Genomic DNA, 72,089 nt, shown 5'->3' on the forward strand with positions numbered 1-72,089 from the left:
GTTAAGCCTTTGGTCATGTAACAGATAGATTTGGAAATGGCAAAGAATGGTTTTAGGTTTGTGCTTACAATTTCAGCCCCCCACTCCTGCATGGCATACCTTTTTAAGAAGGTACAAAGGCAAGCAGTACATGTCTACTACTACCTACCTGCTACCGTTGCTTCTCTTCTTGTGTGAATTATGGGCTCAGTGCAAGAATTCCAGTTTACCTTTACACTCAGACACTTTCATAGCTGCTGAAAGTACCAACACAGGTCCCTCACTTTGTATGGTAGAGTGTTAACACTTTTATTTTTTATTTTTAAAACACAAACGAGTTCAGGATTGCAGCTGGAAGGTCCAAAACAACATGGGCACATTGCTAAAATGCAACTTTGTTATCCTTGTGAAAAGGTCATTTTAGCAAATGTTCCTAATAACTCACAGGAATTGCATACTAGTGGTCATATGATGCAGAGTCTGGATGGATATGTTTGTAGGGGGAATAGCTTCTTCCTCCAGTACTGCAGAACCTGAAAGTTGATGGGATCTCACCACAGAAATAAAAAATTGGTGCAGGGGTTTCCAAGATATAAAAAGCATGTAAAAAAAGGAGAGGTGTGGCCCACATTTGGATAGGAGCAGAGGTAAAAATTGCTCCGCAGAGGAGTACAGAAATCCAGACAAAGCCTTTGGACAAATAATCTAAGAAGGCCTTGTAACTCTGTTTTGTACTAAGCATTATCATAAAGACCAACAAGGCAAACAGGCAGAAACAAAACACTTGGGTATCATTTGTAAACAGCTGTGAAGTTAAGCTAATTAATTAAGTGCAATAGATATTCAGTAGCAATGGGAACAGAAATGAGAATTAGATTAATAGGGGCATGATCCTAATCTTTTGCAGGTGGGGGCAAGCTATTCAAACCAGTTATAGACAAGATCCTTGTAAAATTAGCCTGCTGAAGTTTAAGATGTTACATGCCATAGTATTGAAAAGAGAGAGAAATAACTCCCCCCCCCCATTACTCTGAACAATTATTTTATGCAGTGAGTCATTTGACAGGAGGCAAGTGTATTTGCAAGAGGGGTGAGAAAAGGTACATAGCAGGTGTGTGCATACACCCTGCATCCATGTTTGCATCCCAAAATAAATGCAACACCGAGGATCCATGGTAATCAGATCACACAGCAGTGTTGTTGTTTTTAAAAGTCACAAACTGGAAGAGGCCAAAATCAGATAAAGATTATGGCACAAGGAGGAATGGGTTAACCGTTAATCGTGGATTATTTTTCTGCCTATATATCCCCTCCACTTCACAGGGCAGGCAACAGGTTCAAGGGTGATGATAATTGGAAAAATGGCATGGGGGAGGGAACAGGTGACCCCTCCTCCAGCTCTCCAGGTCTAATTCAGCCCCCCTCCATTTATTTATTTATTTAAATTAACATTTTTATCACTTCTCTAGTGGCACATGGAGGGGTGTGTGTGTGAAAGGGATATTAAAATTTGGTATTTTTTTTTCTTTCCACCACACATTCTGCTCCTATTTGAGCCTTTTTCAGTGCACTAGAACTGTGGTCAATAACCACGTGAAGCCAATGGTGTGTCAAGATGCAGGACATAGAGTTGGACCACTTTCATCAGTGCTGCTTATACCTGCACCGATGGGCAATAAACTTTTGTGATTTGAACACTAGACCTCTGTTGCTAATAAATCCTTGATTAACTACGAAATCTCAATTTGCATACAGTTTTATGCAAGCAGTTGATAATCCCAGGGCTGCTAGAGTCTTCAGCATTGAGGCCAATAGGTCAGCACAACCAGACCGCCAAACACATCTGCCCAGTGCAGAAATAATCATGACCAGTTGCTTAAGAATGCACCACCCTCTGCACCCTGAATCTGGCCCCAGATCACCAGGGTGGGAGTGGTGGCTAATGTTAAACTGGGTTTTTTAAAACCTTAATTAATCACACTGTGGGAAGGTAGGTGGAGGAAGAAGGAAGCACTGTGTGTCCTTCCCCACCTCCAGAAGGTGAGAAGAACGGCCCGATCCTGCAAGTGCCTTCCCTGCAGGGAACATGGCTGTGAAGGAGCACCACACAGAATTGAATCTTGACTCCATACCCAAGGCCACATTGCCATAACACTGCCATAGCAATGTGGTGTGTCCCAGGTGTATCTTCAGTTGTAGCACAGCCTTTGCAGCAGTGTTGGGCTTTGCCAGTTGTGGCTCCCTGTTTGCTTCTCCTCAACCAGGTGCAGTCTCCTCCAGATCGCTGGACTTATCTGCAGCTGGTGGTAGGCCTCAGTGGTTTCCATGGCAGTGAAGGTTTTGGAACCGGTTGTGAGGCCTGCAGGTGATAGGAAGTTTGGACCCTGACTAGCTGGTGAATGGTGAATTCAGTCCTGCTGAAATCCACCTTCCAAGTCACACTGCTGGTTTGCTGCCCAAAGCCCCATCCTCTAACAGCCCCAGATTGTTCTGGGTGGACCAACCCAAGGCAGTCACCTCCCGACTCCCCCTCTTAAATTTGTTTTAGAATTTGGGCTTTGGTCCAATCTAGTACACAGCCCTAGAAAGAGTAGCCAATGGGTAAGCATTCTTGCAAACACTCCAGAAATTGATGGCTAACTCATCAAAAGGATTGCTATTTCACCACCACCGCCATCAATTTTATTTTGTCTTTTTTTTTAGTGCCTTCCTGGACATATAAGGATGCTGAAGTGTAGCTATTGCCTGGCTGAGTGGGAGGTGATGCAGGATTACGCTATTAGTGAGCAGGAGGTGGGAGGTGAGTTGGACTGAGGGGCAGGTGGGCTACATATGTTTATCGATATTTTTAGATGAGAATATGGAAAATGGAAACACCAGCCTAGTGAGACATAGGGCGTATAGCTGACGTGATGCAACGGGAGTGGAAATATATTTAGAAAACAAAAACTGATTTATTTATTCTTACCCACGTATAAAGATCGTGCTTTACGTTAAATTAAAAAAGGAAATCCAAATGGCAGCTCTTCCCTGAAAAGAGAGATATATATAAAAGAAACAAGTTCCAGAAATATAGATGAGCGTGCAACCTTCAGCTTTAAAACAGAGACCTGGATTGGAAAGAGAATTTCAACTTTGGGGAAGTAAAAAGAGTGGGGCAGAGTTTGGGGTTAGGCTTTTGCTCTCCACCTTCCTGCTTCAGCACCATCTGGTCTGCTATTTTGCTGCTGTAGCTGTGCAGTGGAGGCAGGTGGAACCTAGACTTGGTAGGGTGCATAGCATTTCGCATGGGTAGTGCCTAGGAGGTTTCAGTCTGAAGATCTTTTTTCAGTGTCATACAGTGGGCTTCATAGACGGCTGGGGATTTGAAGTCTGGCAATGTACCTCACAATTGTACCTCACCGGAAGCTCTCAGTGGATGTTCTGGATCAACCTGATATGACTTCATAGAGAATTGCACTGGATATTTGAATTTGAATCCATCTCCGTTAGCTGTTGCTGCAAAAACAAAACCTAAGCTTGACAATTTGCACCCCATTCAGAATGGCGATGCACACATTGCATTTTTGTATATGGATTTCCCAGATAATTGAAACACACACCTGGCACTCAGGAATGCGTGTGTATAGTGCTTTTAAAAATAAAATAAAAGAATACTTCTGTTAGTCTTGATTACCAGTTGAGGCAAATTTCTGAGTTTAGCCTCCACCCTGCAAAAAAGTAGGTGACTTCCTCTGTCACTGATCATTCATTCAGTACTTGGGATGGATATTGGATGGCCTTTTTGCTCTTTTCCCAATAACGGGCAGCAATACAGTTCCTGAAACGTAATTGAATAGTATGTCATAGGGCAAGCACAACAAAAGAGATTATTGTAGTTATGCGGGCAAGTGGTAGATGCTAAACAATTTGGGCTAGTACATAATGCCATCTCAGAAATTGCCATTCTCTCCCGTTCTTTTCTTTTCTTTTTTGGGCATTTATATTCCTCCAGACTCCTTTCCAGGGGAGAAAAAGAGAGAAAGCACTGATGGAGTGTAATGGCTGAGGATGAACTGTGAACTGGGAAGTCTCTGGTTAAAATCACACATTGGAAATAAATTCTGTGGGGGAATCTTAGACAAGTCATTATCTTTAAACCTCAGCCCACTCCTGTATCCATGATGTGAAGAAAATAGAATTGTTCTAAGGATTACTGATATAATATATGTGAAGATGATATAGGTGGACATTTTGAGAAAGTGCTATATAAATAATCTTATTATCTTCAGAAAGCAAAGTTTCTGAATGTGCCTTGGCAAATAAATCCTAAAAACTGCTGTTTGACATTCATGCTTCCCATCAGGTTCTCTATTTTTTTCACATCTGGATAGTCTAACTATTTACCAGTTATAATGAGTTATACTTGAGAACACTGGCACAGCTTGGGTTTAGATTCAGGGTGGGGAACGTGTGGTTCTCCAGGTGTTGCTGGCAGGGCCGGCCCACCCATGAGGCAAGATGAGGCAACCACCTCAGGTAGCAGAATCCACAGAGGAGCAGATACCAATGTAGACATTTATTCCCCCATTGTTCTTGATGTAGATTGTTATGTAGTGAAGTTTCACCCTGGGCCAGCAGGGGGATTCTGTATATAGTTTTCACTCAGGTCTGTAGATAGTTTTCACTCAGGTCCACGTCAGTTATTTTAGGCGGGAAACGCTGGGCTGTTGTTGCTACAATGTTGACAGCCGGCTGCCTATAAAAGCAGGCCGGCTGAGCTGTTTGCTGTCAGTTCTATTCCAGCTTACAAAATAAAGAGCTACTTGGAGAAATCGCTGTGTCGTCTGCTATGTCAACCCACAACTTAACACTGGCGACGAGGATGGGATAGATGGACATCAGAGCACAGCCAGATGCGGCCAGCCTCTGAACTGAGCTGAATCACTGAGCTGAATCACAGAGCGAAATCACTGAGCGAAATCACTGGACAGAACCAATTCAGAGCTGACTGTTCTGGCTAAGAGCACTGTGTTCCATCTATTGCCCTTCACGCCGGCATCGGAATCATGGCTTCACTTGTGCCTCTACCTCCGTTTGCGCCAGCCTCTGAATCATGGGACTCCTACCTCGCTCGGTTCGACTGCTACCTCCAAGCCAACGAGCTGACAGCAGTATCAAAGGATCGGAAGTGGGGCCTATTCCTCAGCCTCTGTGGGCCTGAGGTGTTTGAGACGGCCCGAGCATTGGTTGCACCTGAAGCAGTCCAGGCAACACCATGGGACACGATCCAAGAGAAGCTCTGCAACCACTACGCACCAAAGCCGTCCAAGATTGCTGCCCGCCATGCGTTCTACCACCGGAACCAGGCAGAGGGGGAGTCAATCAACAACTACACCACCGCCCTGCGACAGGCTGCAATGCACTGTGAGTTCCGAGACTTAGACGATGCCCTGATGGATCGAATCGTCTGCGGGGTCCGGGACATCCATCTGCAACGGCGTCTCCTCGCCAAGCCAGACCTCACGCTACAGAAAGCAATTGAGGAGGCTGTGGCCTCAGAAGCTGCTGAACGCTCCGCCCAGGAGATCCGCAAGTCCAGCAGCCCGCGTCTTGCTAGGGAGCCAGTTCCGGTGCATCATGAAGAGGCCAGCAGTGATGAGGCATCCTCCAGTGAAGACGATGACGTGCACCAGACAAAGCGGGAGCGCAGGAAGTTCCAACAGAAGTCCAAGGGCCAACCGGAATGTGCCGGCTGCGGAGGCAACCATTCCCGTGCCAAGTGTCGATTCAGAGACGCCATCTGTAGGAAGTGTTCCAGAAGGGGCCACATCGCTAAGGTCTGCCGATCGGCTCCGTCTGACACCCCCCCTTCATCGACTCGCAAGTCCAAGTCTTCACTCCAGTCTGCCAAGGAAAGTTGTTTCGCTCTCACCAACTGCCGCTGCCCGTCTGGAACCACGATTGGCCAAACCAACTCGCCTACGCGATGCAAGCTGAACGTCACGGTGCTCATTGAAGGAGCTCCATGTGACATGGAGATCGACACCGGGTCTGCCCTGTCCATCGTGTCATGGAGCACCATCAAAAGACTGGTACCCAGAGTGTCCAAAAGGCAACTCGACTCTCACCGTGTACACCTGAGAGACTACCAGGGAAACGACATTCCCGTGGTAGGCGTTGGCCGGTTCCGGATTGCCTTCAAGGATTTTTCGGGCCTGCTCCGGTTGGTGGTGGTCGAAGGTCAGTGGCCAAGCCTCCTAGGGCTAGACTGGTTTGATGCCCTCAGCCTGGAAGTCACCGGCATCAACTGCATCTCTAACGCAGAGACCGAGGGTCTGGTCAAAGACTTTGCCGAGGTTTTCGACGGCACCTTGGGGCAACATACAGGTACGCCCATCTCCTTTAGCCTTAATCCACAAGTCGCCCCCATCAAGCTAAAGCCACGCCGGGTTCCCTTTGCTCTCAAGGCTAAGGTGGACGAACAACTGGACAAACTGATCGCCCAAGGAGTTTTGGAGCCGGTTGACCACGCCAAGTGGGAAACCCCCATCGTCACGGTTGTCAAGCCAGATGGGTGAGTGAGAATCTGCGCTGACAACAAGTGCACGATCAACAAGGCACTTCAGCAGCACGCTTATCCGGTTCCTGTTGTCCAACACCTGCTGCATTCCCTGGGTGAGAGTAAGGTCTTCGCTAAGCTGGACCTTGCCCAAGCCTATCAACAACTGCCCGTCGATGATGCCACTGCTGAAGCCCAGACGATCGTCACCCACCGGGGGGCATTCCGTTGCCGCCGGTCGCAGTTCGGGGTGAGTGTGGCTCCTGGCATCTTCCAAAGCCTTATGGAGCGTCTCCTGCAAGGGCTTCCGGGCGTGGTACCATATTTTGATGACGTCTTGGTGTCTGCAGACTCACACCAGCAGCTGTTCGAGCGCCTTCGTGCCGTGCTGACCAGGTTCCAAGAGGCTGGGCTCAAGGTAAAGAGGGAAAAGTGCCAGATCGCCGTTCCACAGGTAGAGTTCCTGGGCTATCTTATCGATGCCTCCGGCCTTCACCTGACCACATCCAAGATCCGCGCTATCCAGCAGGCCCCCACCCCAAAGAACAAGACGGAGTTGCAGGCGTTCCTGGGGCTGCTGAACTTTTATAACATGTTCCTGCCCCACAAAGCCACAGTGGCTGAGCCTCTTCACCGACTCCTTAGCACAAAGACGCCTTGGGCCTGGGGTCATCGGGAGACGGCGACCTTCAACGCGGTCAAGGCTCTCCTTTCATCAGACAGTGTGCTGGTACAGTACAGTGAATCCAGGCCACTGGTCCTTGCCTGCGACGCCTCACCTTTTGGCATCGGTGCTGTCCTTAGTCACCGTTTTCCAGACGGAAGAGAAGCACCGCTCGCCTACTTTTCCAGGACGCTATCTCCGACGGAACGGAATTACAGCCAGCTCGACAAGGAGGCACTGGCAATTGTGGCTGGAGTGAAGAGGTTCCATGAATACCTCTATGGCAGGACTTTTGACCTCATCACTGACCACAAGCCACTCCTGGGCCTCCTCGCCGGTGATCGTCCAACTCCACCGGTCCTCTCGCCACGCATGCTGCGATGGACTGTTTTCCTGGCTGCCTACCACTACCGGCTCATCCATCGCCCCGGGAAATCGATGGGCCATGCCGACGCCCTCAGCCGTTGCCCTCTTCCAGCATTTGTGGAAGACCCGGCTCCAGCTTCATCGCTCCTTCTGATTGAGGATCTTCCGGCAGCGCCTGTATCGGCTGCCACTGTGGCCTCCGCGTCTGCCCAGGATCCCACCATCAGCCGGGTGCTCAACTGGGTGTGGAGGGGGTGGCCACAAGGGCCTTTTGCATCGGAGTTCCAGCCCTTCGCAACCAGACAACATGAACTCTCAGCTCATTGCGGCTGTCTGCTGTGGGGAGACCGCGTCGTGATTCCCCAGGGACTCCGTCAGCACGTCCTGGAGGCTCTGCACGTTGGCCACCCGGGAATTGTCAAAATGAAGGCGTTGGCTCGGTGTTACGTCTGGTGGCCTAATATGGACGATGCCATCACTGCCTGGGTGTCCGCCTGTCAAGCGTGCCAAGAGTCGAGGCCTGCACCACCGGCAGCTAAGGGACACACCTGGGAGACGCCAAAGACACCCTGGTCGAGGGTGCACATTGATCTGGCTGGCCCCTTTCACGGGCGGACCTTTATGGTAGTGGTGGATGCCTATTCCAAATGGCTGGAGGTCGCCCTGATGCCCTCCACCACTACCGAAGCCGTCATCCGGGTGCTGCGAGGCCTGTTTGCAACGCATGGGTGTCCTGATGTCCTTGTCTCTGACAACGGACCGCAGTTCACGTCAGACACATTTGAGCGGTATCTTTTGGGACTGGGCATCCGCCATGCCCTAACAGCACCCTTTCATCCATCCAGCAACGGGCAAGCGGAAAGAATGGTGCGCTCGGCAAAAGAGGCACTGACGCGCCTGGACCAGGGAGACTGGCATGAGCGGGTCGTGAAATACTTGTTCGTGCAACACATCACCCCTCATGCGGCCACAGGGCGGAGTCCTGCTGAACTGCTTATGGGCCGCCGCCTCAGGTCACCGCTCAACCGGCTGCACCCGGATTTTGCCGTGGCTGAACCCCCAGGCTGTGCCAACGCGCCACGGTCATTTGTCCCAGGAAACCAGGTCTTTGCCCGGAACTATGTGGGGGACATTCCTTGGGTGCCAGCCACAGTAGTGGGAGTCACTGGACCTCACTCGTACCAGGTGGCACTCGAAGACGGACGCTTGTGGCGACGGCACATAGATTCTTCTCTGAATTGCTAGTGTGACATTTAGCTTTCTTAAGTTCTTGAGAGTGTATTTCCATCCGCCTTATGTCACCATTAGACCCTGTAACAAAATGTTTCTTACTTTCTTTTCATTTAAAGTATTTATAGCCCTTTGGCCACTGAATATTTTAAATCTCAGATCCAGGGAGTGAGGACAAGGAACATCAGGAGCAAAGTTTTCAACCCTTTCTCTTCACTCTTCTTTTCTCCTTGCTGGGTCCGAGGGACGAGAAGCAGAAAAAGCAGGTGTGTGTGTGGAAAAGGGAGATGGTGGTTTTGGCAGGAAAGTTTGCCTGGACTCTTTCCTTGCTAGCTCAGAAGGAAGGAGAGGGAGAAGTCCTCTCCTTTGCAGAAGCTTCAACCCCCTTGGTGTGTGCTGTGGAAGGCATTGCTCTGGGCTCCTTCCAAAATCCCCTGAGCTCTGCGAGGGCAGCTTTCTCCCGATTGAAGTGCAGAGTGTTTGAGGATTGGGACATTTACAGGGAAACCAAAATGCTAGTTTACAAAGCTATTGTACTGCCAACCTCATTGTATGCTTGTGAAACATGGACCACTTATAAACGCCATCTCCAACTCCTCAAAAGATTCCATCAACTGTGTCTCCATAAAATTTTACACATCACTTGGGAAGACAGGCGAACTAATACCAGTGTACTGGAAGAAGCAAAGGTCACCAGTGTTGAAGCAATGATTCTTCAACATCAACTTTGTTGGACTGGTCATGTTGTGGGGTTGCCTGATTTTCGTCTTCCAAAGCAACTACTCTATTCCGAACTTAAAAATGGAAAGCATAATGCTGGTGGTCAACAAAAGAGGTTTAAAGACTCTCTCAAGACAAATCTTTAAAAAATGTAATATAAACACCAACAATTGGGAAACACTTGCCTGTGAGCACTCGCCTTTACCAAAGGTGTCATGGGCTTTGAAGACACTTGAACTCAGGATGCAAGGGAGAAACGTGCTACGAGGAAGGTGCTATGGTTTCCTGCCTGGAAACCAATGTCCCTACTGTGGAAGGTTGTGTAGATCCAGAATTGGCCTCCACAGTCACTTATGGACTCATTGTTAAAACCATGTTTATGGAAGACAATCTTACTTGGCTACGAGTGATTGCCAAAGAGAAAGAGAAATTAGTGGTAGGAGGCATAATTGTGGTACAGGCATAGGCAAACTCGGCTGTCCAGATGTTTTTGGACTACAACTCCCATCATCCCTGACCACTGGTCCTGTTAGTTAGGGATGGTGGGAGTTGTAGTCCCAAAACATCTGGAGGGCCGAGTTTGCCTATGCCTGTTGTAGTAGGACTAGGCTGAGGGGAGGCTTCTACTTTCTTCCTCACCTGAAGAAAGCAGCAAGATGAGGGGCTTGTATGGCCTGTAGGGTAGGAAGCAGAGAGGGCTCTGACAGGGTCCTAGAATCCACCCTTCTTCTTCCCAAAGCCTCATAAGTGCTCCCCAATGCTGCTGCCAGCCCAGGAATGACTTCCATGGCCCCTGTCTGCTAGCTGGGAGAAATTGGGGTGCCCTGGGATCAAGGAAAAAGCTGTGGTGGCTTTAGATATTCCAGGGCTGTCCCAGCTAAATCAGGATGTTTGGAGGACATGTACGTGTACACACACATTTGGGATACTCAGACAAACACATGGAGGATACTCACATATAGCTCTGCCTCCTTACCTCCATGCAGATCAGCTGAGGGGGGCTATTGCTCCCTCCCTGCTCATGAAATGACAAGGCCAATGAGCAAGGAGTTAGGACAACTTGCCTCCATGTCAGAGCAATGGACTAGGGTGGGGCGGAGGGGGTGGGAGAGGTTTAAAACATCTTTGCCTAGCCCAGCTATGCAATAGCAATGTAAGTTGCCTTTCCCTCATGGTTTGGATGATCTGGCAAGTTACATCTTTAGCAACCTATTGTCTCTGTCAAAACTGTGTGTACTCTCTTGAAAGTATAGTGTCATAATTAAGTAACACGTTTCAATAAAGGCTGTGGAAAGTTCTGAATACAAGTAAACAGAATCTAGCAGTGATTGCCCATTAGAACTAATTGGGAAGGAAAGGCCCACATGCCATCTTCCATGACAGTCTGGGCATTCAAGTTAGATACAGCTAAACATAAAAGGTAAAGGGACCCCTGACCATTAGGTCCAGTCGCAGATGACTCTGGGGTTGCAGCGCTCATCTCGCTTTATTGATCGAGGGAGCCAGCGTACAGCTTCCGGATCATGTGGCCAGCATGACTAAGCCGCTTCTGGCGAACCAGAGCAGCTCACGGAAACGCCATTTACCATATTTTTCGCTCTATAACACGCACCTGACCATAACACGCACATCGTTTTTAGAGGAGGAAAACAAGGGAAAAAACATTCTGAATGAAACAGTGGATGTATCATTTTTGTGCTTCATGCTGTGGCCACAGACATGTGATCTGATGGTGAATTTGGGGTGACCCAATGCAAAGATCCTGAGGATCCATGTGGATCCATGTTTTGTAACCACATTTTTGCACCATTGCAGCCCCAGGCAACAGTGGGTGCGTGATTTTGGGGGGGCAGGCTGTAACCATGGACATGCTATGTGATCTGATGGTGAATTTGGGGTGACTGAATGCAAAGATCCTGAGGATCCATGTAGATCCATGCTTTTGAACCACGTTTCTGCACCATTGCAGCCCCAGGCAACAGTGTGTGTGGTTTTTGGGGGGCAGGCTGTAGCCATGGACATGTTATGTGATCTGATGGTGAATTTGGGCTGACCCAATGCAAAGATCCTGAGGATCCATGTGGATCCATGCTTTTTAACCACATTTTTGCACCATTGCAGCCCCAGGCAACAGTGGGTGCGTGATTTTTGGGGGGCAGGCTGTAGCCATGGACATGCTATGTGATCTGATGGTGAATTTGGGCTGACCCAATGCAAAGATCCTGAAGATCGATGTGGATCCATGCTTTTTAACCACATTTTAAGTGGGGAGGGAAGGAAAAACACAGAAGGGACAAGGAGCAGGAGAGGGGTGTGCAGATAAGCAGCTGGCTAAGAATGCAGGAGAGGGGTAGGGAGGAAAGGAAGGCAAAAGATTTCCCTCACCTACCCACCCAAGCCAGCCAGCTCGCGCTCTCTCTCTCTCTCTCCCTTCTGCATGTTTTCAGCTTTCCCCTCTGCTTGCCTGGAGGGGAGGGGCTTTCCCTGCTCTTTGTTCCGTTTGAGCAAACACAGCAAGGAAACAGAGGTGGGTGGGCAGTAAGACCCTGAGGCAGAATGCCGGAAAGCAGCCGCTTCCTCTTTTCAAGTTTCCCTTCTAGGAGACGCGCGGTTTGATTTTTGCCTGCTTTTTTTTGCCTCCCCTCGCACCAATTGGCTCCAGGGACCACACATTCGCTCAATAACACGCACAGACATTTCCCCTTCCTTTTTAGGAGAAAAAATCTGCGTGTTATAGAAGGAAAAATACGGTACCTTCCCGCCAGAGCGGTACCTGTTTATCTACTTGCACTGTGTGCTTTTGAACTGCTAGGTTGGCAGGAGCAAGGACCGAGCTATGGGAGCTCACTCCGTCGCGGGGATTCGAACCGCTGACCTTCTGATCGGCAAGCCCTAGGCTCAGTGGTTTAACCCACAGCGCCACCCACGTTCCTTAACTATGACAACTTCTGGTGCCTCAAAAGAAGTGTAAGTATGGCTCTTAATATGCCATGACCATTGCATGCATACTTAATATACATTTGTTTTAAGAGCTCCTTGCACTTCAGTAGCAATTTACAGGCCACCTTTTATTACATTAAAAAAATAAAAAATAAAAGCTTGATACAATTCTCAGCCGGCTGAGTGGCTTATGGAGGCAATATTTAAAGGTCTAATTGGCCTGATGTAAATTTAGCACCAATATTTTCCTGTAGTGCCACATCTGTGTAGGGCTTCAAAAGTGCTTCCAAATTAGTTTAATCATATTTAAAATTTTAATCTTTTTGAACATTATCACAGTTGCCCCCAGCTAAACTGTATAGTACACTGAACTCCCCATGACTCAGACTAAAAACTGTTCCAGTGCTTTGTGAATCACCACTGTTTCAAATCAACCTTTATTTTTATTTTTATTTTTGCATTCTTAATTATACTCTTGAGTATATGATTAGTATGAACATTTGAGAAATTTATACCTTCTCTAACTATTATAGACATATTTTGTGCAAGCAATGAAGGAAAATTACAGTAGGGAGCAAATTATATTCTCTTTTTTTACAGGGCATATTTTTATTTCTCTGACTAATTTAAGAGAATATTTATAGATGTGTGTTTTTCAGGACTAGGTTAAGAATATGTCATCACCAGCAGTTCCAACAAACTGGTGGTGTATTATTATTCTAATTATTCTAATTATTCTTATTAGTTTGTTATTTGCTTTATCTTGCCAATGCCAACCCAAAGTGACTTACAACCAACCAACCAAACAGATAATAAACTCCACATTAAAACCAAGAGGAAAGAGAAATAACATTTAAAACATCCCAGCCATTTCTAAAAGATAGTTAAAGGACAAAGGCCTGTTTATAGAGGAAAGGATTTGCCTGGTGCTTAAAGATACATAATGATGGCACCAGGCAAGCCTCCTTGTGGAGAGGACTTCATAAATGGGGAAATGCTGCAGAAAAGGTCCATTCCCATGTTGCCACCATCTGGACCTCTTTTGGAGGGGGCACCTGAAGTGTATAATGTTTGTGCATATCAGGGAACAAGGGGATTATTGTGTTAGTTTTCCTGATTCCCAACCTTCTTTTTATATTTGCATCAGCTTTTGTGTTATGGAAATGTGGCTTTTTGAATGATATACAAAAAACGTCAGGCTAAATTTCATTCACACCACTGGGGGTGGTGTGACACAACTGTGGGCATCATGGGACATGCTTGTGGGACATGTGGGCATCATGGACACAAGTGCTTCTCTTTCCCCCACAATTCATCCATGAAAGTGATGGGAAAGAGCTGACTGCTGAAATACTGACCCAAATTTCATCCTTGTGATCTATGAAAATTGCAGGGAAAATACATTTTAAAACTCCCACGATATTCTGGGTTAGTGGGGTGTCAGATGAATCCCTGCCCCACCCCCTGAAAGCAATTAACTTGGACTAGATTTTTACAAGTCGTTTTTGCCTTGTGTGAAGTGGATATTATTAGGTAAGGAAACACTGGGAAAACGTACTGTCTGAATGCAGCCTCAGTGAGTATAGCAAGCCAGTAGATCTAAGTAAAAGCAACATTTTGCTTCTCTCGGCATGAAAGTGTGTGCACGCACATCTGCACATGGCGTGAGGGTGATCAGTCATGTTTTTCACAGGAAAAGTAATTGGCACACACTTTGCTCTGACTGTTGTAGGTCTTGAGCAGTGAGACACAGAGGAACAGAGGAACAACTTTTGTAGCAACAATTGCAGCAGGGAAGCTTGAGTGACAGCGTCCTTCTGCTTTCTTTACTAATGAATGATGAACAGTAAAAGTCAAACTATGCCTTGGGTCTCTGCCAGATACATGCAATTCTCTTTCAATTACCTTGTGGACCACAGCTTAGAAACAAGCAGGCTATAGTGAAAGAGAAGGGGCCTTAATTAATTTCGAGCTTTGTACTTGCCATGTGAAAATTAATACACTCCTTATCTGTAGATCTTCAGAAGTTACAGAGTGGAATCACTGTAACCCCAGAGTCACTAGGCTAGCTTATTTGGGTTAGCATGAAAGATGCTTGGGGTGGGGGTTGGAAGTCACTTCCTTTCTCTGGGACACTTCCTGCCCTGACATCCTGCTGAAGAAAGATAATAGCTGTCACACAAATTATTGCCATGAAGCGGGCAGGGATGGGCAGAGAACCCTCACAGGTTGGGGCAGCAATTGTACTATGGTTGACAAAACCAGCCCCATCTTTACCCATCTCACTACTATCTCGGGTACACAATTTCACTGATGGCACTTGGAACTGTTACCATGATGCCCTCACCAAAGCAGACAGCAGCCAAATTGATACTGAACCAGCTTGAATCTTTATTAAGGTCCAATACATAGACCCTTGATAAGTTAGTACAGGAGGCAGAATTCTGATGCATGACAACACTAATATCAATAATTCTGATCACACACTGCTTTGTTAAAGCATCCACCTCTTGACAAAAGCATTAGCATTTTCGGTACAAGGGTAGGGATAGGGGGATCTGAACATTTCAGTTCCTCTCTGTTTTTCATTTTGTCCCGTCTTAGGTTCAATCCTCAATTTTTCCACATAAATTCATCAGCATTTTGTGTGAACTTCTCCTGATATACACATTTTTGCCTGCAATTTTGCCTAATCACATTTTCGCAAAGAAATTATGCACTTTTGTAAATGCCGTTTCATAGCAAATTACTTGGCGAGAGAACACATTGCAAAATTCAGAGAGGCATGATGGCTGTGTTTCAGTTCACCCATTTTCCCCAGAAAGGTTGGATCCAAACAGATTTCTTCCCCAGCCATATAGAGGAGGATCATGCTGTGTGCACAGTATGTGTGTAGTTAAGAACTGTAAATCATTTACCATGTAAGACATAAAACTTGATACATTTCATTGTACACAGGTTGTACATTGACAATAAAGGTGTTATTATTATATCATTGACCTGAAAGGAGGGGTTAGAAGAGAGAACCATATGAAGTGAGCCTTATTGTGATATGTTCTCCATCACCACCCGTATAATTGGGAAGGGGGAGGGTTTTGTTTGGTGTTTTTTTTTACTGTAAAAAACCCCTCAAAAACCTTTAAACAAACAATAATAGAGAGTAATTGCCTTCCATTTCTCATTTTTTGTTCAGGCTTTGTTTTTGCTTTTCTAAAAAAAGACCCTAAGAACCATTTCACAAGGAAACTTATTTACAATGCAATTATTTTCTAATTAAATAGTTCAACAACAATACTTCTAATTAATTATTTGCACCTCCTGTTAGGAATGCAGTCTTGGGGGAAGGGAAACCAGAAGACTAAAGCAGTTGTGTTATAAAAATGCTCCCTGAACAGAGATCTCATATGTAAATGCAAGTTGAATCACTCTTCCTCCATTTATTGGTCAGGAGGGCTCCTGAATAACCTGGATGGAGGCTGCTGCAGAGAACAGGGGATAGGAAACTTTCCTCCCATGAACTTCCTTGAGTGAGCTCGTCTTAAGAACTAAAGCTGCTGCAATTCTTGCCAGGGAATAAGTCCATGTAATTCAATAGGATTTACTTCTGAGTACAGTAAATGGTTAGAACTGCCATTCATTAGTTATCTGACATAACCAAAGGTGGATATGTAGATTTGAACTCAGGATCTCCCAACTGTCCAGTCTGCACATTCCATTATTTGTTCCTTTCAGTTTCTTCCCTTCCAATTAAACCAATCCCCCATGTTTTGTGATTCTTCTTGAGCAAGGATTGTGTCATGTGGAATCATTTGAAGGGAAATGGCCATTCTATTCCATTCCTCCTCCCTCCCTCCCTAGTAGCTACACTTTGACCTAGCCATGAGTGACCTGTATTTCTCTACTCCTTCCAGCTACATGACTGTGATCTATCAAGGCAAACTTGTTCATACATGAGAGTCACTAAAAAATAAAAAAAAAACACTAGATATAATAAACAGAATTTTTGCTCCATACTCTGCATTTTTTTTTAAAGCCATTCTGTGGGTTTTGGTTTTTTTTACCACTAGAGAAATGTTTCCATTTCCACCCTGAAGCTAAAAGGCATTTTTAAGTTCACTGGCTAAAATACCACTGAAGAATCAGCTTGAGGCGCTGCACAATAGAAGATAGTGTCCTCGCAGATGAAACGTACTATTTAAAACCACCAGTAGTACTCTCTAGCTTGCTTGAAATAATTAGTGGCTGTATGCTCAACGGGCACCCATATTCAAGGATACAAAGTTCCTTCCCTTCCCACCATGCTAATAAAGAGAGCTTACATATAGATGTTGCTTCAAAGAAGGGGATGCAAGGCTGTTGCCAACAATTGTGTGTGAGCAAAAGTTTAATTAGCAACTCTTCCCAGAGAGACATTTTGTAGGAAGAATGACTCATAGGATAATAATACAACTTTGCCAATAGTCAGGCAAGGAAGGAAAAACATAAAGGAAAACCTTCCACTTAAATACGTGGAGTTAGTTGTGGTGTCTATAGGAACTTTAAAAGGACCTTTGTTGCCTGCTTACTCATATCCCTGCTGTAAGTTCAGCAAGGTTTTCCTTAAAGGAAAAATACTTTTTATTTCCTTTAGTAACATATGGCAAGGGCAAAAGGATCAGCAAAATGCATCTTCCACAACAGAAATAACTTTATGTGCCATGTGAGAAATTGTGTCAAGAAGGACATATCCACCCATCACCCTACCCCTAGGATTTCCTCTTGCTCCAAAATTTCAGGTGTTGCTCGGTAATTAAATCTTTCAGGAGGAAGAGCCTTCAAAGGTAGCTGTGCAGGTGACAGAGGAAATTGAACTATGTTTCCCAGGCTCTTCAGAGAATTTTTTTTTTCCAAATGAAAAGAATGGTGACATTTATTGTTAAGTTTCCCATCTTGCTTCATCACTCCTACTAATGGAGCATGCCGTAGACAACAATGATACATTGATTCTGGTTTTTTCCACAGTCTTTCTTTTCCACTTGTTGGCAGTCAAGTTGAATGTCTTATCTGCCACTGGAGACCTTTCCTTCAAAGCAATTTTGAAGTTCCTACTTTATGGCGTGGTCACTCGGTAGGGTCATCCTATAAATGGAATAACCAATTTTCTCTTCAATAAACCATTCAACGCACTCTTCACCTAGACTGTTTTCTTTCTTCTGAAGAAGGCAAGGCAACTTCCAAGCATTTGGCAGGAAAATCAAGTGTTCAGCAAGGCTCCCGGTTGAATTTGCTCTTGTGGGTGGCGCTGTGGGTTAAACCACAGAGCCTAGGACTTGCCGATCAGAAGGTCGGCAGTTCGAATCCCCACAACTGGGTGAGCTCCCGTTGCTCTGTCCCTGCTCCTGCCAACCTAGCAGTTCGAAAGCACATCAAGTGCAAGTAGATAAATAGGTACTGCGCTTCTCTGGTTCGCCAGAAGTGGCTTAGTCATGCTGGCCACATGACCCAGAAGCTGTACACCGGCTCCCTCAGCCAATAAAGCGAGATGAGCGCTGCAACCCCAGAGTTGGTCATGACTGGACCTAATGGTCAGGGGTCCCTTTACCTTTACCTAATAGAAATCTAATGAAAGAACATCTCACATTGTGTGACTGTGAACCATTTGAAGATCAATGCTGGCCAATTTAATGGCAATGTTAAACAATTAAGGGTGCAGTCCTGAACCCTGGCTGACAATGGTGGGGCTTGATGGAGCGACACAGCCAGCATCGTATCCAGTGGTGGCTGGTGCCCCTTGAGACCAGTGGGGTAGAAAGTAGGGATGCCAGCAGTGGGTGGAGCCAGAGCCAATGGCAGGCAGAGCCAACTAATTCTAGGTCTGCCTCTGTCCTCCTCCCTGCTGAGTTATATGATAGCAACAATGAGTGTAAGGAGGATGAAGCTGACAGCATGGGTGGAAGAAAGATAGCAGGCTGGTGAGGGCTGACTGGGGGCACAATGACTGAGATTGGTGGAGCAGTGTCCTATTTGCCCTAATGTACCAGCCCTCCTATGGCCAGGCAGAAATGTGCCCTCCTGTGCCAGGCAGAAATGGGGGTGGGAGAAAAAAAATCATTTCATTAACCTCTGACTTCACTGCTTATATTCCCCCCACACGCACGTGTGTGCATATCTGCCAACTCAGGAAGACATTCCATGCATCAAAGTGATGAACAATAAAAACAGCAATGACTAAGCCATTAGTTTAAGTTGCTATTCTTTTTGGTTGGGACCTCGCTCATTTTCCATTTTTGGACTAGCAAAACACGGGCTGCAGTAGTAGCATACATACATAGTCTTTTTTGACACCTGGGAATTTCCCTCTGAATTATCCCCAACAAAAAGGACTAGGGTTTTTTGGGAAACATACTTCCCCCCCCAATTCATTATATATCATTTCCCAATACTCTTTAACCCTTTTACAAGTCCTCCACATATGATAAAACGTACCCTCTACCTCATTGCACCTCCAGCAACTCTACTTGGTGCAGCTTGCAGATTTAACAAATAGAATAAGAGAACAAGAAAAATATATGTTTAAAGAAGACTGGAAAATGTTTACTGATTATATACGTGAAAATTGTGTACCTTTAAAAATGCTGGTAGCATTAAGATAAATTACACAATGTAAATAAGTTTTGATGGTGTAACAATGGGTTACTGAATGGTTTAGTTCATTTAAAATATGCAATGATGTATGGTATGCAAAATGAACCACGGAAAGAGAAGAAGGGAAGTCATTGATTTAAGGTTGTTTAAATGAATACAGTGGAACCTCGGGTTGCAGACGTAATCCGTGACGGAGGCACGTCCGCAACTCATAGCGTTCGCATCCTGAAGTGCCACGTCTGCTCAGGCGCAGGCGCAATTTAGCGCTTCTGCACATGTGCGAGCGGCAAAACCCGGAAGTAACCCATTCTGGTACTTCCAGGTTTCTCGCGGTCCACAACCCTAAAACACGTAGCCTGAAGTGTCCGTAACATGAGGTAAGACTGTATTTTGAAATGTAAATTAGAAAAATCTAATAAAAACATCTACCTAGCATCTGTATGTACGTACGTACGTAAATACATACATACATACATACAATAATAACAGCAACAATAGAACATATAAAACACTTGCATATAAAAAACAATTAAAACAATGTGTTATATAAAAACAATTCCAGCCCAAAGCAGATACAGTCTAGGTTGAAATTTTGCAGCTGCTTATTCTTGTTGACTATTCTGTGGTATCCATCATTGGAGTGGGGCATGACAAAGCCCTGGTGTAAACCATCAAGGCAGAGGTAGCTTGCCAACTGAGGGAGAAAGGGTGACACTGCTTGTTGACAAGCCCCAGCTGCTAGGCAACCTGTCTTTCCCTCCTGCTGCGGGCCACATGCCTTCTGTGGCCATCGGTTGTGGGGCAGCACACTGACTGTGAGCAGGGGTGGAGTCAGCAGCAGGCATAGAACTAAAGGTGGACAAGGAAGCCCCATGTCTTTTTCTTTCTACAGCTCTTTCTTTTTTCCTTAAAGGAGTTAAAATTAATGTGAAAGACAAGCTTTGAGAAAAGGAAAGAGAGGAGTGGTGCCAAGTAAAATGAGTTCTTTTATAAAAGGAAATTGAACATGAGATTGAAAGAAAGTGAAATGGGATGAGTGCTATCAAACTATTACTTTTAGTGTGTGTGCGTGGCAGTGAGAATATGAGGCGTGAGGGTGTGGTGTTTGTGTATGTGCATACATATGTGGGGGTATGGCCCTGACCCACAACCACATGCAGTTCTCAGGATCAAAAAGGTTTGCCCATCCCTCTTGTAAAGGTGTTTGACAGTATAGAATGGGCTTACTTGAAACCATTACTACTACTACTACTACTACTACTACTACTACTGTTTCTTTACCTGTAAGGTCTCAGGCAATTTAAAATAATTTAGAATTCAATGTTAATAACAGTTTATATTTTTGTCTAAGATAAGATGGGTATTGGTTCCAACCTTCTTGGAGTGGTCCAAGATAACATTTAAAATGAGGCATGATGCTTATGACATGGCAGCCATCATTTACTAATCCTACCTTGGTTGGTTATTGTTTTATGGGGAATTAAACATACTGTAAAGTCAGTAATGTTAAGTATTAAAATTATAATTATTTTAACATTGCAATTTCTCACAATTTGCCTCAAAATGTCAAGTCCAAGTTCTTTCTCTTATTTTGCTGCCCAAATCATGGAAGCACATTGGAATTCAAATTTCTCCATATGATGTAACATTCAGGTGGTTTTGCATTGCTGTCCCAAATATTCTCTAATCTTGATCATCCACTTTGATAGCACATTCAGTGCAGCCAAAGTACTGAAACATCTGGCCAAGTATTAATTTGCTTTGCTGCTGTTCAGCCCCCCTCCTGTTACCTTAACCTTTCCCCTTCTTCTTTGCCATCTCTATCCTTGGCCTCTTTTGCCCATAATTGGCTGTGGCATTCCCTGTAATCCAGGCTTCCTCAACCTCGGCCCTCCAGATGTTTTGAGACTACGGTTTCCATCATCCCTGACCACCGGTCCTGCTAGCTCATGGTAGTTGTAGGCCAAAAAATCTGGAAGGCTGAGGTTGAGGAAGCCTGCTGTAATCTGTCTGCAAGTGTGTATTATCTCATCATGTCAGACCAACCATTATGACATTCAAAAAAAAAAAAAAAAAAAAAAATCACATGTGAGGGCAAATGAGACTGAGGCAAAAAAAGAAAACAAGAGGTGCCTTTCAACACACAAAATCTAACATGAAAGAAGTAAAGTCATTTCGGCAGCTCCAGGGGTTAGTACCTGCAAGTCTGTGGGGGTTATGGCCTTAAATTTACATTCCTAAAGCCCAGTTATGTAGATTGGGTTGAAAATGCATAAGGAATTATTTTATGGAATCAACATCTGATTTCTTTTCGATCAACATCTCAAAACACTTGCATGCATTTATCAAGGAGATGTTAAGGTAAGAAAGATATTGTCTTATGTATGTTTTTCTTAGTGAGGAGGATATTATTAAGTAATGTGATCTTCTATCACTTGCTTTTCATTCCCACAGGTTTTGGTGTGTGTTTTTTAACCAACTCTAATTCTTATTAGGACTTGGCATTTTGATGTAATGGCTGCTGGACTCATCTCCTCTCTGTTGTTATTTCTGTACCTGATCTCTTCAATATACAGTTATAAAAGGCTGTATTGAAGCCACTCTTCTCTCTGCAACCCCTGCACTTACTTTGAGGCCAGCACATCAGAGACTATTCATTTTCCGCCAAGCACTCACCTTGAAGTGATTATTACATATTCACCCTCAATCCCAAAATACATCACTTTTAAATAGCCTGAAATTTCATGAATCAAAAGGATTGAAATTTCTCCAAAGTGAGGTGAAATATATTTGGAAGGTATTGAAGATCAAGAAAACTGCTTGGCAGCAAAAGTTGCTGGAGTTCTGTGTGGAGTGGGGCAGCAAAAGGAAATTAAGTCTGATTGTTTATTACTTGAATACACTGAAGACTCAAACAATGAAAAATCGTGACTATAGAGAGCCCTTCTCAAGAACCCTCATCGATGAAAAGGGCCCTTCATTTGACGATTTGAAGAGGGTTTAGGAACAGGGGCAACCTTTTTCACCTATGGTATGAGTCTGTGGTTTGTCTGTGGTTTGTCAGGACTTGCAGGGTACTATGTGATACAGGTTATCTGAAAACAAGTGACTGACAACTGGGTGGCTTTTTAAAAATAAAGAAAAAAATCATGTGCCTAAGTCAGAGTACCAGTTATATACTACGTGCAATTGTTCTTTCTAGTACAGTGGTACCTTGGTTCCTGAACGGCTTAATTGTCAAACAAATTGGCTCCTGAACGTCACAAACCCGGAAGTAAGTGTTCTGGTTTGCAAACATTTTTCGGAAGTGGAACATCTGACACGACTTCTGCTTGAGTACAGGAAGCTCCTGCAGCCAATTGGACGCCGCGCCTTGGTTTTTGAATGGTTTCGGGGGTCGAACGGACTCCTGGAATGGATTAAGTTCGAGAACCAATATACCACTGTACTATGCATTCACTATGTCAGTCAGAAGCAGCTTGTCAGGTGCGGCAGAGTCACCACACTACCTTTGGGGGGAGGGCAGGTTGCTTGCTGGGAGGGAAAGGGAGAGGGGAAAGGTGGCAGGTAGGTTGGTGGAGTGGTCGTATTTGTTCAGCAAATGGCCGCTTTAAAAAACCCAGGATCTGTGAAACGAAATTTTGTCATGCCTATAGTAGACTTGCTGAGATCAGTGGGATTTCATTTAGTCCATAAAGTTTGCTGAAAGCAGAGAAATAGAGAAGTTAAAATGGTAATATTATTGGTCCCCATCCTGAGAAGTCTACGCCATGAAGGAAAAACATTAAGCACAGTTCCTCATGATGCCAGCCTGTTGCTGCTGCTCTTGTTGTTTTATTTTAAACCACATTGTAAAGCATGATGTGTGAAGGGCAACTAAGCGATTATTCTAAGAGTGGTCTTGCCTACCTTCAGCTAGCCTTGAAAATGAAAAATAATTATGGGGGTACATGCGAGAGGCATAAATAATTGCCAAGAAAGTGGAAAGGGTAGTGTTATTCTCTATTCAGCTTAATACTAGAACCTGGGGTCATCCAATATAGCTGAATGGTGGGAATTTCCAGATCGATAAAAAGAAGTCCCTAAGCTGCAGACAGGATGTAGTGATGGCAACCAACTTGAGTAACTTTAAAAGATGATTGGACAAATTTACAGAGTATATGGAGAGCTACTTGTCAAGATGGCCATATATTGCCTTCAGTATCAGAGGCAGCCTGCAGAATAAGTCATAAACGTTTCACCACTGGAGACATTCTGACTGCCACGCTGTGCCACATACATACATGGGATTATAATGAATGAATCTCTGTCTGCGTCAGCCATCGGCCATAGCAATAAAACAAAAATACAATATACAAAGAATAGAAATAAAAAGTCAATTGAAGAGAGGGTTGAGGAGGACTGGGGGAAATTTAAGACTTATATACAGAAATACTGTAATTTGGTTGAATGCTAAGAAGGATGCTAGATCATAAATAACTGCCTACCATTGAATTAGATTTGATCTTGATGATAAGTGAGAAATAAGGAAAATATAATATATTTTTTTGGAGAATTGTTAGATTCTATCTAAATGAGCGGAGATAAATATTGTAAACAAGTGGGTAATTTGCTTGGAAAAAATTTTCTGCAACGATGTAAGTGGGAGCAGGAGATGTGAGGGAGTCCAAAGAAGAGACGAAACTATGTTATGATATAAGTAATTTTTATTTATGCATTTGTATTTAAAAATCTTAATAAATATGAAATTTAAAAAAGTCAATTATACAAAATTAGGGTTTTGAATCAATAGTCAAATAGTGGATCTTATTCTGATTGCCCCAGCTAAAAACCTTGCAACCTTTGCTGTCACCTGCTCATCTTGATCAGCCAAGAGAAAGGACCCTGTGGCAGGGTTTGGGTGACCTGGAATGAACAATAAAAGAGGGGTGATAATCTCATTCCTCAAGTCTTTAAAAAGAGTGCAAGCCAGAAGGGCATGCACCACCGATTCGGTACTGCCACCTCCACAGGGACATAAGCATTTTTCGTGTGGAGTCTGTTGGAATTGTCCCTCAAGTACAGCCGAGGGCAATACATTCAATCTTGCGAGAGTAAAAGCACGTCTATATTTTATAATTGCTAGGTTATGCAGATAGGGTGCCAGAGAGGCAAAATGGGAAGGTGGAAAATAGTCATACCATGGGCAAAATTTCCTTACCATGGCCAAGTTGTTCTGACGCTCGATATCATTTAGGTGCAGACAAATTAGACTGTTTGCTTTACTAAAACCCAAAGTGAGTAGCTGTTGTGGTAATAAACCACAAGAGTGAAGTTTTTGATAGACAATTTTAGTTCAGGTGCTTTTGTGACAATCTTGCAGCACTAGGAATATTAGATCGGGGGGATTTGAGCTTAGGCGAAGCCATAGTTAAGTGTCCTATGCCAGATCTGTAATTCTACTGAGGGGAGATTAGCCTCTAGGAGCAATAATGTGTTTGGGACACAGGGTAGTACATGGGATTGGATCTACACTGGCCTTTCTATTTGTGGAAGTGACTAAGATTCAGTGGACTTTTCTCTTAAAGGAGAATCTGCAACCTTCTCGATGTTGTTGTATCTTCCTTCACACCCAGCTAGAATGGCCAATGATCAGAGATGATGTGCCATAGGTTGGCCATCCCTGCACTGGCAGATGAGGAAAGGTTTATTATTATTTTTTTACCAAGAACCTTTTCTAGGGACCAAGAGGGAAGGAGGTGTTGGGAGAATCCATCTTCATTTTTAGATGGAACATCTCATCAGCAAAACCCGTGGGGAATATGCATCCAACCCAGGGTAGTTCCAATGGTTTCTGTAGCAAGTAGGAGAAAGGCAGACTTCATCTGAGCCTCTTGTGCAACATCGTACTGGCCAAGTGGCCTGAGACAATGGACGTTCTGTGCATTGCACATTGTGGTTTAATTGCAGCAGCACGCAAGACACTACATACAGCAGAAAAGCCAAAATCCTACTCCGTAAATCCAGGCTGCAGAAAACAAATAAGTTGTGCAAAAATGTGTTCCAGCCTGCTCACATACCCAAGTGTTTAAAGCATCTTGATTTATTTTGCAAATCGCACGAAGCAAGTTGAAATAATGCTTCTCGGTTGTTAAAATGTGACACAGAGACTGATTACTGCATTTGAAGCTATCAATAAATGCTATTACTCACAGAGACAACTCAATAATAGTTGTTCTGAATGGATTCCCCCCCCCCATTTCACCCCCCACAATACATGGGAAACACCTGCTTCTGATTTGTAGAATAGAAATATGGAAGTTTCCATTTCACTTATGGAAGTCATTGGTCACAAAAAGAACCACTATCCATAAATCTTGTGATAATACGGCGTGTTTCTCTGATGCAGATTCATACTCGCGCAATACGAAAAACTTCATTCTCAATTACCCACACTTCTGATTCACTATATATTTGAGAGTCCTTCTGGCAAGAAATTAGACTGTGCAATGCAAAACAGCTTTCCTTGTTTATACCACAAAATAGTTTACTTTTTTGAAAACATCTCTCCTGATCTAGAAATTACAGAAACAGAAAAAAGACCTATCCACACAAGTTTCCCCCTTGGATGGCTTTAAAAGAAGATTAGACATATTCAGGGAGGATAAATCTATCAGTGGCTACTAGGCATGATGGCTATGTTCTCCCTTCACTTTTGGAGACTCTACTGTATGCCTCTGAATCCTAGTTGCTGGGAGTGGCCTGATCCAGCAGGATCTTCTTATGTTCATAGGGTTGGATCCAGCCAAAGGTACTGTGCAGTCTTATGCATAATTACCCACTGTGTTCAATGTGGGTTGTTACCAGGTTAGTGTGTTTAGGATTGTGGTCATACCTGCTACACTTTAGTTCCACTGAAACCAACAGAACAAGATGGCCATGGCTCACTGAAGTCCCTTGATTTATTTCAAGGGGGCCAAATCACAACGGTACAATCGTAACCATAACTACTCGGAAGTATGTCCTATTGAATTGGATTCAACTCATTGCATTAAAGCATTTATAACCAACCTTTTGAACTAAGAAGGTCTACAAAGTGACTCACACATTTAAAATGCAAATATGTCTTCAAACAATAAGTGAAGAAAAGAAAGAAAGAAAGAAAGAAAGAAAGAAAGAAAGAAAAAGAAAGAAACACAATAATTAAAAGAAACGAAAACAGTCGCTAAAATAAGCTGCTATAAGACCCAGCAGAAGCAGCTCACTCAGCCAAATCTACTCCAGCACCCCATTCTCAGAGTGGCCAACCAGATGCATATGAAAAGCTCACAAGCCAGTGTGGTGTAGTGCTTAAGAGCGATAGACTCGTAATCTGGTGAACCAGGTTCGCGTCTCCGCTCCTCCACATGCAGCTGCTGGGTGACCTTGGGCCAGTCACACTTCTTTGAAGTCTCTCAGTCCCACTCACCTCACAGAGTGTTTGTTGTGGGGGAGGAAGGAAAAGGAGATTGTTAGCCGCTTTGAGACTCCCTAGGGTAGTGATAAAGCGGGATATCAAATCCAAACACTTAAGCAGGACATGAGTGCAGCAGCCCTTTGCCCACCCCTCACGATCCCCTTCAGAAGCATACTGCCTCTCATAACTGGCAGTAGTGCACAGCCATCATGACTAGTTGTCATTCATAGTCTCATCCTCTCTGACGTTGGGAGCTTGTGCATCGCAACTGTTTTATGGGCTATGTTTAGTTTGGTTTTAACTGCTTATTTATTGATAGTCTGCTTATTGTTCCCCCTGTGTGCGTGTTTTCAAGGTTTTCAAGGTTGCAAGCTGCTTTGGATGGGCTTAGCCAGGTGGGGGGGAAACAGCTTTAAAATACCTTTCTTCCTTTTTTTTCTATTTTTAAAATATTCTTTGTTTCTTTGTGCCTCTTTTCTTTTTAGATGAAGTATTCTAGTGTATTATAAAAAGATACTTTGAGATGGGTATTGTAGGCAATTATCAATAAAAATACTAATGAAAATAAATAATAAAACACCCCCCCCTTTTTAATGCCCTAACGTTAGATAAATATGCAATCTGTGTTCTTCCTAAAGTTTATCTACTCAAGGTGGCTAACAGCATTCAAAATGCAGCAAAACAACCAACAATTAAATGTTAAAGTGAAGCAGCAGAGCAGGTAATTAAAACAGAGTTAACTTCACAATTAATGGGAAGCCCACCTGAACAAAATTGCCTTCTAAACTTCTTCGGGAGAAAGTTTCACAATGGGGCAGAAGCTACAGAAATGACCCAGTCCCACATTTTGACTAACCTCACATCCACCCATATTAGGACACAAAGAAGAGCCTTTTCATCAGGATCCTGCAGTGCTGAACAATCTTTTCTCTATTTCCTTCTCTGTTGTCTTTCCCCCCTACTGATTTTGTTCAACAGAATTGAAACCATTCCAATACATAATTTCTTCCACTTGTCTTTTTCTCAAAAGCAAGAAATATCAAATATACTTTTAATCCTGGAAGCCATAGAAAATGTCGTTTACTGTGCTACACTGAAATAATTAGTATTTATGTATGTATGTATGTATGTATGTATGTATTTATAGGCATTGTGAACACTATGGATTTTCTGAACGCATAAGTGGTTTTATGAATAAAGCCATGTTGGAGGCTTTTTGAAAAGGTCAAAGGCAAGGATATATAATATATTCAGAGAGCAGTGTTCGGATTGAATTCATGAATTCAGATTTGGCATTTGTATTTGTGCCCTTAGAATGAAATTTTGAGTGCACCTGTTCTGAGGTGCATCCCGCGGATATCAAAGAACTTGCTCCCATTTAAATATATTTAGGTTTGGAATGTGCTATGGATGATTTATTGTGTTGTGCCACCCTGTGGAGTTTCTCTGTAATTTCAACAAACAGCACCTTGAATTATTTCTGCACATATTTCTCGGCTGGGACAGATGCTGGGATGCATTTTTCTTTTCTTTTTAAAATGTTGCCTATGACAAGATTTCCTGATGAGGTTGAAGACAGGTTGCGTACAACACATTGTATGCTGAGAGGGATTGAACAAATTGAAATAGCACATGTTCAAAACTGAGATTAAAACCCAAATTCTTCTACAAATTGCATATGTTTTCATTCATCATTTGGCTGAGATTTTGACTACGGGTAATGAGGCACTAAAACACTTCAGATGAAATAATAATAATAATAATAATAATAATAATAATAATAATAATAATATCTTCTTTTGATGCAAACTTATATTCTTCTAAGAAAGCTTTTAGAGAGGTGCTGGTATTGTGCATATGGCCATATTTACAATCTTTAGAGTTTTATACAGTGCTACCTCGGGATGCGAATGGGATCCATTCTGGAGCCCTGTTCGCATCCTGAACAGAACGTAAGATGCGACAGCGTGTCTGCGCGTGCGCGGATCGCGTTTTGCTGCTTCCACGCATGTGCATGTTGTCATTTTGACCGTCTGCGCATGCGCGAGCTACGAAACCCGGAAGTAACGCACTTCGTTACTTCCGGGTCAGCGTGGAGCACAACCCGAAAATACTTATCCTGAAGCATATTTATTCCGAGGTATGACTGTACTCCCTTTTGTATTGTAGGAAATATATGACTGATAATTTATTTTCTTTTGCATTCAGTGCTGAATTCCTAGTTTTAAATGGAAGAGATTCACAGCAGAATCCTATATATGTCTACTCAGAGCTAAGTCCTATTGAATTCAATGGGAGTACTGCCAGGTAAATGTGTACAGGATTACAGCCTCAATCTTTTCCAGTTTTCAAATAAAAGTGGAAAACTGCAGGATTGCAATGGATATCATTCTGGTACAATGGCTACCCTAATTGCTGCATCCTCCAAATTTTTAGAACATAATGTTTTCTGTTACTGGATCAATCCATATATCCACCTAGCCCGGGGGTGACCAATGTAAAGCCCTCTATATGCGGTTGGACTCCAATTCCCATCAGCCCCAGTCAGCATGGCTAATGGCCAAGAGTGATGAAAGTTGGAGTCCAACAGTATTTGGAAGGCACAAAATAGGCTGCCACTGAGCTAGTTAAACAATAGCCTGTCAGATGCCAAGAGAAGCTGACAGGTAGAACATGATGTCATATCCAACCCCTGTAGCATCCAGCATCTAGCAACTGGAGGTGAGCCAGCCTCATCCAATCACTGAGGTTTCATTTGACAAGTCTATATTCCTTGAATTCACCTAATCTCCTTATACAGTAGTAAGTTAAACTAGGAATTATTGCCATGTTGGTAATGAATCATAGAAGTTGCTACTACATGGTTCGAAGTCTAGGTACATCTAAATTCACCTCCAATCAAATTGCTCCAACTATCTGAGCACAGCATGGCTGTTAGTTTTACCCCTAAGTCAACATTAGTTGACTACCTTGGTTGACCCTATATCTTGCCCCCAGAATTGAAATGTACCACTAAAAAAGAAGACAAAGGATAACACAGACAGATAAATGTGCATATGCAAATTTATAAATGCAAATTTGTAAATAATTATTATAATTTAAATAGATATACTATACATCTCACCCAGATGGGGTAGACTGTGACCACATGCTTGCTCATTCTGTTGTCCAGGTGTCTATTGTTGAGGGACAGCTCCAAGTCTCCCCTCTTAAATTTCTTAATCTTTAAACTTCACTTGGAGTAGACAGTCCTTCAAATAGAGGATTCCTTCACTGTCTTCTGATGACCTGGTTTAGTTCAGCTGGTAGAAGCTGGCAGAAGACTCTTAATTTCAGGGTTGTGGGTGAGCTGAGAGTTTGTTTGGATTTTGGGTGAAGACCTGGAGGCTGAGAGGATATGTGTGTGAAAAGGAATTGATACATTAGTAACTGCTCTGGTTCACCAGAAGCGCCTTAGTCATGCTGGCCATATGACCCGGAAGCTGTACGCCAGCTCCCTCAGCCTATAGAGCGAAATGAGCGCCGCAACCCCAGAGTCGTCTGCGACTGGACCTAATGGTCAGGGGTCCCTTTACCTTTAACTTTGTATTAATGTAACATTTTTATATGTAACTGTATATTTTTGTAATATTTTGTTTAAATTGTCTGTTGCTTCTTTTTTGTACACTGCTTAGAGATATTTTAAATATTAAGCAGTATAGAAGTTAAATAATAAAATCTCTCAGATCCTACTAGCTCTCTCCAGTTCACTGAGTATTCAATAATTATTCATCCATTCATTCAATTTGCACATTCTACACTTCATACAAAAAATCCCAGAGTGGCTTACATAACAAAACTTTAAAATACAAAAACATCCACTCAGCATAACTCTGATAAATATCCAGCATACAGAAGAAGAATGCAACAAAACAATCCAGCAGCAACAGCTTCAATACACAGGTGGATTCACTGAATCTCTCCAAAAGGCCTGCGTGGAGAGATGCTTCTCCATCTAAGCATCATCAGTGATGGAGGCAGTTTTAAGGGAATTGTAAGCACTTCATCTTCCCAGCTCCTGGACACAAACACCACCTACCAACAGTATCCCCATCTAACTGGGATTTGGTCTCATCCAGCTCATTGCCACCTCCAGACATCAATCCAGACCTGTCCAACATCACCTGATTAATATAGTATAGAATAACAGAGCTCTGCGTCATCAATATCTGATGATGCTGAGCTGCACACCTCTGGATGACTTCTCCCGGTGACTTCAAACAAATGTTAAGTATCATGGGGGACAGGACGGAACTCTATGGGAACCTATGGCCCAGGATCCAAGTTGCTGAGAACAAGCTGCCGATGCCATTCTCTGGCAGCAACCCTACAGGTGGAAGTGGGACTGCCATAACACTGCATCTCTAACTCTTAACTCACAGAGCTGCTCCAGGAGGGATACCATGATCCAAAAGCCATGGGAAGATCAATGAGACTCAACAGGGTTGCTCACCCCCTGTCTCTCTCCTGACAGAGGCCATCAACCAGGACAACCAAAGCTCCGTCTCATTCCTTTGTTTTTTGGCGAGGGAGGCTCTTTATCTTAATTTTGCAAACAGATTAGGGCTAAGGAGTATTAAGCAATAGTAGTTTCATATGTTCTACACTCTGGTCTTCAAAGAGGATGTGTTGTTTGATGATTTCCAAACCATTTTATTAGCTTTTACCTGGGCTGGGGAGAACTATTGTGCACATACTATGGAAGAAAGACTTTTCTTTAACATAACATCTGTGTGTGTGTGTGTGTGTGTGTGTGTGTGTGTGTGTATATATATATATATATATATATATATATATATATGTATGTATTTGTGTGTGTGTGTACACACACTATTGTTGCTTTTTTTCTTTTTTACAAAGGACAAGCCAATAGTTTGGTCTGGAAATCATCAAACAACACATCTTCTTTGAACACCAGATAGTTGTTGGTTTTTTTAATCAGCATAATTCACCAGCTCCTGAACCATAGAAGACAAGCGTAACTTTTTTTAAAAAAAACCCCTGAAGAGCCTATTTGGCTGAGTTGATCTGCACTATGTTAACAGACTGAGTTTTAATTGTAGTCTGGAGTTATGGGCAGCCTGTAACACAGCACCGTTGTCTGAAAGGCACGCACGCTTTGTTGCAATACCTTTACATCTGCGTAATATGAGATGTTTTGCATCAGAGAGTAAAGTTTCTAGTGTTTAAATATTTACCAACAAGCTATTGGCCATATGTCACAGAGTTTGCCTGGTGACAGACTTGATATTCGTCACCTTTTGCAAGATGCTTCTGTTAAATCTGCTGTGAGATATGCAGGTGCACAAAACTATTTCAAAGAATCCTATGTTTTTGTCCTCTGTCTTCTCTGTGTGAAGCTGGTGTCAATATCGCATTTATGTTCCACTGGAACGTTTGGCAGGAACAAACTTGTCTGGGTTGCTATTTTCTTTTTTCTTTTTGTTACTGGCATCACGTAAAAGATGTCAACAGCATTCCATCTTTGAGTGATATTTATTTGACAGTGCTTGTGCTGGATTACTATTCCTTTAAGCACAGAGATACCTTCCAAGCAGAAAGGACGTTAGTCATATGATATTGCAAGACTACAGGTGTGTCCTCACAGAAGCTACCTACACTCTAGAAGTATGGGAAATGTCTAGGCAGGCATGCTATCCCCAGTCTCTGCTGGTACATCTGAAGTAACCATCCACAGAGGACCAGTGCTTGCAAAATTACACCAAGCTCAGCTGTCACAGAAATGTGACCTTATAAACTCCTCTCCCTTTCTGAATATTATGCAAAGGTAGGCCTATGTAAAAAGGGGTTGCCTGAAGAATCCAGTCTCTTTCCTTACCTGCCAACATTTGTGGTTCAACAGACCATTTCCCAGTTAAATGTAACAGGGGAATGGGGTCAGACAATTAAATCGCTTAGGTATGTGCAGTGGGATTCATCTCTCTTATCTGCATATTGGCAGACAATGAACCGACATGTGGGCTAGGCACAATTAACATCTTTCTGCATCACACAAGGCCTTGAAAATTTATTCTGTGTGCATGATGTCTGTTAAATCTGTGTCTGGGCTGTCTTTCTCTAAAGATTAGCTTGCAATCCTGTTGCAGTCTCTGTCTCTCTTCTACACACACTCCTTTTCTTTCTAGGAAACTCCCTTGAAGGCTATCTATAGGGTGAAATAGATTTTCTAAAAGCATTTCTTCTTAGCCACCGCTTATTTATTTATAATAATTTATATCAAAACATTCCAGTAATATATGTGTGTATATATGTGCTCGTGTGTAGATAGATTGTGTGTGTGTGTGTTTCTTTGTACAAAGTGTCTAATAAGCAATACATTTTTAAAAATGCATTGACAGGGAAATCATAGCTTCTGGTCTGCCATACTGTGCAGAGATATGGTGAGGCAGAGGTTTCTTTCTACCGTCTCCAGCTGAAGAGCCAATTCTACCCATGAAATGCCCTATTTGCAATGGGAGATTGGTGGAAGCCACTGTAAATAGGGCATTTCATGGGTGGAATTGGCTCTTCAGCTGGTCTAAGCTGCCAGCTATGGGCTCAGTCAGGGTCTTTCTATTGCACCAGCCTGTAGATGGTGCAGAGAAAGCCAGAATTTTTGCTGCTGCCCCATATCTGGCAAAAATGGCCTCCTCCTTCACCCAGTGGAAGTGTCCTATGAGCAAAGGTCCATTCAGCAGTAGTGGCTGCTGTGGTGGTGCAGTGTGACAGAGCTGATCTCAGGCATACTGGCAGAATGCCACCACACAGCATGCACCTTGTCACTGCCTGGCTGTGCCTCAGCGCCATCTAGGTAAACTCTAGCTATACCAGTGTCAGGAGGGTGGTTCTACTACTCTGCCCTATCACGCCAACTGCTGCTGCTACTCACAGGAACTCTGGATCCAAGCTCATGACTAATAATCCAAGTGCAAAACCTTGGGTGGCTAGAATGTATACTTGATTTAAAAGATGCTTCCCTACATTCTATTACTGCATAGGAAACCATGGGCAGGACCCAACCAAGTTCTGCTAGTGGAAGGTTTTCCATTTCATGGTGGAACTTCCTCTCCCTCTCCTCTGGTGCCCTGAGCCCTCCCCGCTTCTACTGCAGAGAGTTGAGGCAATTGAAAGAAGAGATTTTGGGGTCATGGAGAAAGAATGCAGAGAGACGAGAAGGAGAAGTTCATTCCTACAGTCAGAAGTCCTCACGCTAGTTTCAAAACTATGCAATTCGTTCCCATAGGAAGCAGGGATGGCCACAGCTTTAAAAGAGGATTTGATAAATTCATGGAGGAGAGGTCTATCAATGGCTACTAGCCATGACAGCTGTGCTTCCACAGTTGGAGGCAGCAATGCTTCTGAAAACCAGTTGCTAGAAACCACAGGAGGAGAGAATCCTGCTTGCAGATTTCCCACAGGCATCTGGTTGGCCACTGTGAGAACAGGATTCTGGACAATATGGGCCATTGGCCTGATCTAGGAAGCTCTTAAGCTCGTACTTTATTGGATAATGCCAAGGCTCTGCGGCATAAATTTCTGTGTACGTCTTTGCAACCATGGAGTTGTGGCTTCAAAACCAAAGTGTCAGCAAAATTTCAGAATGATCGCTTCAGCAGTTTTTCAGCAGCAGCAGACTTTACAGTTCCAGGGTTGGTTAATAAAAGATCCACCTTAATATCTGGTGGCAAAAGGTCCAAAATCAGGAATATATATATATATATATATATATATATATATATATATGAAGAGGCCAGCATCACTTGGTAAATGGGGAATTCCCAGCCTCAAATTTTACTTTGAAGTGAACCAATTAAGACAAATTATTCATTTTTTTTAAAAAAAGATACATCAAAGTCCTGATTTCAGCTTGAGAATACTTTCTTTTGTAATGTCCCCACAGATGCACCACCATTTCTGGATAAATGCCTTAAATCTTTAGGTTGGGCTGCCAGTCCATATCTCAAAACAACATTCGTAATCTGGAAGACCCTAAAGGGCACTTTGGCTACTGCTCAGTCCTTCCTCGTTTAATCCTCAGTTTTATAACCAAAATAGATTGAAATATTTCAAGGGCTTTGGGGTTTCTATGCGAATGGAGAAGTAAAAGGAGAAAGGGTAGTTCAGGACTTGTGGAACAAAAATGGATTTCCTTAAAGCAAAGCACTTCATTTACTAGCAGGCAAAATATAAAACTAGAAGCCACCAGATACTTGATTGCATTGGAAATATGGCACTATCTGAAAGAAATGATACCAAGGGCTTGATTGCATAGATTTAACATCTGCTGACTGCAGTTCAAATGGGTTCTAAAAGAATATTGGGAACAAGACTTTAGCTATCAACTTGAAGAACGTGTTTGCCAAAAATAAAAATCTGGGAGCATTTGATTTCGGCATTAGCTAAGAAAACAAGTCTTAAAATTATTTTTACTGTATATGGCACCTGACACCTACTAGATTGTCACATATAACACAAATATTTTATCTAAGCTGTTGGAGATTCGGGGCCTCAAAAGCTACTTGCATCCACATGTGGACGTATTCTGGCGCCAGGTTTTTGAGGAACTAACAGGATATTACTCACCAAAATGTTGTTCTAATTTCATCAAATTTCATCCCTAGCATATTTGAGAAAGACAAAATCTTGACAGCAACAATAAAGACCTAATCAGCTTCCTCTTATTAGTGACTACTGAATTAACAATGACAAGATTCTGGAAATATTTGGAATATGACACTTAAGAATATATTGGTATAACAGGATTTGGTTTCTGACTCTATCTGAAAAGATACATTTATATAAAGGTTTAATTAAAAAAGATACATTTTATTTGATATAATGTGGTAGTGTGATTTTATTAACTCTATCAATGAAGTAATTGAGGCTCTGTTAACCCCAGCTAGGTATGTAGATACATTGAATTTATAGCTGTAATATAGCTTCCCTGCCTTAAGGATCACCAACTGTATTTGCTAAACCCTTTAAAAAAATATGAAGCCCATAATCCCCCCTCCTTATTTTTCTTCATTTGGATTGAACTATGGATAATACTGAAAGACTGTTTGAAATGTTTTATAATGTCATGCCACTTTTATATTTTGTTTTCAAAATCAATAAAAATGTTAGTTAGTTAGTTAGTTAGTTAGTTAGTTAGTTAGAGTGCAGCCTGGGAGTCATTCTGGACTCACAGCTGTCCATGGAGGTGCAGGTCAATTCTGTGTCCAGTGCAGCTGTCTACCAGCTCCATCTGGTACACAAGCTGAGACCCTACCTGCCCACCGACCGTCTCACCAGAGTGGTGCATGCTCTAGTTATCTCTCACTTGGATTACTGCAATGCGCTTTATGTGGGGCTACCTTTGAAGGTGACCTGGAAACTACAACTATTCCAGAATGCAGCAGCTAGACTGGTGACTGGGAGCGGTTGCCGAGACCACATAACACTTGGAAGATCTACATTGGCTCCCAGTACGTTTCCGGGCACAATTCAAAGTGTTGGTGCTGACCTTTAAAGCCCTAAACTGCCTCGGTCCCGTATACTTGAAGGAGCGTTTCCACCCCCATCATTCAGCCCAGACACTGAGGTTCCAGCTCCGAGGGCCTTCTGGCAGTTCCCTCACTGCGAGAAATGAGAATACAGGCAACAAGGCAAAGGGCCTTCTCGGTAGTGGCACCCTTTCTGTGGAACATCCTCCCGTCAGATGTCAAGGAAATAAACAACTGTCTGACTTTTAGAAGACATCTGAAGGCAGCCCTGCATGGGGAAATTTTTAATGTCTAATGTTTTACATTTTTATGTGCTGTAAGCTGCCCAAAGCGGCTGGGGAAACCCAGCCACATGGGCGGGATATAAATAATAAAATTATTATTATTTATTAATTTCCCATACTCTTTTGTGGGCTTCGAGATTGCTCAGTATCATGAGTGCATTATTGTGGGGTGGGATGATCACCACAGTAAGATTTCACCCTCAACCTCTCCACTTGCGTGAGTTCTTAGAAATCCAGATTGAAGGCACTGTTGTTTGCAGGGGATATCTTCCTTAGTTGCACACTAATCTGGATGGTGTGCATTTCCCTGTAGGGTCATTTTCACACATGTGCCTTCATGATGGAATAACTATAAATCATGAATTATAATCAGGACAGTAGTACAATGCCTAGAAAGGTGAAAATCTGCAACCTGAGTCATGCAAATCAATATCTTTCCCATATTGCTCCTTTGTAGAAATCTCTTTTTGCTAGCCATGGGGAAGAGGGATAAAAATCTATACAGATTGCTGGAGGCCCATTTTCCAACCAGCACGAGTCCAGCTTGTTTTCCTCCTGTTTCTGCCAACATGCTTTGTTTCTTCAGTCAGAAGGGATAGACACTAGTTTTCTTTGAAAAATGGAAGGGTGGTATCTCAGGGTTCTGAACATGTGCAATAGGTTCCAAATTCTGGGTATTTGTGTTGTGGGATTGGTGGTATGTGGAAAATGCACAGTCCTGAGGAATAACAGTTGAGAGTACGCAGCCTGCTCCCTTTAAATTCTTGCTCAACTGCATGTACAAATTTGATCTGTTACACTTGGGTTTAAACACAGCTTGGAAAGTTCTTTTTAACTATAACTCTGGTTCAAGTTCAACATGCTGAAAAAGAAACCTAATTCCAGCTCACATTTGAACATTACAAAATGAACCAGTTTAGTTCACATTCATTTCCAGTTCAAGTTTCTTAAGAAGACTAACAATATATTAAAGTTCACCTGTAGAATGCAAATCGAATTGTGCTGGGAGAAGTGTTGTTGTTGTTAATTGAATTTATATACCGCCCTATACCCGGAGGTCTCAGGGCAGTTCACAGAACAAGAATAAGTATTCACTGCTTTCAACACAACTTTAGAGCTAGTCACTGCAACTGAACTATCATAAATCAAAGGAATTTACTTCTAAGTAAATCTATTTTGGATAAAATACACTGGTTAATCAAGGTCTTCTAGCTTATTTGGCCTGTGGATAACTATTCAGCCATAAAAAACTCTCCCTCCAAGCTCTGCAAACCAGCCCCAGGAGCTTAAAAATGACTCAGTATCTCTTTTCCCTCAGCATCCTGTATAATGAAGAATTTCTTACCAGTCCTTCACCATAAGGTCCCAGAATAGAAAATAAAATTATAAAAACACATAACCATTAAAATTATAAAATGCAAAACACCTGTTCCAAATAGAAGTGAAGACAGTAAACAAACAAACAAACAACAGCATAAAGAAGGAAGCATCTTTCCCATCTGTAGTTTTGATTCTGATATCCTATTAACAACAATATAAACTCCCAGGAATTCAAACACTAACGATAACGATATCTTTATTGTCATTGTCCCGTGCGGAAAATGAAATTGAAAAACTACATAAACTACATAAAAACTACATAAAACTACCACAAAACTACATAAACTACATAAAAACTACATAAAACATTTAAAACCCCCTAAAAACTCTAAAACCCCATTTTAAAATACACTATACTATAGAGACCCCTTATGCTGTGCTTAGAACCAGAATTGCATTTGCATAGAGACTGTTTCTAAGGCGACTAGTCCTGGCCTTTATAACCCTATACCTTCTTCCAGAAGGCAGAAGCTGAAAGAGATCATTTCCGGGGTGCGTACTATTCTGTGCTATCTCTGCCGCTTTCTTATGGCACCTGGCAGCATAGATTTGATCTAAGGTGGGAAGAGTGCACCCAATTATTCTCTCTGCAATCTTTACAACCCTGGATAGCATTTTTTCCCCCTGGCCATGCAGTTCCCAAACCACACACACAGACCATAAGTTAGTACGCTCTCCACAGTGCAATGGTAAAACACCATCAACAGGTCCTTTGAGAGATTGTTTTTCCGGAGGATTCTCAGAAAATATAGCCTCTGCTGTGCTCTCTTCACCAGGTCTTTGCTGTTCTCTCCCCAGGTTAGGTCATCTCTCAACTCCATTCCCAGAAATCGAAACACCAAGACCTGTTCCACGCACTTCCCCTCAATAATAAGTGGCTGAATATTCAATTTACATTTCCTAAAGTCCACAATGATCTCTTTTGTTTTCTTTAAGTTAAGGAGTAAGTTGTTTTTCCTGCACCACTCCCCCAACTGCTCAACTTCCTTCCTATAGGCCGCCTCCCCCTCTCCAGCCGTGATTAAACCAACCACCGTTGTATCATCTGCGAACTTAATGATCTTATTACTGGGGTATTTGGGGGCACAGTCAGCTGTATAGAGCATATATAAAAGCGGGCTCAACACGCACCCCTGTGGCGTCCCCGTATTTGTGATGAGATCCGCAGTGACGTGGGAACCCAACCTGACCCTTTGGGAACGGTTTGATAGAAAATCTAATATCTACCTGCACAAACATGGTGGAAGTCCCAGGTCTAATAATTTGGGCACCAATCTATGCGGAAGAATAGTATTAAATGCAGAACTAAAGTCTACAAATAACAGTCTCGCATAGTTCCCTTGCTTCTCCAAATAAGTCAGGACAGCATGTAAAGCCATTGCCACAGCATCCTCTGTGGATCTCTTTGCCTTGTACGCAAACTGGTAAGGGTCAGGTCCCACTGGCAGACAAGATAAGATGCGGTTCCTCATCAGTTTTTCGAAACATTTCATTATAATGGGTGTCAACGCCACAGGGCGAAAATCATTCAGACTGTCTATCTTTGATGTTTTTGGCAGGGGTATAATGGTAGCGGATTTCAGACAGGGTTGAACAGTGGCTTGGGCCAGAGACTGGTTAAAAATCTTCGTAAAGATTCCTGCCAGTTGGTCCGAACAATCTCTTAGCACCCTGCCAGCCACCCCATCCGGGCTCATAACCTTCCTCGTGTTTACCTCCTTTAATATTTGCCTCACTTCTCCCTCTTCCACCCTGGCAGCATTTCCTGTAGGTAGTGATGCCAATAGCTGTGGCATCCCTGTTGGAGTCACTGTTGGTGTCACCTCAAATCGGGCAAAGAATCTGGAAAACAGGCAAAAGGGAGGAAGCCACATCAAAATCAGCTTTGATGTGCTGCATGTTGGATGTGTGTGAAGAATGAGGTTTATTAAATCCAAATAGAGTCAGTCCAACTTCTCTGGATTATGTGGCTATTTTCCAGCAGGGCTGCCTAAGTGTTAGTAGCTTGACTCTAATCCTGGAATTCTAAGATTGCATTTCCAGGTATATGTGAAAGTTTAGTCCAACTGAATACAACTCGGTGGGACTTATTTAAGACAATATGCACTCCTAAACAGGCTTAAATCAAGATAAATTCTACCACTTCAAGTAAGACCTCCAAATGGAGCTGAGCTGAAACTAAGCTATTAAATTTGCAGGCTTCTCCATGAAATTTGAAGCTGCACCCCCTTTTCCCCAGTGCTTCCTGTCACAGTGCCATTTTGTTTGTTTCAGCACTGTGCTGCTGCAGGAAGATTGGGAGAGTCACCTGGTTGCCTAGGCAACACAAGGATGCTTCCTTGCAATACAGCACTGGAAGATAGGGAACCTGTCCCTGCATTGCCCTGGGCATCTAATGTCTTCCGGTGCTTGGGATGCAGCGCAGCACTGGAACAGCAAAATGGTGGAGATCATTGTGGCATCACTATTACAAAAATAAGTAACTTTTAAGATAAACTGGTGTGGTTTTTTTTTTTGGGGGGGGGGTTAGGGGGCATGTCGCACCCCACAAAACCTCACATTCTTCCTGAATTTTCTACTGAGTGATATTTCTGATCAGCTTTAATTCCAAGAAATTCTGTCATTACATAATTTATACATGCCAACTTGTTATCTGTGCCGCTCTAAAATGAGAACTTTTAAAATGTATTTCTTTCCTTTTTTGTCTTTGATACCTGTGATATTTTAAGGATGTTTTAAACCAATTAAGAGATTTTCTTTGAAATATGAAGCAATATCTAAATCACCAAACAGAGCAACCCCCAACCTCTATGCCAGGCTGCGGCCTACCAAGCATGAAGGTGGTTAGGAGGCGCCCAAGAGAAATACTTGGAATGGGGTGTTCTGAAAGTGGGGAGGGGGTTGAGGCTGAGGGGACCCAGGATCCACTGGATCCTGAGTTGCTCTCACTGACATCAGCAATGGCATTGGGGCCCAATATGAACTTGATCACTACACCAGCCTGGAGCTTATGCTGATTTCCTTGCCCCCACCATCTTCCACTGCAGCTGCCAAGAGTGACTGGACTGCAGATGTGGTTGCTGGTTCTGCGTGAGAGAGGTCCGGGTTAGGATTGCAGCCTTAATTAATTAGTCAAGGCTCCAGACAGCTCCTCATGAGCAAATGGCTTGATTTCTGTGGGCCCTGTGCATGGCACTCCCACTAGATTCTTAACATATTTTTCTCTTCTCACAAACTGTAACCATAACAGGGTGATGACATTGCACCCTTCTTGAAATTTACAATGTACAATGGACTTCAGAGCAACATGTTGCAATGAGAAAGGGGCTTTAAAAAATGAGCAGATGCTAGCAAAGCCTGGAAGACTGTGCATGGTTTTGCTATAATAACAGTTAATAATTTTCCTCTGAAAATTCAACAAAGGCAGACAATGACTTTTTCTTTTTGCAATTTCATGGAAATATTAATCCCATTTGAATGAAATGCAAAGGCCAAGCAGACATACAGTGTGTAGCAGTTTTATAGTGCAGGTGCTGTTTAAGGGATCCATATTAGGATCAACTGGATCCTGGTGTGAGGCAGAGATGTATCATGCAACAAACAAGACTAGGTCCAGACCCATGCTTTTCTGTGAACCACCCTGAGATCTCCAGGTATAGGGAGGTATAATAATAATAATAATAATAATAATAATAATAATAATAATAATAATAATGGAAAAAAGTTTGAGTGAAACTTTGGGGCTGCACAAACTCCTTCAGTCAAGCCACATCTTTAAGTCAGCTCTCAAAGACCTAGCCTCCTGGGTCATAGCTGTTTATGGGGCCATGTGCCAGATAATGTATACATTACCTGCGCACACGGACACGGACACATATGCATGCAAGGAAGCAACAGATAATCAGCCCATTTTCACAAGGAGAGAATATTTTTGTGAAAATGGAAGTGGGATTTCATCCCAGCCATAGCTGAGATCCTTACTGTAGCAATTTTCTGAATTCACCTCTTCAAATGTGCTCTTCATGTGCCCTGGGACTCCAGCTGTGAGATGTGGGGCACTACAACCTTTTGGCTAAAGTGAAATATTTGAGGCGAATTTCTAGGCTCTTGTTCAAATAAAGTAGTTAAGATGTATCTGAGCAAATTAAAAAGTTTGGACTAGACTAAGAATTTTTTGGGGGAGCGCGCAATCTATACATACCTAAATTGCCTCAAACTTTAGACGGAAGTGAAATATTAATTGAGAGGATTCTACTTGGGTTAAATGTCAAAGGAACTTTTTGGAAAGCAAAATGATAAATCTGGAGAAATTTCTCAGGGAGATTCTGCACATTCTATTAGTGGCACTGGCAACATTCCAGAGTTACCACTCTGAAAGAGTAGGGCCGCGCCCCATTACAACCGCTAATAATACCCAGGCAAACAAATTCTGACCTTGTGAAGTAATGAACCCGAATCAAAAAAGTCATCTCTTGCCTTCAAGTTGCTCCTCAGCAATTTCCAAATGCCTCGATTGTGGAAGGGGTAGTAAAGCTTTATTTTTCCAAATAATTCCAGGATTCGCAGTTCTAACTGTATATATTGGGTTGCTTATTGTTCAATTAAAGTCTTCAGCATAAATGTCGCCTCTGAATCCTTAGCCTGCCTACACATTTGGCGTCATTAAAAATATTTTAAACTTTCATTGAGACCTCTGTCATTTCAGCAGGGTAGTCATTTGATTTGTGATGTTTGAACCTTGCTCTTTGATTCTCTCTCTCTCTCTCTCTCTCTCTCTCTCTCTCTCGTGTGTGACATCAGTGGGTTTTAAACTTTTACCACTTCTGCACCATACACTTAAAGCTCTCACATACCACATTGACTGTCATGGCTTCCTTCAAAGAATCCTGAGAACTGTAGTTACCATATTTTTCCATGTATAACATGCCCCAGTGTATAAGACGATCCCTATTTTGGGGGACTCTAAATTAAGGAAATGGAGGGAGATTGCCCAGTGTTGTTGAGCTTTTTTCGGGGGGGGGATTACCCCCAATTGCTCACCCACCTGACCAATTGCATGCCTCGCAAAAGCCACCAATCATCTACCCGCTCATCACCAGCAGCCGCCAATCACCCGCCCACTTGCTGCAGCAGCAGCCAATCAGCAGCAGGCCTTACTGCAGCCACCAATTACCCGTCCAATCGCCGTATTACAATCTCCTGATCGTGGCTGCCACCAATTGCACGTCCCCCTTATGCACTATCCGTGTACAAGACAACCTCCAATACTTTACAATTCTTCATAATAAAAAAACCTTGTCTTCGACACGGAAAAATACAGGACTTATGGATGCTGAAAGTTCTAGAAGTTCCTTTCACAGAACTACAAATCCAAGAATTCCCTAGGGAGAGGGTAAACCATAGTGTAAGTTGCAGCAACTCTCAGCAACCTTAACAAACTGCACTTCCCAGGATTCTATGAGAGAAGCCATGACTGTTAAATTAGTGTGTGTGTTAAATGGTGTGGATGGGGCATTTATGTCATTATAGGTCTTGGTATCTGTATACCTGTACTGAAATGATAATTCTCAATTCATAGTTTACTCTAAATTGGAGCCAACACCTTTTTTATTTTTCATTTTTTAATATTAAAAAACCCACCTTAATTGAGTTGTGTCTGACCCAAATACCCAATTAGTCAAATGCCCTTTTTGAAACTGCTACAACAGAGCCTGTTGGGTGGGGTATAAATAAATAATATTTTTTTTTTCTAAATGAATGAAAATTATGTACCTTTTGTTGGACAACTAGGCTCTTGTCTTAGTTGGAACTCTGACCAAATGTTACTGGCTCATAATATGAAGCTTTTGAAACAGAATAAAGAGTTCAAGGGAAAAAATGTTGTATTGAGCATTTTCTGGAAAATTGTATAATTTAAAAAGAGCTGGGCTGGGCTGGCGGAAAAGTAGCACACAAAACATCTGTGTAAACAGCCACTAAATAATATTTATATGTTTTTAATTAACATTAAGAAGAAAGATCATTATAGACATGTCCTTGGTAAGGGGGGTAAGAAAGCTTTCATGCTAAACCACAGAAAATACGCATTGTGGGACATGCTGGGCACTTAGCAGAAATGAGGTTTGGAATAGCCGACTGCATATTTAGTCTGCCTTTGTTAATAAAATAAAATAAAATAGCAACAAGAGCATTTGTTGCCTTAAAGGGATCACAGGCAACTGTTATGCAAAACAAACAGGCCATAAGTAAGAAATAAATGTTTTGTTGCATGACGGTTAAAGTGAATAATGTGCCTTGCATTTAATATGAATAAAGTAGTTCTCTCTGTGCAGAACTGTGGGTTCATTGTGGTGAAGTTATTGCAGCCTAAAAACAACTGGTGGGGATGCATACGGTGTCTCTGTCTGATTTCATTGATTCCATATGAGTTGTCTAGATTCTTTCTCCTGCTCATTCTGTATGTTCTTCTTTTGCTTCCATATTTCTTTCTCTTCCCACTGACAGCTGGGACCCGCATTATTTTGGGACTGATTACCTGCACATAAGACTGCTCACATAAGTGATCTACTCAGGCGAACACCAGAACGACAGAGGAATTGCTTGTGGAAGTTCATAACAGCTACCTTCATGGCTAAGGTGAGGGCTCTTCCAGATGGGTGGTTTATTGGAAATGCATTCTGCAACATGCTCTTGAGGCAGGTAGTGGTAGATTTATTCTGCTTTAGTCTTGTGTGCAATGCTTCCCCAGATCTGCCACATTCATTGCAATAAAAGTGGGCCAAAAAACCTGAATTTTGCGGTATAAAAGTTACAAAATTTCAGGAGGAAGTTACAGTATCTGAATAGCTTGGAAATGAATCAGTGCGACCACCCCCAGACTTTTGCAGGCACATCTAATATTGATGTATGTTACAGCCCTGATATCACCATGAACGCAAATAATTATGGAAGTGCAATAAAAGGACATCTGGAAGGACACTGAGTTCAAGAAGTAGATATTTGTGGAAGTAAGTGCTGCATAGAAGCAGCTGCTGTGAGCAGCTTCCCCAACAGGTATTTGTGCAGGAGAGAAGTAAATAGTCACATCTGCAAGGCTTCTCATATTTTGTCTTGAAGTTACATCAGCTATGGCCAACTTCAGGGTCAGCTTGAGGCAGGGTTGGAGGAAGGGGTGTGCGGTGGGGCGGGTCACCCCAGGTGCCACCACTGAGGGGGGTGACAAAATGCTGACTGGCACTCACTGCAGGGCTTGCAGCACGCCCAAGCCACACGTCTCTCCTGGGAGTGCAGCGGTGGCTTGGGCACCCACAGGCTCTGTGTTGCCCCAAACGGTCTGCCCACTGTCTCCCCCCCAGCTATAGGTCAGCTGAATGGGGGGAGTCAGGCAGACTCCTTGGAGGCCCCGCAGAGCATCCTGCCCTGGCTTGCTCCACCCCACAGGCGGCTGGCCCCACCCCTGGGTGCAGGGCATGCGCGCCGTACCAGGCGCCTGATCGGCTTGCTCCACCGCTGGCATGAGGCATTTTGTTACCTGAAGTAATAATAAATAATAATGACAATTTTATTGTTTGTACCCCACCCATCTGACTGGGTTACCCCAGCCACTATGGGTGGCTTCTGACAAATATAAAAATATAATAAAACATCAAACATTAACAACTTCCCTATACAGGGCAAGTAAAGGACAATATGTCTTCCCTCTCAATTCCATGTACTGGGTAGCATCCTCCAATGTACCTGAAGGAAGTAAGCTAATTTAAGGGGTGCATGGCAGATCTGTCATACACACAGCTGACAGAGGACAATGGCCAGGGGTTCAGGAGGAATGTTTGTGGCAGCTGTCGCTGCTGCCCCACAGCATCTGCCACTTGAGGTGATTACCTGACTCTGCCTCAGCTTGTGGAGGCTAGATTAGTACTGTGCTAAAAAATTATCCTGTGTTTTCACGCAACCATTCTTCAACAATTAAGGTAAAGGAAATTGCATTTGAAAATGATCAGAAGGGAGAGAAAACTGTGGTGAAATTGTCATGGGTTGATGCATGATTTTTGTCAAAGTTACTTTACTCTCAAGAAGACTACAGGATGAGTGTCCTTTTTCTTCATTCTACAAATCATCTCTCCTGTGGTTGCTCTCTGCAGCCTTCTTGGGTATCTGCTTCCCTGAGAACCCCATGATGTATTCAGCTGTGTTCTCCTTTCAGCAGAGGAAGCTGGGCAAGCTGGCTGCAGTGTGCCTCTTAGCTCTTCAACTCTTTCTTTAAACGTGTTATCCCAAAAGGGATAAAAGGAAGAGCTTTTCTTCTTAATTTCTCTTTAATTTTCTTTTTACAAACTTGTACACACATAAGTCATAAAACATGACTAACAAAATGGGGCGCTGGGGGGGGGGAGTAAAATACCTAACATATTGTTTTCTAATAATGAATTTATTACATTAAACCAGTAAATGAGTTCTTCAGTAAATCAACCAGGAAAACACTGAGTAATAGGAGTTTGGTAATGATTAGTGTCTGCTTATCTACACCATATTGAAATATATGTTGGAGGTATTTCCCATCTTTATGTTGTTTCATTTGTATATTTAATAAAATCACACAACACTGTGTGAAAATTAGCACTCTCTCACGATCTCTCCCCCTCCCTGGAAGAGCTTTTCTTAAAAACAATATGATCCTACTGATCTGAAGTGCTAAGTAATCAGCCCCCTTGGGTTCCCTTTAATTAAAATCCATTATATGGTAACTTGTCCAATAGGGACTTCTTCAGATCACGAAGCATAGGCAGCTGGGGAGGCTTCAGAGCACATGGGAAATGTTTAATGGAAATAAACACACACCACTCACAGCCACCTTGCAACAATAAAATAAACTCAATCTTGCACCCACACTAAAATTATGGAGAACTTCTGAAGTCTTGAGGAACAGGCAGAAAAATGGAAGCTTCTAGAAACCAGACAACAGGTTTCAGAACAGAACTAGGCTAGATATTTCCTGGCCAAGATGCTTGGGAAGTCAGTATGCTATGATCTTAGAAGAACAGGAACATGGCTAAATTCAGTTGTCTGTCAATCGGGACTCAGCTTTTCGTGAGGCAGGCTCTGTCCTGTGGAACTCCATGCCAACAGAAGTTTGGGAGGAACCGTCCCTCCCTTCATTCAGACATCTTCTGTAAACTATACTAGACCAGCCTTTGTAACATGAATTCTCTCTTTTTTAACTCAGTATTTACTGATGTTTTAAATGAAGCTTTCATTGCTAATTTTATCCCTATATGTTGAATTTTTAAAAATACAAATGTGAATTATAAATACATTAATAAACAAACAAAAATATAAAATCAAAACCTTCCAGCTGAATTGCTTCCTAATGTGAAAAGTATACATCCAGTTGCTGCAGGTTTCTCGTAAAGACATATCTTTTTGCCTAGGCTTTCCCTGACTTTGAAGATTAGTCTCTGTTTTTATTTGTTTGAATTCCATGAAGCCCTGTTTTAATTTGTTTTTATAATGCTATCTTACTGGTTTTATATTGTATTTTGGTTTTAAATGATATTGCTTTTAGGTTGTAAACTGCTTAGACATTTTTAAAATCTTGAGCAGTTGACAAATGCTTTTAAATAAAATAAATAATAATTATATGAGAATGTGATGGCTGTTTGTCTGTCATATGTTGGTCAGTGCCCCTCCTTGCTTGTCAAAATGATGGAGAATACGTAACTTCCAGATCAGAGTCGTGGCATAATTGACAATGGGGTTTCCACTTCCTTCAGCCCAGCCCAGGTGGGCCAATATTTCATGTCTCCCATAATAGAACTCATTTCCCATTAGACGACAAATTCTTCAAGAGGAGCAGCAATCTCTAATGTGGCCTTGCCAACCACATTAATGAGTTTACATTAATCACTTTAATCTTGGTGTGTTTGTTTTTATTCACAGAAGCTTTTCAAGCCCACTCGTGTGGGTTTTTTTTGTTGGTTTTTGGCTTAACTTTGGCAAAACCTGCATTAAGATCATGGGTAGTTTGCTATTTTGTAAAAAAAAACACCCAAAAACCTGTAACCTATTTCTGACCTCGATCGGTTTCAGTGTCAATGACTTCCTTCTGCTCTCCCCTGCAGAAAAATATAGGGAGGAAAAGGGACAAGTAAAAGAAGGGAGCTGAGTGAAATTCCCTCTGTCATTTTCCTTCCTTTCCATTATATCTGGGAAGCAGCTGGCTGCGGATATGGGGGACAGAACCCCTGTGCTAGTTTCCTGACAAGTGGGTTCCTGACAAGTGTTGCATATTGGAAGAGTGAGGGTAAGGCCTTGGGAAGTTCTATGTGATGCAAACACTCTGTCAGGAACCGGATTGCTTCTGCCATGTGTAATGGAAGAGAAGCAATGGGGATCTCTTTCCATTTTGATTGAATAAGGACTTCCCGTACCCAACTATAAACAAGTTCCTCTGCAATGCAAAAACTCAAAAGATTTTGGTAGTGTTCCATTTTTCTCGGAGTTTGTTCTCATATTTCTCTCTCCAGAGAAATCAGACCCAAATTGCTATAATAATACACTTGCCTATTACTAGAAATCTTTCAATTCCCAAGCTTTTCATCTGCACTCAGTAGCCCCAGTTTTCTTACAACTCGGCAGCTTGTATAAACATCATCACACTCAATTCCCTTTCTTTAAGGGGGTTTGTTTAAAAGGGCTTTTTTATTGTGCCATGTTTGTGTCAGTTTAAATTCTGTTTTGGGTCTGTCTTTCAAGTGGTTAGTCATGGCTGTTTGGTAACAATACAACTTCACGTGTCCTTTGAGACACTGCTGATGGCATTCTACCAACTATCTGTTGGGCAAATCTTGCAGTCATTATGTTCCAGTCAAAGATTTGAGCAAATTGTTTTCAGAGAGCAGAGAATTCCCCGCATTAGGAAGCGAAGAGCTAAAACCATGGTAGTTTGGTGAAGTGTTTCCTCCCCCTGCTGGTGAAAATTCAGCTCTAATATGAACACCCGTGTGCAGGAGTCAATGGTGTCATTTTCTGGAGGTATTTAGAGTACACGGAAGGCCCCTGAAGCTGTTATCTCTACAGTGAGGAGAGGTACTAGAATGGGATTAAGAACTTCACATGACAATAAAAAATGAATGTGAAATCCTACATTCTAATCCATCCATCCATGCATTGTAAGTGCTTGAAATTAGGGATTCCTAATATTAAAAGCATTAAAGGGAGTACTGCAAACTAAATGATGATTGCCCACAGGACACAAGCAGTTGGTTTTGGTGTTCTTCCACTCTAAGGTAAAGGTAAAGGTACCCCTGACCAGTTGCAGATGACTCTGGGGTTGCGGCATTCATCTTGCTCTAAAGGCCGAGGGAGCCAGCTTCCGGGTCATGTGGCCAGCATGACTAAGTCGCTTCTGGCAAACCAGAAAAGTGCATGCAAACACTGTTTACCTTCCCGCCGGAGCAGTACCTAGTTATCTACTTGCACTTTGACATGCTTTTGAACTGCTAGGTGGGCAGGAGCTGGGACTGCACAACGGGAGCTCATCCCGTCGTAGGGATTCAAACTGCCGAACTTCCGATCAGCAAGCCCAAGAGGCTCTGTGGTTTAGACCACAGAGCCACCCTCTTCCACCCTAAACTTTTTAAAAAAGAATCTGAACCTTCTTAGGATTAGAATAACAAAGAAAAATCTGTTAAATTTTCTCAACTGAGAAACCATGGTTATTTGTGATTTTGTTCATGTTGTTCAATTTTACTGGGCTCCATTCTTCATGGAGGCTATTTAAAACATTTGAAGTTTAAAATTTAATTGCTCTGGATTCAACAAATGACCCATGGGATCCACTGCTTCAACTGCCATGTAACACTTAGTTTCATAACTTGTTGCAACACAAAGGAACCCACGACACCACACTGAAAAGCAATGAGATGATGCTACTTGTTGCATTTAGCAGGTTGGTAAGTATGGATCCAACCCAGTGAAGTTCTCCCTCTGAATGATGGCCAAAAATTGGTGACAAATTGAAGATGCACACATTCGTATTGCAAACCTAGTAGTTAACAAACTTTAGTAATCTTGTTGGTCTCTCTGCCTATTGTTTCAGCTGAGGTTTGCAAGCCCTCATGGCTTGCAAATGGATCGTTTTTGCATGGGGCATGGGCCACAGTATATCCTACAGTATCTGGTAAGGTTCTTGTGCATCTGTCAAAATGGGAAGATCAAACTTGAGGACTGAATATGTGTCTAGTGGTGCATGTAGATGGGGGAAAGTTTTGGAAAAGGGGTTAGAAACAAAGCATTCTCCCTAACTCTTAAGTCAGGTGCTGCTTATAAGAATACCCCTGTATTCTAACATGGTTCTCATTTCTCAAGATTGTAGTAGTAGTAGTAGTAGTTTTAAAAAACAACTCTCTCATTATTCAGGAGTAAAACACTACAATTTCCAAAGGTAGCCGCAAGCTGTTTATTCACTCTGCAATGGATACCCTGTGCAGAGCCATGAAACTAGCTTCCACATGTAGACTTAGAATCCAAAGCATCCTTGTAATTATTATTATTATTATTATTATTATTATTATTATTATTATTATTATTACCCTGCCCATCTGGTTGGGTTTCCCCAGCCACTCTGGGTGGCTCCCAACAGAATATTAATAATAATAATAATAATAAAGCAACAAAACATCAAACATTAAAAACTTCCCTAAACAGGGCTGCCTTCAGATGTCTTCTAAAAGTCAGACAGTTGTTTATTTCCTTGACATCTGATGGGAGGGCATTCCATAGTGCGGGTGCCACTACTGAGAAGGCCCTCTTCCTGCTTCCCTGTAACCTCACTTCTCACAGAGGGAACTGTCTGAAGGCCCTCAGAGCTGGACCTCAGTGTCCTGGCTGAAAGATGGGGGTGGAGACGTTCCTTCAGGTATACTGGGCCGAGGCCATTTAGGGCTTTAGAAGTCAGCACCAACACCTTGAACTGTGCTCGGAAACATACTGGGAGCCAATGTAGGTCTTTCAGGACCAGTGTTATGTGATCTTGGCGGCCACTCCCAATAAAATATTTAAATACGAGGAACCTTTTTTCTTTACTAGTGGGACCTCTGTGTTTTTTATTTACTTTTTTAAAGCAATGCTGGTGATGTGCGAATGAGACAGAACAGGTGGTGGAGAGAGTAGGTCAAATCAGCTTCCAAGCTATTAACTCTGCTACAAACCAAATAATTCTATTTTTGAAAACCCAAGACTGTTAACTGCTGATAGAGCTTTTTTTACTGGGTGATTAAAAGCATGATATGGCACCCCCCAAAAAACAGTCGATAACAGTCTTTGGAAGAACAATGCATCAAAGGAAATGGCAAGAGACCAGGTTAAGCCATTTGGAATTGATGGTGTGGTTTTTTGCCTCCCCTTGGTTATATATTTGCTTTCTATTGTTGTTAGCAGGATATAACATTTTAAAGATAATTAATCGGATTAGACGTGGAGGAAAATGGAAATTTTAGCCTAGCGGCACAACTTCAAGAATAACAAGCATCTCATTGCAGTATTCTGGAGACGCTCACGATGCATCTGAAGCCCTACTATATTTTATTTATATTGGTGTGAAAGATAATGTTAAGCACAATTTCGCTTACAAGCGTTCAAAGTCATCTGTCATCTAATGACTCATAGAAGACAGAGCTGCAAATTAGTAATATGTTAAGATGGGTTTTCACTTACACTTGGGTTTACTGTGTAGGAGGCAGGAGAAGAGGGAACACTGTTAAGGTGCCAGCTTGCTTATTTTGGCTAGCATTTCTTAAAACAGCAAGGGTAACACAGCCATTCTATTACCTTCTCTTACGAATGTCGGAAGATTCCCCCACCCCTACTCAGACACACTTTATTGGCTCCATCTCTTATCTGAGATTTTTTTGGTTTTGCTGCAGTGATTGCAGGAGTCTTAAGACCATATATAAGCTTCTCATTCATGTGCAAGACAGAGGTTTGATTGGAAGTCAACAAGAAGAAACAAAGCCCAAAGAGAAAGCTTTTTCATTTAATTAGAGCTCCAAAATTCCCAACAAACTCAATATGCAAAAGCAGATGGAGAGCAAAAATAGGGAGTGAAAGAGCTGACGCACACAAGTGCTGAGATCAGAGTGAAAAACTGGATTTCTTGAAGACAATGCCAGCTGAGGTAACAGAGACTTTACCTCTGGCACTTCAGTTGAAGCTGAAGTTTGTCTTGTAATGTTGCAATGGCTTCAACCTTCTATTTTCATTTTCAAGCTGACAGTCTCTTCATCCTCCTGATACATACACAATCCAGAGGAGTTCTAGTAACGCATTTTCTTATATAACAGCTCTCTGTTTGCTCTGAAGATGTAAAATTCCACCTTCTTCTGTGTATTCGTTTTGCCTGACTTCTTTGCTAGTCCTTGAAGATAAAGGGAAATCTGTATGGGCTTATGCTCAGACTGTATTTCCTCTTCTTAAGAACCCATTATGCATTATGAATTCCACAATGGATTACACTGGGAGGTAACAATGTTTGTTAATCGGTCTTGCAATGTAATAAAACCATGGGAGCCAAATAGTTTTACTCTATCTGCTGGTGTTTTTTGACTTCTGTGACTACCTTCCTGCACAACACACACTCTCACACACCTTTTCTACATGAACTAAAAAAATAATAATTTTAAATTATGGAAGTGGAACAATGTACCATCAGCAGGCATAGTTATAACAAGATCTGCTGCTACTTGGATGGTTCCCCTGAAATATCACATAACAGATTCCTAGACAGCCATGTAGATACTGTTAAGAACTTGAAAGTGAAGAGAAATCCCCACCGGATCACATTTTTGTTCTATTTTAATAACTGTTCTTCATTATAGAGGATATAAAATAATAGGTGGTAGAATACTGTGTTTCTATCTACATATCATCTAACCATATATAAATAATTTTATGGTACCGTAAATAATAGTTACCTAGATAACCTAGATAATTTGATGCATTCTGGATCCCCATTAAATCATTTCAGACTGGATGTTAGACTATTTGAAATTCATGTCTGGCATGCACAGTGTTACTGGTGAGCTTTGTTCATCTGGCACTCTACATAGACAGTACAAATAACTATGTTATTTCTTTAGCTTTGTGAACAGAGGAGTGTGCAATGAGCATGGACTCATTATAAGTGCACAGAAGAAGCATACCTGGCTGCCTTGATAGAGCAGATATTACTTGCATGTGTGACTGCGAAATATGAGGACTCCAGATGCATGCTAGTGCCCAGTTATGCACCTGATCATTTGCTAAATCACAGCATAGGCACTAGTCTCTATTTAGACTTGCATTTATACCTTTAGTAACACGTTTCCCCTTACAAAACCTTGATTTAGTTTTAATATAGTTAATGCATGCCCATGATGTTCTTTAATCCCATAGCTGTTTAGTTTACCAATCAATGGATCACTTTTCACTGACGGTTAGAAGTCTTCCTACAAAGGAAAAGCTGTTTGGATACCAACATGAAAAGGCACTTCCCAAAGACAACTTAGCTATAAATAGAGCAGTCGTGACGTCACTTCAGTGCAGGCGACCTCACTCCATTAAAAACTTCACTTAAGAAATGTAGCAAAACATTTAATAATTAATAGGCATGATTTAAGCCCATTTGATACTGATGTCTCCCACCCCCCCAACCCTTATTAATATTACAGGAACATCTTAAAACAAAACCAGTAATGATCTCCCGTAATTCTAATGAATGGATTTCCCCGGCCTTTACTGAAAATAGCACAAGGAATAAGATTTGAATCTGCTGGAACTTCCTAAATCACAAAAGTGGTTCTACAGTTTACAAGAATATCAGTTATTTTCCATGTGTTTTCAACAGTTTTTTTCTTGAAGCCTCTCCAGAAAAAGAAACCCAAGAAAGTGCTATCTGTAGGTTATATATATTTTTCTCAGCAAACTTTCACATATAGCAAGGATGACTATGGACATTTCTGGGCTCAATTCAGGGCTTCACATTTTTCATCATTTTACCAAATCAGTCCTTTTGGGAATGCCACGCTAGGACTGAAATTGTGAGTGAAAGCGTCCTGTACTCTTTGTAAGAGATCTTTGTGTTATTTATTTCACAGCCTCATTCATTTTTGGAGCTTAGCCAAAATGGGTGATTCCTTTCCATGAAACTATTTTCCCCCTAAAACAACCAATTTAAAGGAGGTGACTCCAGTGCAACGCATAGGACAGTTTGCCAATGGAAGGGGAGAACTGAATTGCACATGAATCTGAAGATCTAAAAGGACCACAGTGACTTTAGCAAAGGCCATTATCAGTATAATTCCCCATGAGATCTCTTGGGATGCCTCCGGGTGGTCACTATTATGCAGGAGGTATTGAAATGCATACTGAAAATTTAGATCATAGAATTGTAGAATTGTAGAGTTGGAAGGAACCCTGTGGATCATCTATTCCAACTCCTTTGCCTTGCAGCTGTCCCATACGGGGATCAAACCTGCAACCTTGGTGTTAGCAGCACTATGTTTTAACCAACTGAGCTATCCAGACATGTGCAATTAAAGTATATTAAAGTGCTCATCACCCTAGTGCAACAAACATTTTTTTAAAAAAACAACAACACAGACTTTTTGAAGTTAGAAAAAGTGATGAGGAATTCCACTGAAAAGCGTGGGGTGAATGATTGATTAATGGTTAGACCTCACAAGTAAATCAGGATGAATGCTTATTGTTGTATAACCACCCCACAAACAAATCAATTACTGCCAGGCTAAGTTCAAAATGCTGGGGTTTTTTGTTTTTGTTTTTATAAACCCCATGCACAGCATGAAACCAGGATACCAGAGAGATCATCTCATCCTTCATATAGCCAATCAATCATTGTGCTCTGCAGGTGAGAGCCTCCTGAAAACACTCTCTTATCAGGAGGTCAGGAGATTCTGCACAATATAGGAATCAGGTCTTTCGTGTTGTGACATCTATCTTTGGAATTCCCTCCCCTTGAACATTAGGTGCCATCTCTGTTGTGCTTTCCGTGCCTAATGAAGACCTTCCACTTCTAACAAGCCTTTTAAGCAGAGAACTTTTTCATTCTGTTGCTGCATTGGAATTGTTTTAGTTGTTTATGGGTGTTTAATTGTTTTATCGTTTGTGTGTTCGCTACCTGGGGCTCCTTTGAGACTTAGGGAGGGATATCAATTTAAACAACAACTGTTCAACAAAGACTGGACATAATCTACCATCCACATGAGCTTTGTGCAAGTAAATCGGGATGGATGCTCAATAAATAGGTTGTCTTGTTTACCGGGTTGGTGGTAAATACTTTTATCAAGAGATTGCAATTTTCAGAAAAGGGCATGCAATGATCTTTAAAAGAGAACTTTGCACTCCTCAAAATTGCAGCTTTTTGTTGTGAAAAACAACCCCTGCCCAAATGCAGTGCATTTTTCAGAAGGACTAGCATTATGGAGACCGCAGATGAAGTTTCAGCAAAAGCAGGAGCCTTGTGGGATTTTAACAGGTTTACTGTGGCATAAGCTTTTGTGGACAATGTTAGTTTCTGTTTGTGCCACTGTGCAGCTGCTTGGAGTCACAGGACTCTGTTTACATTCCAGGGATTCCAGACTGTTGGAAGTCTCACGGAAGACGGGAGACGGATGTGATGTTACTGTTTCCTGTTCCTTTGTTTTTCTAGTTGCTCTCTGCCTTTCACAGAGAGAGGATGTTTCTTTTCTGTCTGTGTAGTTAGGAATAAAACTCTTCGCAATGTAGCTCATGTTTCTCATCCTTCCCTGCGTGCGGGATATTCTGCGTAATGGGAATGTCCTTGGAGCCTCATCAAAGGCTCAGGTCGTTAATTATCGTTGGAGGATAAGCTTTATCAGCTCGCTTGTAGCAGAGGCTCTGACAGACAAGAGTCCACTTCACTGGGTACATGAAGTGTCAGATGAAGTGAGAAAGAGAAATGAATTGTGGCCAAAAGGCCAATAAATGTAACAGGAACACACAGTGCATACTATATACCTTCTGCCAACAGCAGTGGAAGCTGGGATTTGATACCTTTCCTTCCCCCTGGATGTCTAGAAGCTAAATAAGTAAGCTGGCTGTTCTGGTGTGTTGCCATAGTCAGTGTTTGATTTTTACACCATGCCCACAATCAAGTTAAGTGTGCTGAAGCCCACTGATTTCAGTGGGTTTAAGAATACCTAACCCTGTGTGTAGTCGTATTGGGCGAAAAAGAGAGGATTGAGCTTTTAGGAAAGAAATCCTTGTACCTGTGCTATAAATATATCAGGCTTGCTACTCCTACTCCTGCTAAACGCTAACTCATTTGTTTAACTCAGAAGCCAGAGGCTTAGGGATTAGGTGCATTGTACAATCAATCCATAATACATAAACTGAACATAGAAAGATATTGTGTCAGTGTGACGCATTGTACTAAGAATGGATCCTCAACCCGCACAAATGCATCCTTCCATATTCCTAAGTGGACTGAGTATGTAGAGTGGCTACATGTGATCAGATGCTGAATGTGACTCTCTTTTTTTCAGACACCTGAGTTTAACAAGCATGGTGCCTGATGTCAGGGACAAGACCAGGAAGTATGGCCATCCTCTTTATGTTCCATTCTCCATAGGCTCCTTATTCCATGTGTTTTCCCTATCTGAAAGGAACTGCTATCTTTCATCGTTTCAGATACAGTCCAGGCAAAGTCAGATGACAACTTTTTAACCTTTGGAGTTCAAAGAAGTTGAAAATTGTCAAGTGGGTTTTGTTCTGTTGTGTTCAACTGGCCCTGTGAATGATTCCACATGCATTTGGTTATGCCTCCTCAACTCTGGAGAGTGTGCATCTATGCATTTTGAACATGGAAGGCAACTCAGAGTAGGCTTCATTTTGGAAAGGAATCTTATTTAATATTGAACAGGTGCCAGCTTGATGTCTATGCTAATCTTATGAATGAATTTTTCAGGCTAAATCCAAAGTATTTGAAGAGGTTGCAGGAATTGTATTTAAAAGACTAACTTTGAAAATGAAAGGAGCAAGCAACTGGTAGGGAAAACATCCCTTGCCCATTGATGAAATAGTACTATAAGATTTGGGACATTGTAAAAAAACCGATTGAAGTAAACTCACTGGTTATGTTCAAGTTTAGGAAGCAATAAATGTTTTATAGAGATATGGTTTCAGGGTCGTCTTACCCATAGAGGCTAATGGCACGGGGCGCCGGGGTGCCAAGTTCTGCAGGGTGTCAGGGAAGAGGTGTAGGCTGGACGTGGCTCCTCCCGGCATCAGCTCACCACCCTTGCCCACCTCCGCCATGCTGTGCTGAAGCAGCGCCATGCCCGGAACCTCCGTTTGCCATGGCCACCGTAGCACGAAGTGTCCAGCTGAGCCAGAAGGCGCCGCATCCAGCCGCTGCCTCTTCCCCACTGGAGCAGCCACCCTCCAGCCGCTGCCCACCTCCTCCAGCCCTGCCATCCTCCCTAAAAAAAGGTGGACAACTCTGGGAAATGCGGGAGAGGGGCACCGTCGGAGGGAGCTTTGCACCACGGCACCGGATATGCTTAAGACGGCCCTGTATGGTTTATATTTTGGCATCATAAGTTACACATTGATGTAAGGCCATGTAGTCTATCTATTTTAAGTAAATAAATAAAAAAAAGTACTTATGACAGACCTAATGGGAAACCAGATGAAACAAAAGGTTTGCATGCAAAAACCTTAAACCTGATTTCAGCTCAGTGGGGTAGCGGCATTTGCTGGAGCCCAGGGGACATGCATGGGCACGTGTGTGTGCATGCCAGGCGGGGCGCAGAGAGTGAACTGAGACCACCACACCAGCTCAGCCCCTTGCTACCGGAGCCAAGCACTTATCCAAACATGAGGAATTAGTACCCAAATCTTACTATACAAACACTGCAGAATCAAATATCCAAACAGTCAGACCTGTGTGTAGTACTGTAAACAAAGAAACAGTCTTAAACAATCCTATTTTCTTGTGCTTTACTGGTCTGCAGCAGCCCTTTCGTCAGAACCCATTGCGGGAGGGAGCAGGGAGGAAGGAAGAGAGATGGGATGAATAAGAGAGCCTTTTCCTTTCCTTTTTTGCCTTCTGTGTGGTTTGAGAGGGTTTTCCTGGGTTTTCCCAGGTTTTTCATCATTTTGGGGTCAGAATTCTGTGGTTGGGAATGCATTAGAAATTTCCCCAAATAAGAGTACAAATAATAAGAGTATATTCATTTGTAAAAAAGGAATATACAATGGGATAGACAGGAAGTCTAGTGTGTTGGTATGTATATGTTTTTTTGGGGGGGGATTGTTTATGTTTTTTCTCTTTGTTCTTTCCTTTTTTTGTTTCATTTTCTCTCTAGGTATATAAAATTTATATATAATTTTTGTATACATGTTGGAAATTATATTATAGTAAGTCCAGTAATGTAATTTGACAACATTTACCGACGTAATATAAGAATGTTAACAAATAAATAAAATGCAAATTCAAAAAGGAAAAAAAAGAAATAAATAAATTTCCCCAAAGGATTAACTGCATGTAACTGAAATTAGCATTCTCTGCTTTCTGTACCATTCACCACATTTTACAAATAGAAGGAGTTAACATGTGCACCAGGAGTCGAAATGTGGGAGGCAGCTTGACTGATCGGAGCCTGCTTGATCCTTAATGTATGGGCTATAAGGATGCAGGGAAGGACATTTAACCACTAGCTCAGTGGTGCTCCTTTTTCCTTCCTCTCATGTACGTGAATGGTTACCAATCACTCTAGGAGGGTCAGAATAACATTTATGAGTCAATGGAGATTAAACTCCTGAATCACTCTTTCAAGCCAATTCAAGAAAAGTGCTCTCCATGACAGCTTATTCAATTTGACTGATATCCTCTCAATAATGTTCTAAGAGGTAATCCTACACCCACTTGTCCGGGAGTAAGTCCCATTCAACTGAGTAGATATGTACAGGGTTGTACTGGAGGCATTCTTTTAAATACTTTGAAATAAATAAATAAATAAAAATTCATCAAATAATTCCGGGATGGTGTATGAAAGCATGAGGACAAGTACATTCACTTCCATTCCCAGCTATCAACAGTTGCCTGGTGCTGGCAAGTCTTGTCAGGCACAGAGAGTGCGCCATGAAGCAGGACAGATGAGCGTTCCTTTGAACATCTGTTAAAGTGTACAATTGTGCTGTTCAGGAGATCAGAACAATATAACAATGCATATGCCAGACCCTACCACTGCTACATGTTAATAAATTTTGTCCCCAGCATTGCTGTATGTTAATGAATTGGCTTTGGTGAAAGATTGCTTTGCTTGGATGTTATGAAGAAGAAGAAGAAGAAGAAGAAGAAGAAGAAGAGTAGTTTGGATTTGATATCCCACTTTATCACTACCCTAAGGAGTCTCAAAGCGGCTTACAATCTCCTTTCTCTTCCTCCCCCACAACAAACACTCTGTGAGGCTGAGAGACTTCAGAGAAGTGTGACTAGCCCAAGGTCATCCAGCAGCTGCATGTGGAAGAGCAGAGACGCGAACCCGGTTCACCAGATTACAAGTCCACCGCTCTTAACCACTACACCACACTGGAAATGAAATACTGGGCCATAGGATCAGACTTTTATATTAATCTGAATACAAAATTGGTGCCATTCAATTCAGCTGAGGTTTGTCGGATTGATACAGACCCACATAGCAGAGGACAATAATTAGAATCTATAATTCTTCTATGAAAAGAAATCTAAGATCTGATATTGTTAATATCCCCCACCACAGAATCGTGTTTTTATTCAGGATGCAGTGAGTAACTTTAGTAATGGGCTTCTCTCCTTCCTCCTTTCTCCTGCTTTTATTGGGTTTAACAGGTGAATTTGAAGAACACCGTGTAATAGGTACCACAATGGAAGCTCGAGTCGGGGAATGTAAATGTAGCAATTGTCGACACAGTCACTGCTAGTTTGTTGTGGCTTATATAGTTTTGTTACCCTGTTAAATAGATTTTGTTACAGAGCTAGGTAGCAGAAAATTGCTCACTTGCCATGTTTTGCACAGCTGCAAAGCATGCCTGTGTTAATTGCGTCTTTATTTAAGAGTCTTGAATCTCTTGTGGAGCTCTGGTCCTGATGGTGGCCGTTTAAATTAGCTTGATTTAAAAGCACATTACAGCCTGCAATGTGAACTATTCATGCTTCACTGCAAAGCAAAGTGGGGAAAGCACTTAGTGGGGAAGCTGAGAGCGGGGAAGAATTGGCACAAATGGACCATGTGAAGCCAGCTATTCCCAACATGCTCTGCTGAGGGGCCGTACGGAAGCCTTCACTTTTAGGACAACCCCTCCCAGAGCCATGAGTACCACCTGCTCAGTTCTGCTCAGGATAAAGTCCTTCGGTCCTACAGTTTTACTCACGTCATGTTAAAAGGTTGTTAAAATGATTGTGTGCTTAAAAGCCACTCGCCTATGTTGGGGGAGTGGAAGCCTGGTGACAAACAAACAAACAAACAAAAACCCTGAAAAAAACCTGCTCACGGCCCCCCAAAAACCTGCTCTGTAAAACATATCATTTTCTTCTGGTGAAACCCACCCTCACTGAAATATTGCTCAAGTGCATTTTTCCAACAAAACCCTAGCTAATACACTCACCCATTCACAAATGCTGGTGTTTCCATATATTTTGGGCAGAATCCTATTAACTCATCCCATCAGTTGATGTTTAAGTTAAATATCAGGAGGGGGATATTGTCATTGGCGTGGCAGCATGCGGGAAGTTTAATTTGGGTTCTGTGTGCTTTTCGGGTTCTCAGAGATCTAGAGCCAGATATGCTTCTCTATTAAAAGAAGAATCAAATAAGATCAGCAGCCCTCTGATCTTGATACACTAATACACTGAAGAACAGTGTATTAAATAGCTACATATAGTGCAAGACTTGGTTGTGAGACAAAGTCACAGCTAGATAGTATTTTTCTGCATGACAGGTTTCACCATGGTCATCAATGAAAACTGTTGCCTATTTAAGATAATCTTATAATTGACAGGCATCCCTTTTGTACCTGCAAACAGAGTTGCCAATTGCATGTCAAGACCCTGAGGCCTCCCCTTTATATTGAATAATATCACGTGGACACCATATTTTAGGTTAAATGGATTTAAAGTGCAAAGCTGTGCTTAGAAACATAGCACGACACAAAAGGAAGTCTGGATGAGCTGTCATCACTGAATTGTGTATCCCAATTCCTCAGATACCATCATTTTTTAACAGGAATATCAGATACGATGATAATATCCATGTGACCTTGCTCTTATACAGTGCTTTTTTTCTAGAAGTAGAGGTGCAGGAACACCCACCTCTTTTGACAGACAACCCTGAGTTGTTGAGCTTCTTTCAGGAGGCCACCAAAGCTGTTGACCTTTTTTGCTTTTTTCATGGAGCCGCCGAAAACATGCCACACCCTTAAAGAGCTTCTTTTGGAAGAGAAGCAAAGTGCCAAAAATGTGCAATGTGCCAACTCCCGATCCATCCAAAATCCTCCACCCAGAAAACATACTGCCTGCCCACAACACAAGGATGATTATGGACACAGAGAGGATCTGCCAGAACGCTCAGGAGAGGTGATGAGAATACTCTTAGATGAGAATACCCAGAAATTGCAGTGGTGATTATGAGGCAGTCACAATATGTTTGCCATTGATATTAAACAAGCAATTTTTCTTTTTTTCTTTTTTCAATAGATTTTTATTGAGATTTTAAAGGTTACAAAAAGAAAAAATAAAGAACATATTTAAACAGAGAAAAAAAATACAGAACAATACAAAAACAAAGGGGGGGGAAACAGAAAAAAGATGCAGATAATTAAAGGGGAAAAAAGGGAAAAAAAACAAATCAATCCTTTACATAACTTTCTTTCCTTTGCTTATTTCCTTGACCTCCTCACACCTCCCTTTTTGTATTCTAATTCAATTAGATATTTCAGCAAATCCTTTCCATCTTTATTTCTATCCTGATGATTTATCTTAATATACTATAATTTTACATTCTGTTCTTTCACCAATTAACAACCCATTTCTACTTAATCCTTTATATCATTTCTGCTAAAACCACATTACTTCATTCCAACATCCTTCTAACATTCCTTAATTTTACAGTGTTTCTGTAGATAAACTTTAAATTTCTTCCAATCTTCTTCCACCAACTCTTCTCCTTGGTCTCAGATTCTGCCAGTCATTTCCGTAAACAAGTGATTTTTCAGCTGAAGAGCATGAAAACTATGTAAACTACTTCATATCAAGAGCACTGGAAGACAATTTAAGACATCAGTCATATACATACTTATCTCCGAGTGCGTTCCATTTAGCTCAAGGAGGTCCTCTACATAGATATTATAGGACTGATGTTTAAAACACCTGAAGCGTCAGATAAAATGAATCAGTAAGGCCTAAGAAGACGTTTTCACACACAGAACAAGAATTATCTGAGACACTTTATCACCATTAGCTGAAGGCTGGTCAAAAGCAGGCCAAACTATTTCCCCTCATATGTACAAATTATTATTAATATTAAACAATAACTGCTATTTTTCATAAGATTGCAGAACTTAAATTTGATCTTACATGTTATCTGAAGAAGATCTGTAATCAATAAAGAAGCAACATTGACTTAGACACAGGGGTCGGATCTCATGGAAATTTGCTGTATCCTGGCTACTTTAAAATGTACCATGTTGCAGATATAAAACTAGTGTAGACATGTGTGGAATTGATAGAGCACAACCATTCTTCTTCCCTGAATTTTTCAGTGTTTAAGGAGAATCGTAAAGTTCAGGAATTGACAGAATCATCAAATCATCACATAGTTAACAGCAAGCATGTGGCAAATAACCAAATAGTGATGTGACTCCATCCTTCCTAAGTTTCAAAATGTTTTGGTGCTGCCCATGGAGGTATGCCTATTTACTCTCACAGAAGTTCTGGCTCCATATTTAGACCTCCCTGGAAATAATTTCATACCAGACTGGTCTCCTTGGAAGGGGATGTATGCCAGGAAATTGCCTCAAAGTATTTTTCTTAAGATAAGGAAGCATACTCGCCATAGTTTAGCTACGTGTGTGAAGTAAGCTGGAAATATTTCATGAGCAAAAATGTAATTATTTTGACTAGCTGTGCCATTATTTTCAGAGTGTGTTGTGAATGAAACATGGATACAACCGGGGGAAAACTCTGGCTGCAAATCAGTATGAAATAACTGATGCATTCAACAGTTACGCGAAAAAGCACCTTTACTAGGCCCAAAGGAAATACTGGATTTTAATATGAGATGTTCCAAAGAATTGTCCCCAGTTAACATAGCATTGCTATTATACACTGAATCCTAAGAGCTGGAGGAAAATGAATTAGTATCTAAAGCCATCCAAAGGAGAAACAGCTGCAGCAATGGGTGATTTCAATTCACTTTTTTTTTAAAAAAAATCAAAATTATAACAAGTCATATTATCCAAAAACATATCATCCTTGTTTTCCCCCCATTTTTCCTCCCTCCCCCCTCCCACACAAAACCCACCCACTCCCACGCCACCCCCGACTTCCCTCAGTTCCAGTCTTTGGTTTCTCTAAGAATGCTGTTTTCTGCATGTTACAAAGTTGTATATCAATTCCCTTAATATAGATTGGGCATTAGCCATTGTGGCCATGTATTATCTCCCCTGTCGGAGGCAGTACACTAGTCTGTACCACACCAATTACCAGGAATAGCAAGTGGGGAATAGCCTTGATCCTCTGATTCTATTGAACTCTCTTCCCCTTGCTCACTGATTAGCAAAGGACATGGTCTACATAAATTTTAGAAGTAGTGTAAAAACGTTTTTTGCCTAAGTATACATTGGCAGTCAGGGTTCATAGAAGAAGTGACCTGCAAGCTTCTTCTTTTTTTAATGAAATAAAATTAGTCAGAGACCTAGAGAGCCCTCTGAGCCTATGGAATATTTTCATATCTTCTGAAGCGTCCCTCTCCAGTTGTGGATCCTTGCACTCTGAAGTTACTGGCCTGGAATTAGCATCTGTTTTCAGTGGCGCATCTCAACTGTGAAGGCACAGAGTTTAGCAAACACCCAGTTAATGATCTAGGGAATAGCAGCTGAGGTTGTGGACTCTCCTTCATCTGAGGTGTTTAAACAGAGGTTGGATGGCCATCTGTTGTGGATGCTTTAGCTGAGATTCCTGCATTGGGGGTACCTTCCATGATTCTATTATCACTAACATGCTTGTTGTGAGTAGGACCCGGCAGCACTTCCCTGTTCTAGTTTTCCCAGCAATATGGCACCAAATCAAAAGCATGGGACACATGCTTTAAAAAAGCCAGTCTTCTGTTCTCCAGATCACAGCTATATTCCACTCACTGCTGATTTCCTACATAGATCTTCTACAGTGTGCTCAGAGACAGATGTTCCACTAAAGTCATCTATGAACCAGATACCACATTTTTTTAAAAAAAGTTAAGAAATGGACAACATGTCTCTCCTCTCTCTCTCTCTTCTGCCCAGTAGCCTATGTTCAGCCAAGAACTTAAGTGTGAATCATAGAATCATAGAGTTGGAAGAGACCACAAGGGCCATCGAGTCCAACCCCCAGCCAAGCAGGAAACACCATCAGAGCACTCCTGACATATGGTTGTCAAGCCTCTGCTTAAAGACCTCGAAAGAAGGAGACTCCACCACACACCTTGGCAGCAAATTCCACTGTTGAACAGCTCTTACTGTCAGGAAGTTCTTCCTAATGTTTAGGTGGAATCTTCTTTCTTGTAGTTTGGAACCATTGCTCCGTGTCCGCTTCTCTGGAGCAGCAGAAAACAACCTTTCTCCCTCCTCTATGTGACATCCTTTTATATATTTGAACATGGCTATCATATCACCCCTTAACCTCCTCTTCTCCAGGCTAAACATGCCCAGCTCCCTTAGCCGTTCCTCATAAGGCATCGTTTCCAGGCCTTTGACCATTTTGGTTGCCCTCCTCTGGACACGTTCCAGTTTGTAAGTGTCCTTCTTGAACTGTGGTGCCCAGGACTGGACACAGTACTCCAGGTGAGGTCTGACCAGAGCAGAATACAGTGGCACTATTACTTCCCTTTTTGGACTTTGATGACAGCTATGTCTTTATTTGAATTTTGCTGCATTGCAGGGGGTTGCATTGCAACCTTTCATAATTGCTCCACAATGCAAACAGCTTTATGTGGACTTTAAATGTCAGCTCTGAGCAAATAGTGAAAAATATTTCCCCACACATTTATTTTGGAACATGAAATTGGTTTTTAATACGACCAGGTTCACAGTCCATTCATCTCTGTTTTCTATATGTGCTAGGGTGGAGGAAAGTTACCTAAACTTTAATGACACCGACTGAATATTTTCTTCTACAGCTGTTGCTCTCAGTAAAGAGGGTGGCAGGCAGGAACCATCCTTAGAAGGAAAAAAAACCCCAACATCTGTACTGTGCATCTGTAGTATATATTCCTGAGAAATAACAGCCTAACACCCTGATGTACTACAGGAACATCTGCCCACTGGGTTGCCCTCCACACCAGCACACACAATCCAGATTTCTGACCTATCAGCACAAGGAAAGAACAGATCCTCTTTTTTTGGCATAAAAAAATTATTTATTGAAATTCATCAATATCATTACAGGTTTAACTTCACACATTCACATACATACATACAAAGAAAAGAATATTCTTAAATTATATTACCATAAGATATTAACTTAAACTTCTAATTCCACATAGATTTCAATTAACTAAGATCAAATAATAATACATAAAATAAAGTAACATATAACAAAGTAAATTAAATTACATGGACGCGGGTGGCGCTGTGGGTTAAACCACAGAGCCTAGGACTTGTTGATCAGAAGGTCAGCGGTTCAAATCCCCGCGACGGGGTGAGCTCCCATTGCTCAGTCCCTGCTCCTGCCAACCTAGCAGTTCGAAAGCACGTCAAAGTGCAAGTAGATAAATAGGTACTGCTCCGGCGGGAAGATAAACGGCATTTCCGTGCGCTGCTCTGGTTCACCAGCTGTACGCCGGCTCCCTCGGCCAATAAAGCGAGATGAATGCCGCAACCCCAGAGTCGTTCACGACTGGACCTAATGGTCAGGGGCCCCTTTACCTTTAAATGTAGACTTCCCATCATTTCCCAATATAGTTCCCAATATACTAGTCCTCAGTACCATAAGTCCAGAAGGAACTAAGGTAATGAGGATTGAAAATATCCCTTCCTGAGACATCAGGGAGTCATGGCCAAGCAGAGGAGACAATACTAGGTGATGTGAGCAACAATCTGATGCAGTATAAGGCAGCAGTGTTTGTTCTTCTGTACAACAAATTCAATTATGGTGTATTATTTCTGCAGTTCAATGTCTTTTCTCCTGATACTTTCATCTTCATCTTCCCTCCCATCATACTTTCCCCCATGACATTCCCTTCCACTGCCACACCTGGTTTTTGCTTGGGGTGAAGGAGAAATTATATTTAGTTCGCATTTAAAGGCACACCCTACCAAACTGGCACTCTCTGAAACAACAGGATTATTGAAAAACAGCCATCCTTCAAAATATGCACTTTTTCAATTTTGCAACGCAGTTCTCTAGTCAAGCAATGTGTACTGGGGTACAGTGTCCACAAAAATGCATGTATCAGTGAAAGCAGCATACAAAAACACATTATTTTAGGGGTAATGGCTTGGAAAAAAGATGTATATAGGGCAAAACTGTGTAAAATGTGAATATTGGGGGGGGGGGAATCTCATTGAAATGCTGATGCATTTTCATGAGGACATCATTTTTTGATTTGCAAACTCCCATGGAAATGTGGAGAACTTAAGATTTGAAAAACTGAGTGGTAGAGAGGAACCAATGAGGTAATGAGGTCTTCACCATATGCACATAAATATAGTGTTGTTTTCTTCTCAGTGTGTCCTGCTCACTTTTGATGTGCTGTTAATCTGTTCAGCTCCCTCACAATCACCACCTTCAAATAATTCTGTCATGCACAAAAATTGATTTTCTGTTCAGAGTATGTTTAGCCAATATAGTTAATAAATTAAACATCATAGGAAAACACACACACACTTAATCTACCTTGACTTCTGTGCACACATTTCCCAATATGGATAACTTCATTTTCTTCTCCTAACATCTGCCACGTTATAGTAAGCACTACGGCGCCCTGAGTAAAAGTTCAAAGTATGAAGGCATTTGAGGCCACTACCTTGCTGAAGCTAAGCAGACCATTATCTAGATGGAAGACCACCTGAAAACCACATGCATGATACCTTACATTCCATAATTGGGTCCCATAATTGAAGAAAGGTAGGCTACAAATGTAAGGAATCAATTGCTATTTGAGGAATATGCCCACTTGTGTTGTAACATGATTCAGACTTCTGCTTCAGGATTCCTGGAATGGATCAGTACCTGGACTTGTGATGTGTGGACTGCAGCATCTCACAGTGTTGAGTATGCTCCAATATACCGTACTTCTGTCTGCAGGTTGTGTCTTCTGGGTATGATTGGGCAGGGTGACACTGTGGAAACATTTCCCACTGCTAGATGCTGAGTGGTCATTAACCGAGATGGTTGATATTAGAGCACTGTTAGCACAGCATGACATGATCAGGTTTATTAGTATTCTACTGGAGGACTATCTACTCCTATGCTACATGAAGGTTAAAATGACACTGCATTCTTTTCGGATTTGATGCTGAGAGTGCAGAGGATCCCAACCTCACTATGGCAGTTAGCAGACTGCTGGTATATCACCGCCCACTCACTGGATCATCACCTTGTCGTGGTGAGTGGGCTTGCATGTTCCTATGACCCTTGTGAGTGAAGCCATCGGGAATCTCGTACTCCCAGCAGGGTCACCCAAGGCGGTAAGGTCAAAGGGAAGGAGCTAGACAAAGAATGATCCAAGAAGTCCTCAATGTCAGAACAGGCGGATGATAAGAAGCGGTATGTTACAACGGCTGTGAAGGTGGATGAAGGCTGCAGCAGATAGGAATCTACCAGTTTGTCGTGGCTACTTCATGCCATCGGAACAGAGCCCTACTGCAAAGACTGTGCGTTGGTCAGCATGCATTGATCTACACACATAAAACAAATTCACGCACAGGCGTCTTCCAAAAACCCAACACCCCAAAGTCCCATGGCGATCATCAAATGGTAACGGGGGCAGGATCATGAAATTTGGAAGCTCCTAGTCATGAACTAATATCAGTGTACTAGAAAAAGCACCAGTGTTGAAGCAATGATTCTTCAACATCAACTTTGTTGGACTGGTCATGATATGCAGATGCCTGATCATTGTCTTCCAAAGCAACTACTCTATTCCGAACTTAAAAATGGAAAGCATAATGCTGGTGGTCAACAAAAGAGGTTTAAAGACTCTCTCAAGGCAAATCTAAAAAAAATGTAGTATAAACACTGACAACTGGGAAACACTGGCCTGCGAGGGCTTTGCCAAAGGTGTCATGGGCTTTGAAGACACTCAAACTCAGGACGCGACGGAGAAATGTGCTAAGAGGAAGGCACACTTGCAAATCCACACTGTGATCAACTCCCATCCAGAAACCAATGTCCCCACTGTGGAAGGATGTGTGGATCCAGAATTGGCCTCCACAGTCACTTACGGACTCATTGTTAAAACCGTGTTTATGGAAGACAATCTTACTTGGCTACAAGTGATCGCCAAAGAAGAAGAAGGAGGTATATCACCATCGTAATTGGGTAGTATTCAATTAAGGTTTATTCAGAGTAAACCCATTGAAATTAATGGGTCAATTTCAATGCTTTAACTCTGGATAAAACATAGTTGGATGCCACCTATAGAAGAAGAGAAGAGTTTGGATTTGATATCCCGCCTTTCACTCCCTTTAAGGAGTCTCAAAGCGGCTAACATTCTCCTTTCCCTTCCTCCCCCACAACAAACACTCTGTGAGGTGAGTGGGGCTGAGAAACTTCAAAGAAGTGTGACTGGCCCAAGGTCACCCAGCAGCTGCATGTGGAGGAGTGGAGACGCGAACCCAGTTCCTCAGATTACGAGACTACCGCTCTTAACCATTACACCACACTGGCTACTATAGGATTGAGCTATGGTCTTAGCAGACCATCAACACTGCCTTTGCTAGACAGATTCCTGGTCAGCAGCCCAGAATGGTCCATTGATGGGAAATAATCATTAGATTATTATTTACTTGTGAGATACTTGACTCAGTGGCATCCATCCATCATATTTTATGGATGGATGAGCTGGAGAAGAACCCAGGAAATGGTCATGCTTGTCTCACATCAAAGCCAAGGAACAGAAAGCTTAGAAGGCTTTCAGCTGCTACATGTCAAAGGAATTATCAGCTGAGTCTGTTTTTAGTACATATTTAACTAAGATAGGGCAAAGAATGGAATGCTGGTTTTGCAAATGGGAAATTTATTTCAAATTCCTGCTTAGCCATGGTCTAGCCATGGGGATATTTTACTTGAAAGGGAAGAACGTATTTTAAAAGACATCAGATCTCAAAAGAGTTCTGCCATTTGAGAAAGTGCAAGCTTCTCAGCAGCACAGAACTCCTGCCTTTTTGAAGAAGAGTTCTATGCAACTCATCCAGTTGCTGCCTTAAGTATGATGGATTAGAACAAACCCCAGCCAGAGAAAAAATAGTATTGAGGTTTAGCTAATAGTCTCTGGGCACATATTTCATGCAAGTTGATTCTTAGGCACTCTTCTACTTTAACCTTTTACTCACTACTCTAAGCATTAACATTGGTGCTGATTATTTCTGACAAAGTTGCGAAGGCAAGATGGACAATTTGTAGACAGAGGTTGAGACTCAGACCTCTGACCCAGGCACCATATAAAAGAGAGACTTCCATGCATAGGAAGGTGACCCTATTCCAGATGAGACAGCTAGGATGATCACAATGGACTTTCATGAAATGCCCTTGCCCACCACTGAATGATAGTGGAGATGATGCTTTTCTCCTGTTGATTGAAGTTGGTCTAAATATGTCCCTGTGGTATCTATCCACGTGCAGAAATTTGCAGTTGGTGGCTGCAATATCACGTCTATTCCATAACTCTTTTGTCCCATAGCTAGATCAAGAAAGGTGAATTGTCTCACATTTAAGGTGTTTTTATTTTTAAAAAGGAAACATTTCTAACCTCTTCCTCGAAAACAGCTTCTTGTCCCCTGAGAACATTCAGTATAGAATCATAGAACTGTAGGGACCCCCAAAGGCATCTAGTCCCCCAAAGGCATCTAGTCCAATCTCAACATGCTGTCCCCCATCCAATTTGAAACCGTACCAGGCCCTGCTTATCTTTACAAATGTGGTAGCAGTTTTATTGCAAATCAGAATTAGTGCACAGGACACATACGGAATGTGATTAGACAGGTTGTCTGAAACAGGCAAACAGGTACAGGGAAGGAAAACTAAATACATCTGTTTAGGCAGGAGTGAAAAGCCCCCAAGGAAACATCCCAAACAACCTCCAGGAAATTGTGATTTCAATACATTAACCTTGTGTAAGACTTCACTTTATTCCCTGTCAATTGCTAAATAATGAATATATCCTGGGTAAAAACCACCTACACTCTTGTAGGCGAGGGTTGCATGCCCTGGGGATGTGTGTATTTGTTTGATAGAATGGAATGCTCTTTGCTTCTTAGTCTGCTGTAATAGAAAACACACAAACAATGTGCAGAGCCCCGAAAATTGCTAAATGAATTGGGGAAAGTTTATGATCTTTCTGTTATTGGTAATGAATATGACATGGTGCATTTTGCATTAGGAATCAAAGCATGTGCGTCTTAGACTTTTGAGCCAACAACAGAAGCACACAACTGCACCCCCAAGGAGCAGTGACTAATGCTTCCAGTGAGGTCTCAGCATTCCCTTTATAGATCAGGTGCTAATGTACACTGACATTCCAACTCACAGCACAGAAAATTAATACCAATGTGGTGGGCGAAACAAAGTACCATTCCAGAGATGCAAATGCATCATAGAATAAGAGCAAGCTGTTTTGAAGCCTTTACCAATCATCTCCAGTTAACAAAACAACAACAAAACAACAACAGTAATTTGACACGTCCACTGAATAGCTGCCCCAACATTATCCTAGTGGTGAAAATTGTGAGAGTCAAACATTTCATGAGATTTTGGGTGGGATGTCTGCTTGTTTTAGTCAGATTAGGGCTGGCCCACCCATGAGGGATGGCGCTCTGCCCACTCCACAGCCTCTGCCCCCCTCCCCAAGAAGCGATGCTGACTTCTAGCGAGATCTCACTGAAATCTCATGAGAACTTGCTGGATGCCACTGTTTTGTGGGTGCTGCCACACAAGCCAGGTAAGGGAGGCTTTGGCAACATGGCAGCATATTCCTGTTTTGCCCTGGCGGTGAAATGGGAAACACCATCCCTGACAAGAAGAGCTTGTTCAAAGTAACAGCAGGGGTTTCAACCCTGCGTGCAGGCCGGCTTTCATCCCTCATTCAATAACAAAGATGCCCAGATGGAAGAGAGACAGCAGAGCTGAAAGACATGCCCCCCCCATATTTATATATCACCTTACACAGTAAGTATATAATCAAAGCAGGTAACCAAGATATTATATATGTGGGCATAAAATGTGTACTTCATCTGTTCCCCTCCCCCCTCCCTCCTACTCTCCACTCTGCGCAGCCCTGGGCTCTGGCAACCCATGCCATGCCACAGAAATAGTGTCCCCCCACCTTTGGCTACCAGAGGGTTAACCTTGCATCAATGCAACTCGTGATCCCCCAAAAAGTTAGCCACCCCGGATAAAGATATATCAGTTAGAGGCACCAGATGGGTCTTCTGGTGTCATTTGACATCTCTGACTAGGAGAGTTAGGTGATGTGGTGTAAATGTCCCATGTGGAATTCCTCACAATTCCTTTTGACCAAATAAACAATAGAAACACTGGATTAACACTGAGCAGACTATTTCAGAGCAGTATAAGCTGATGTCTTTTCTTTTTTATTGTCAAAACTTTACAGCCATTGGTAAAATGCATTAGGGTGCCACCTAGATGTATTTGGAATGAATCCACTTGCAGACTTTGCTTCCTGGCAACCTTCTCAGTAGTATTTAGCCAAATTAGCACGGGGTATAATGAAGATAAAAGGATATGAATACTCTAGCATCTATGCTATAGTATAAGTGGCAAAGATCTTACAGTTATATTGCTAGTTTTCCTTTTCTATTCAATGTCTATAGGAGAAGGAAAATCCTAAAAGCAAATTTGCTTGCGTATCAGCTGGTTGTGATGTGGTGAATGGATTAATTACTGAAACTGTGTGGGGATGCAATTAGAGAG

Source organism: Podarcis cretensis (assembly GCF_951804945.1).
Source record: "Podarcis cretensis genome assembly, chromosome: 1".
NCBI lineage: Eukaryota > Metazoa > Chordata > Lepidosauria > Squamata > Lacertidae > Podarcis > Podarcis cretensis.